Raw genomic sequence first — 72,089 nt, forward strand, 5'->3', positions numbered from 1 at the left:
TTGACACGGTCAGAAAACCGGGAGACTCCTAACTTCTCGTGCCATCCAAAGATCATATATGAGCTGTATTCAACACAGAGTGCAGGTCTGGTTCCATACCTTTGGAAGCGAGAGATTGCCGGTGTAGCATACAGTGCACAGACTTGACATTAGGGTTGACAGCCTTTATCCGAGCGATAACGCCACTCTTTTGGCCCGTCATCGCTGCCGCTCCATCTGTGCAAACGGCCACACACTTCCTCCAGCTCAGCCCAGCTTCATGAATGAACTCATCCAGGAGCCTGAAGATCTCCTCGCCCGTTGCTCTGCCAGAGACCTCTTTGCAGAACAAGAAGTCCTCCACAATTGCTCCTTCCCATGGGGAGCGGACAAGAGCGATCAGTTGAGCTGCACTAGCTATGTCTGTAGATTCGTCCAGCTGAATGGAAAAGTGATCACTGGATCGAAGTCTATCCAGAAGCTGTGACAGGATATCAGCCGAGAGGTCATCAATCCTTCGTCTCACCGTGTCGTTGGAGAGAGGTACACTTTTCAATTTATTAGCCGCCTCTGTTCCGAGCATAGCCTCACAAATATCCACTGCTGCTGGAAGGATCAGTTCTTCTGCAATGGTGTCAGGCTCGCTCGGGGATGGGACCCGAGTCGCTGCTGGTTTTGGGAACCAGCGCTTTAGCCAAGTGTGTCAGAGAGGACCCAATAGCAGGATGTTGTAGAAGACTTTGTTTCTTTTATTGTTACAAGCAGCGGTGATCCAAAAACACAGAAGATCAGGCAAAAGGCATGAACTAAATGCTATACAAAATTTAGCTTTCAGGCGGACCTGACCATAGCTACCCGAAGCGGCTTGAGAACCGCAGCGAGACACCAACCCAAAACTAGCTAAAGCTAGATGCACCCGAATGCATGCAAGGGGCTGCGTGTCTTTGTGCAAAGACTAAGTGCTTGAGAGCACTGCTAGCTAAGTGCGTGAGAGCACAACCACAACCACAACCACAACCACAACCACAACCAAAACCACAACCACAACCACAACCACAACCACAACCACAACCACAACCACAACCACAACCAAGGGACAAAAACTATCTAACGACCCGATGAGGTCCAAACGGATTAGCCAGGTATTTGTACCCTGGCTAATTAACTGAAGTGGCAATCACAAAATACGAGACAGGTAAACGGTAAATACGAGACCTGGAAAACAGGTGAGGGCACATAACGGGAAACAGATGAGGGGACATAACGGGAAACAGGTGAGGGCACACAAAGAAAACAAAGACACATGTGAACACAAATGAAAGACTGTAACAATGTCTTTGGCCACCAGAGGCCGCCAATGTTCCAAATCGTGGCAATGACTGCCACGATCATGACAAATGGTATGTGCCTTCTTGCACTTAGCTGATCCACGTTGGTTAGCCTTGTTCGCTGATGGAAATATTCTTCCCCTTTTCTGATGAAGAAATCCTTGGGTTTGTTGCTGTATTCTAAGTGCTTTGTTAGAAGATGCCGCTTTAGCTTGGCCAGTTTCATAGCCTCGTTTGCTAGCAGCTGGAGACAGATCACACACATTGGCTTTCCCCTGCTGCCTTCAATGAAACCTAATTCTATGTAGTTTGTGTCATATTTCCTAATTTTGCTTGGTTTGGGTGTCGCTACTTGACAGTTTCAAATATTTATCCATTTTCATCACTGATACTGATACTGTGATACACTGACACAAATTGCTTTTCATTCACGTAACCAAAAGTTAGCTTCTGAGTAGTGTTTTGACAGATTGACGAAATGTAATAACAATAATAAAATAATGTATTTTTTTAGGGCTGTCAGCGTTAACGCGTTAATCTATGCGATTAATGCGGCCGCGATTAACGCGATCAAATATTTTAACGCAATTAACGCAACTTTAAAAAAAGAAATAAAAAAAAATATATATATTTTTTTTAATGCCTTTATTTGGATAGGACATGGAGTTATGACAGGAAGCGAGGCGGAGAAAAGGTGGGGAGAGGATTGGGAAATTACATCAGGCCAGACTTGAACCTGTGTCCCCTCGGGCAATGTAGCCCGTAAGTAGGGGGCTTGGCCTACCATTTTATGGGAGCGATGAGGGACAGGTGGGGCTTGAATAACCCCCCTTGTTCAAAGTGGGGAATGACAGAAAAAGTTTGAGAACCACTGCGGTAGTTGAAGATGGAGAGAGCTGAGGGATTGTTGGGCGGAAAGTCTCTGTTTAAGAGCCAAAATTACGGAACAATCGACAAAACTAAAGCTGTATGTAGCATTTGCCAAGCTGAATTTAGCTATCACAGAAGCAGCTCGTCTTGAAGTTATCACCCTAATGCAAAGCACCCGACAGAAAGCAGTCCCAGGTTAGATGATCGCCAACCCACACTCCATGACTTCTCTAGGAAAATAACTAGACCAGTCCGTGAAAAGGTTACCATTTGGGTTGCCGGTGACTGTCGGCCCATCAACATCGGTTACTTGCCAAAACGATAGAGGACATTCCTGCCAAATACCTCTTTTTAATGATTTTGTTGCCGTTTTGTGATTTCCGCTAAGAAAAAATAGTTATTCACGCAAATAGTGTTGTGTAGCAACCCCTTACCTACTGACTTCAAGTAACACTGGACTCACACGTAAGCGTTGGAATGTGTTGATCCAACGGATGGCGGAGGAGGAGTCTGGCGCATGGGGTTGTGTTGATAACAGAGACGTTATAGTGTGATTGACAGGTCAACAAACCAATCACGCCACTAGCAAGCTGTTTATCTTGTGAGTAGTAGCATGCTAACATTAGATAGGTGGCTCAGACACCTGGCAAATCCTCTCAGACGTATTTTTCAATTACAATAAAGGGGTTTTTACATTGTACAGTGTCTATTTCTCGGTAACTTTTAAAAAAATCTAAGCAAAAAAAAAGTCAAACAAACAACCTTTAGCTACAAATACGACCATCTACGGAGTTTGGTTCCGCCATCTTTTTTTTTTTTAGCTTCCCGCTCTTTAGACGTGAGCATAAACGCGATCTGATTGGCTAGCGCCTCTGCTGTCAGTTATGCATGATTAATTTTTCGCATTAAACGCAACGCAACGGAACCCAACGGAGCCACAATTCAGTTTGGCAAAGGATGACATCACCCCATTCAAAGTGAAGCTTGACGGATCAACGCATTCCAACGCGTACGTGTGAGTCCAGTGTGACAATGACTTTCCGTTGCGTTAATGACTGACTACTTGCGGAATAATATGAAAGATGTGAATTAGAAGCACAAAACCCGTTGTCAATGACAGCCGTCATGTATTTTTCGCAGAGGTGAATATAAAGAAATTACAGACCTGTGAACGTTGGGGTGGCCCATTCAAATCAACTGAACTTTTTTAACATTCTGAAGAGCCGTATAATAATCATCTGTAACATTTTTCTCTACATTGGCTACCGGTACATACGTTTATATTTTGTAGCAGACTTTTTCACTGACCCCCAGGCAATGCATCACGGACCCCCAGGCAGGGGGGGCTCTAGCCCTTTGGTTGCCCTAGGCGAGATTGAGTTTTGCGCCCCCCCCCCCCCCTGTACTATTCTACATTGCAGTTCAACAATAAATGTTGCATGGACAACAAACACTAGAATAGTTTCAGAACATTTTCTTTTTTATTAGTTTAAATAATTTATTACACACTCAAAGTTAGGATTAAGTTAACTCCATAAACTGTGCAAAACACTCAAAAGCACCTGTAAGGACATTTAAGCAAATTATGACCCTCTATACCCTAACTATACCCTCTATAAACAAAAGTGCTTTTATGGATACTGTACGTACCTCTACAAAATATCTCAAATACCTTACTACAATTCTTCCAGTCATTTAGGCCACTCCTAATGAGGTGGTCATTTTTCTGTGAAAAGAGCTTGCAGCAGAAGCAATCAGCTTCTCTTGATTTTCTCCCCATTTACTAATTTCCGGTAGAAGTGGTTGTGGTGGCAGCTTCTCCCATCATCTCTTTTTGGAAATGTAAAGTCTGGACTGGTCTGGTATGGTCCTCTGCAAACTAACTCTGTCCTTACCGGATCACAGCTGGCCAGTCAGCAGGATCTATAGGTTCTCCCTATAGGTTCTCCCTGGATAGCAGGAATTGTGGAGGGTGAGGTGTCTGCAGGCGGCAGTGTAGTTTCACTGGTGCCCAGAGTGCTTGATGTGGTCCTGGATGTCCCTTCACCTTCACCTGTATTCAAGCATATTGTATAGCCAGACAAGCAGTGTTTAATATAATAAGTGAAATGATCATGAATGTGGTTGAACTTCTTTAAGAAAACAAGCTATTGTATTTAATACATGCTAACATGTTTCTATTGTACTTTAAAGTATGGATGTGGCTTGAATAAATACTATTAAATAGACTCACCTGAGGCAGGCTGTGTGTTCCTGGCCTGTGTGTTACTGGCCCCTTGAGTACTACTGGATGTCCCTTCTCCTGCAGCTGTATTTAAACACAGAGTTCATCCATGCTGTTCGTTACACAGTTGCATTTGGTCATTTCTATCATCCTACCACATAGTTGCATTGTACAAATACATTTTATCTGACCATGTAACTTGTAGTAGATGAAACGTCCAATATTAGGTGATGCACAATACTACATGTATTTCGTTTGACACCTTAATGGCTGAGATGAGAAGACTTACCTCTATACTTGGCTTTCTTTTCCTCTTCTTCCTTTCTTCGTTTTCGTCCCTGTGCTCCAGATGGTATTGACCGCTTCATTTTTGCGAATGTCACGTAGCTGACACGCTCACGGCTCACCCCACCCTGGCAATGTGCAGGAGCCCTCACATAACTAACGTAACGTAACTTAACGCAACCGCCCCCCCTATCGACAATAACCATCAGTTCAATCTAAAAATCAGGTTGAAGTAAACGTAGGGCTGAAGGGGCGCCCTCGGATGATCATGATTAATAAACATGTTTTTATTTGCTTGTTATTCTAACTATGATTAATGGGAAGTAGGTCCAAGGGCGACGCTAGAGGGCGCCCCCAACCCATTTGTCGCCCTAGGCAGTCGCCTAGTTCGCCTATAGCAATCGCCGGCCCTGCCCCCAGGACCCCACTTTGAGAACCACTGACGCTTTTATTCAAAGCGACATACAAGGAAATGTAAAACTACACTTGGTAAGGAGGTGAGGGGAATCAAACAAGCAACCTTGCGATTACCAAACAACTCCTCTACCCACCAAACCACTGTCACACTTGTCATAATATACAGAGGTGTCAAAAGTATTCACATTCATTACTCAAGTAGAAGTATAGATACTAGGGTTTAAAAAGACTTCTGTAGAAGTTGAAGTATCAACTCAAGCTTTTTACTTAAGTAAAAGTGTAAAAGTACTTGGTTTCAAAACTACTGTAAGTATAAAAGTAAAAGTAATGTAAGGGGGAAAAAAATTCCATTAAGGACAAACTCTTAAGCCGCGTCTCAGGGGCCTATAGTGCACTACCCCCCCCCCCCCCCAAAAAAAACATTTTCTAAAGGCCATAATGACTATAATGTTATATTAAAATGTTATGTTTAAAAATGTGGGATGCACTAGGCTACCCGTTTCAGCTGCATATATGCCCATTGAAAATGATCACATTTTATTAATGCAAATACATTAAAGTACCATATGTGTACTACTGAGCATTAACATGCATTTCATGGAGCAGAAGACATGATAACAAGTTGCCTATAAGTATTGTAATAGTGCAAAAAGTCAAATTTCAGTGGAATGTTATCAAAACCTTTATTGGAAGAGACCTTGAGACCTTTGGACTCAATCCTGTATGTACAACAACACTACCAATAGGCTTTGTTCAGCCGCAAAAGCAGCAGGTTCTATGCATGCTCTTCTTGGCCTGAAGATGAGCCCTGCAACACTAAACAGTCTTTCACAGGCTGCTGAGGCAGGGAGTGCCGTATTAAGGGGGTTGGTCCAAAGAACCTTCAGCGGATGACTTCCTTTTGACGGCTGATGAAGTAAGTTGCGTGTACCTCTCTAGACAAGTGTGTGGAGAAAATGAATGTACAGGTACAGATTGAGATTCATATTATTTCTCTCAAACCACAAGCTCAGATTATCTAGGACTTCCGCTGTACTAAATGTCATGCTTGAAGTTCAGACTACAAGTTAGGAAGCAGTTTCACTGGTCTATGCAATTATGTTGAGCAGACCGGAATATTTCCAGCTGTTTTAGGACCACAAGGAGCTGCTGGCATGACCAAAAAGTAGCATTATTGATGAGATTGACGGTTAACAAGTCACTTGTGTGTTTAGTTGTATGACTTCGTAAAAGTTCGGTTAACAAGTCAATTGAGTATTGAGCCGTATAACTTCACAAAAATAATAATAATAAAAAAAAACGATCGTTTAAAAGTCAGGTGAGCAACACAACTTCTCAACGAAAAAGTAAAGGTCCTAATCAAACGGAGTAAAGTGACGACTTCCGGTTTCAATACGGATCCTTTAGGAATACGTTATCCCCACCAACAAGGCTATTTTTTAAATGTAAGGAGTAGAAAGTACAGATATTTGCGTGAAAATGTAAGGAGTAGAAGTAAAAAGTCGTCTGAAAAAGTGCTGTCAAACGATTCAAATATTTAATCGCGATTAATCGCATTTATGTCATAGTTAACTCAAAATTTATCGCGATTAATCGCAAATTTGTATCTATTCTAAATGTCCCTTTGTTTATTTACATACATATATATCCCCCCATACACAGCTTCTTGTCTTGCTCTTGCAGCGGTGGCGGTGTTGGATTTTACCATAACTATGGTCTTGTATTCTTCATAAGCGTACGTGATCATCTCCTGCTCGCCAGCGGAGAAAAAAAGAGGCTCTTTCTTTGAGTTTAGTAGCCATTAGATAATCATGGTTTTGGTGATCGACCCTTCCCCCTTTTGAAGTAGGACGGGCACGCGCAATTGCCTTGATAAGTGAAGTCTGGTTCGAATTAACGACATTATTTGACCGTGGATCAGCCTTGGACGAACCGAGATAGCCTGTCCTCAATCATCGCGGTCATTTAAACTGGCTAATGGGACATTTGATCGACTTAACTGAACCACTTACGACGAACGAGGCCCTGATCTACTTACAGAAATCCTCTGCCTTCACCTACCCAACCCCACCACGCTATCATGCTCTTATTCTACCCATACTCTGTGCTAGCTTTACCTGCAATGCCAATAATTGCCACCCATTGACATAGTTTTCTGTTCCATTACTCTACCTACCCTTGTAATAGTCACCTACAAGCACACTGTATCCCCTAAGCTGTTTTACTATACTTGAATGCTCTCTCCCCACCTTATTCGCTATCAAATTTGTATCACAGGTAAAAATGAAGTGTATTTTAATGTACTAGAAATTGACTTTAATATCAGCAGGTACATTTCTAGCACAGTATTGTTTTTGCGCTAAATATAAGTGCAATAAATATATATTACAAATTAACTTATTACAAGTACATTTCTACCTCAGTAGTATTTTATTATGCATTACATAATGGTGTGCTTTGAATGCTTTAAATATGAGTTCAATTTGAGTTGATTTACCTCTACCTCAGTAGTACTTTTGTGTACTTCATGTAATTATATAACATATTCACTAATACTTAAATTGATGTTTAGTACACTAAGATAAAGTATACTAGCCCCAACTTTCTATGTTGGCCACATTGGTGGCCATTTTGTTCCATGTGCTCTGTGTTTGTTTTTACATGTGGCCGTGTTTTGGTTTCCATGTGTTTGTTGCTCCGCCCCTCACCTTGTTTGGTCAAGTTCCTGATATTGTAGACACTGTACAATGTAAAAACCCCTTTATCGTAACTGAAAAATATGTCTGATAGGATTTGCGAGGTGTCTGAGTCACCTATCTAATGTTAGCATGCTACTACTCACAAGGTACGGCATTTCAAACTTTTTTTAAATTTTGGTTTGTGTTTTCTCACCTTTACGTCCATTGTAGCTTCATTTGTCGTCCTTGTAAAATTTAAAACGAATAAATAAGTTTCGACTTTTATTTTGAACGGGAAAAAAAATCACAAGTGGCGGCCATATTGAAATTTTTGTTATTATCGCCGGCTACATGCTGCTGCAGCTAGTAAACTGCTATTCACATGTTACAAATACTGTTCATATAGCAAAGGGAGATGATTTAAAATTGTAAGTGAACGCATGCTTTAATACCTATATTATTACAACTTGCAATTGCTGTTTTTGCTGATGAGTTGACTTCACAAAGCGTCAACAATACAATAACATGGGAAAGGGGGAACTAGCTTACTGGAGAGTATGTCCATTGCAAGCTAATGCAGTTAGTTTTATACATGGACGATTTCTTAAACATCAACCAAAGGCATATTGTCAGTTGTATGAAGTCTTGGGCTTGTTCTGTTTCCATGCAAAAGAAATTCACGTTATATGGCGTAATGCTAGTAGAAACTGAGATGAATTATACTAGCTTATTTTGAAGTCAGCTATGTGGCTCCCTAACAATTACCAGACTGAAAACATGATTGACATATATAACAACCTGGTTAAGTAGCTACTTCTTTAAGACACTGTCGACAAACTTTCATACACTCTCTTTCTTTTCTTTAGCTAAATAACGTTACTCGGTTTGAAAGACTGTTGAGGATCACATCAACAAGAGTAACGTAAACAGTTAAGTAAACCTGTCTCTCAGATGGCTTCCTCTCAGCCTCTGTGTAGAAATGCCTCTTATTTTCTTACTTTCACGATTGACATTAATCTATCTACTTTCAATAGTTCAGTTGTACAGAAGCCAGATTTGTGGGTATTTGGAGAAATATTCTGACAGTGTCTTTTTTTATAGTGTCCTACAGGAGAGAACGTTCCATCCGAGAAGTTTATGAGGAGCGCCTCGCGGATAGAGTAAGTTAAGCCACCGTTGTTAAAGCACGACGTAAACCTTTTGAAAGCGTACAGTTTAACATTTGCAATCAAGCTCAAATCAAGATTGATTTGTCCTATGCGCCTTTACATTGTGCGTTTGCTCAACAGGCTCCTTATCAGAGGGTTGTGAGCATAGAGAGACGAGCACCTTTCCCTCGGCCCGAGGACGACTACGACAGAGGGGGTGACTATGAAGATCAACGTTATGGCGGTCCACGAGGTTACCCAGCTGATGACGAAAGAGGTTTCCATGGTGAAGACCAGAGAGGTTACCACAGTGAAAACATGCACTTTGGGAACGAGCGCAGAAATGCCCCTCCTCACTATAAAAGAGTAAGCATGAAGCACCATTCAGGTGATGGGACTATGGAAAAAAGATTGAATTTGTATGGGGACTTATACATAAAAGGCTCTTAAGGCTTTCGATTTGTGGCACTTTGTTCTTAATACTTCAATAAATATTCAATTACATGTAAATGAGTTGTACGTGCAATAAAAAATTGCACTAGGGGTTTGGGTCAACTTATTTTTAGTAGTAGTTAGTAGTGCGTCAAAGAAGTACACATATGGTTATAAGTGCATTGTATATTGTACACTTGGTATGAAGTTGGACTTAATATTTTAATGACAAATAAAATTGCAGCCCTCAATTAAAATATGAGAACTTTCTTTTGAAATATTCAGTCAGTGTATGTTTTAATAATTGTATTCATTTTATATTATATCTTTGTAATATCAAGTAAGTGCATGCCTTTGTGCCGTAATAGGATGATCCGTATCCTTACTACCGAGGGCCCAGAGAGGATCTGCCAGCTGGTCGCCAGGTGGAGTTCAGGTGAATACTCTGTTGCATGCTGTAACAACACACAATAGTTGTATATTCTAGTCATACATGTAAATTGCTTTTCTATTCATTGAGTCCAATTTCCTTCAACTAAAACTGTGATTTTAGCCATTAACACGTAGCCCACTTTCTCCTGTGACTTGAACCTCATGAGGAAGTGACTTTTAGCTAAGTGGAAGAGAGTTTAAAAATCTTTGCATGGCTCCACTGTGTGGCTGCCAGCCCTGAGAGTGAGCAAGTAGGCCGGCTAGACAACAGCTCTATTAACTGGTCTGCAGGGCCAGAGGCCAAGCATAGCACTGCGTGGGTGGTGCGCTGGCTACCTCGACAACCAGGCTTTGGAAATGAACTCTTGGTATGACTTAGCCGTTTGACTTGTATTTAAAGGGCTCAGAGGGAAGTCAGATGCCGCGTTTGAAACTACAGTGTACCTTGTGACCAATAAAGCAGGTGGAAATAAAGTTGCTTGTTGAAGATTTCAAACTTAAACGTACTGCCTAGAACATGAAGGGGATGTATAACAAGCCATTGATTCCTAAAGAATTCTACACGTGCCCCATATGATTCTAATGAAATCAACACAGCTGAGTAGCCATTTATGGTTTTTCACCAGTCTCCCCAAATGCATAGCGTTGCTCTGATGACAGCAGGCTATGGAGTGAGTTCTAATTGTAACCAGCAGATGGCGATAGACACCTATTTTGATAAAGCTTTGAAATTCAATGGATGTATTGAACTGCTTACAGTAGGCATTTTTCAAACTGTGTGTATCCTCTTGTGCACAGTGCTCCACAGAAACCATAAATCAAACATGGCAGGCTTCTCGCTGTCTTCGCATTTGACACTCCTTTGAATGTTATGCTTGTCAATGTTTCTCAGATTAATGTGCAGTGAACGCCTCCATGTGTTGGATGTGGACTCAAGCTGCTGTTGATTTTGAATGATACCTCACTGGGGGTGCAAACGCAGTGATCAATCAAGGATGCGTCGTTGAGTGTGCATTGCACATGTTTTTTGTACGGTGTAAATATAGACATCTGAGATCCATTGTATGAGAAATTGCCAGTTCTCTCGTCTGCGCAGTAGTGGCATCCAGTCAGCGATATCCCACTGGTGCAGCATCAAGAACGGCGCTCACTGCAAACCAGCATCACCTCCCCAAATACATGCGTACACAGACACACTGCACACTCATACACCCCCCCCCCCCCCCCCCCCCCCCCCACCTCCCCCTCCTTCCTTCCTGCCCCTCGTGGCTGCCAGCGGCGGCTTCTAGGCCAGCCTAAAGGACAAAGGGCACCACTGTGTGCCCCCTTGGCTAGAGCACACATTACATGCACAGCGCACACCTGAATGGGCACCCTTCACCATGGACCTCCTTAGAGCCAATTGGTTTGCAGACACGAGCGACTTGCGTACACCTGGTGCAAAGGTTTAGGGCTAGCCTACGTCTAGGGCCACTTTATGTGTCTGTCCATTATAAATGCTGCTTTTGAAAGGTTGGCTAAACAAATGGCCCCACTGGAATCTACAGTATTGGTGATTTGCCAGACTGGCGTATAAATACTGAGAGCTCGGAGTGAAAGCTTGGCACAAGTGGCTGTGATACAGATTATGTTACTCCAGTGTCTGAGTTATGAGCCAAGCTATCCTTTGTGTCAAAACTGTGATAGTATGGCTATTTACCAATCTTTGATCCTCATTCAGATTTGCTTCAATTTGGGGATTTCGAGTCATACACATACACAAGGGATAATCCACTGCGGTATTAAATGATTTTCATGCACTATGGGGAATCAAAGAATGATCCAGTGTGAAGAGTCATCGCCTAACTGCAGTGCAGTTCAAGTCTTTAGAGCATGCACAGTCATGGGTTATTCTTTTGACACCCGTGTTCATGAAATTACGACAGAATTCTTTACTTTTGAAGATTATCACTTTCACTTTACAATTTTTTTTGTAATTTTTGACCCTCTGTTCAGTCATTTAGCGTGCAAACCACAACGATTCAATTCAAGATTCCCGATTACACCACAACAAGTTGTGTAGTGTGAACAGTACAGCAATGTGACGTCTCTGACAGTCAGGTAGTGTGTACTTGGCATGAGTAACTTCCATGATGAGTGACTGCTTGGGTGATGGAGTGAGGTTTTGTGTGAATCTGTCCGTGCATGTCTGTCCTCCTGTGTCCAGTTGACAGAATCCCTCAGGAATGTAGCCTATTCTTTGCCTTCAAGAAGTACACTGACTGTTGAACAATGCTGAACATCCTACCCAGCAGCATAGTCACTGTGTAGTTTCATTTACACATTAATTTAAATCACCACATGTATGTGCACACTCACCTGCACACGTCCTCAGATTGAAATAGTGGCCATCTTGGCAGCCTCTTAAGTTAGCCTGCAGGTCATAAACACGTGTGCACTATAGGGGAATGGTGTAATGCGTCCTCCGATTTTAGCTGTAGGTTCTCCTGACAGCAGTTTCTCATGGCCTGTCTGAATCACACACACACACACACACACACACACACACACACACACACACACACAGGCGCTTGGAGAGAAAGGGCCCAATGTAATACCTCTGGCAGCAGGGGTTCGGGGTCCACAGAGCTAGGAAGCCACACGGCTTTGTGCTGCTCCCGCCAGACCAGACCAGACCAGATGATGAAGACCTGCTAATGAGCTCACCGGCCGCCCTGTGAAGTGCCAGAAGTGCAACTAGTTGGCAACTGATCCCCCCCCCCCTCCCCTCTCTCAACCATCAAAGTCACCTCACGAACCCTCACCCGGCTTTAATGGTTTGCTCTAAAGCATCCTGAAGCCATAATTACTTGTTTAATAAATGTGTGCGGGCTGTTAGCCGATGCATCTTGCTGAATTTTGAGTCGTTAGCATGATTAAAGAGAAAGACGTAATCAGCTGCAACTGTTGATCGGGTGAGGTTCCCAATTACCTGAATTGCTGTACAATGTATTTATTCATTTTTTCCCCTTTAAAAATAGCCTGTGTCTTTTTTGAATTAGTTTATCTTTTGTGGTGGTTGATGTTGGGTGTATACACATTATGGCTTCCATTAACTCTGACTAAGCTTTCCAAAAGGCTTTCAGGTGTAGCTCCATATTTAGGCTGAGCAGCCCAGGATCACTGTGGCATGTTTTTTTCTCCCAAAGTTCAGCAGTTGCTCTCTGTGCTGAGCATGAAAGAGCAGCCATGTTTGTTTTGCCCTGATGGTGCATGAGTGCTGTGTTTGTGTGGACCCTATGGAGCCACTGCTGCATCTCTTCTCTTCAGAAGCTTGCCGTTTCATCTTCACGAGAGGACCCACATACCTGTGTCACAAGCACCTGTCCAAGCTTGCTATAGGTTCTACAAATAACCCTGCAGATCACCCATCATCCCTCACGTGACACTAATGTCCCATCCCATCCCATGCCATGACGCTACCTAGATGGCCAGAGGAGATTCAATTGTGTAAGAATATAACCTGAGAAAGTTCAAATTAAATGTTGGCCTTAGTTACTCTTTCTGCTCCTCATAGGACCACGTATAGAGACTGACAAGATTCAAACAATATCTATAATCTCTGAATAATATCTAGCATTATGCTGTGAACTTAGTTGTTGACGTCTCTGCATAATCTCTTATGCTGTTTCATTGTGTGAAGTAAGTGAGGAGAAATGTGGAGGGTTTTCTCTCTATTCAGGACACAGAGCCTCCATTCTAATAAGCTTTTTAAAGCAAGCAGAAGCAGTGGCTGGGCTACTTCAAACGGGTCAGGCGTCATTAAAGAGTGAGGCCCACGTAAAGCCTGCTCTTTGTTTGGGCTACAGGCCCAGGTCAGGCCGAGGTCGTGGAAACCAGGTGCCATTGATTTGTTTATGCCGCCAATCAGCTCTACGGCACGTCGTATAGCGGCTGATGGTCGGTCGGCCAGATCGAAAGCATTGGCCGCCAGGACAAGGACAATGGAGTAACTGCCAATAAAGGCTCCAGTGATTTTACTGCTGTGTGGAGGGTAGATATAGCTAAACAAGACCAAGGAAAAGGCCAGAAAACCATTGTCTGGTTTGTATTAGCGCATTAGCATTTATTAGTTCACTTGTAAATTGGCAGCTCGCATTCCAACCAAATATTTGATGTGTGAAATTGGAGAAGGTAAGCATACTTTATGGAGGTGGTTAGCTATTACTGTGGCAAATTGCGAAGCTGGCCTGTCTGACACGGCTCAGAGCACCGCATACTGCGTCTGAGGGCTTATCCAGCCTATGTGGCAGGGGGGCACTGGGCTCGCTGACCCCCCCTGCCCCCTCCCCTCGAACAGCCAGGAGGTCAAAAGGGGCACTCTCCCGTGGCAGGGTGCTCCGAGCTGACAGGCTCCTGTGTTGACTTTAAAAGCAGGGGGAGCGCTATCAAAATAAACACCCTAATTAAAGTGTAAAGGAGAGTGCAAAGGCCACACTCAATTGCACCCCCTCTCTTAACCAGGGGCTCCGGATCAACAGTTATGAGATGGCGGTAATAGTTTTCTCTCTCATAATTCATCACAAACATATTAGACGTAATGTCTTAAAAAAAAAGCCTTGAGCCAGCAATGTCCCCAGCTTTGTTTAGGTCATTTTCAAGTAATGACCCACTTCGATCCTGGAACAGCTGACGCTTTGTTCTCTGGTGTTGGTGTCAACTTTGTCCAATATTTTCTGCCTGGATGTGCCTAGACTCAGTTTGTGGTAACTTAATAAAAGTTCTTCAAATGAAACTTTGGTTGTATAAAACAGACCAGAAACACTGGAACTGTGTGTGAAAGCGTGACCCAGTTATGTGCCACAGGCTTGCTGTTTATTATCTAAATTATCGGAACATCTGTATTTTTAGTACAGCAGTCATTTTCTGCATTGTGTGATTGATACCGCAAGTGACTTCAATTATCCATTTCCATGTCTGTCTATAGGTCTAGCAGCCGGGTAGCTGCCGCACCTAGTGTGAGGGGCCAGAGGCCGCCCCCTCCGCGGTCCATGCCCACAGCCATGCCCAGCAGTGGAGATGACACCCTGATGCAGGCCATCTTGAACCTCGACAGACCGTAAGCCACACACAACATGGGCCACTGAAGTGATGCTGAACAGCCGCCTTTGTACAGCCAATGTAGTCTGTTACTTTTCTTCCGTTGTCTTTTGTTCATATATAATTACCAATATGATAACCATCCTGCGGAAAGAGCTTTTCAGACATCAAATAAGAGTGAATAAGAGAGTAAGTGTCTTTGCCATATGACAGTGTTCTTGACAGGGAAATGGAACCTCCATATGGTCATATGCTTCCTGAAAAGACCTTCTCTAAAACCTGATGTTGTCCCATTTCCTCTCCGTAAGGGATGACCACGAGGGACCCAGACGTAAGGGCCCTGTTCCCCCTGTACGTGAACGCTCTCCTGTCAAAAGAGACGTCCCTCCCTCCCCCCACAGTCGGTCAGGCTCCAACATCAGCAGCAGAAGCTTCTCCCCTGATGCTGGCAAAAGCTACCCCTACCCTAACCAACATAAGAAGAGTACGTGTCCGCTATGGAATCTGTTTGACACTATTAGGAGACTATTACGTCTTTGAGAAATGTTTAGCGCTCTGGCCTATTAAAATATGTGCTGCACAGGATTTGTGCAGTCTGATTTTATGGGAACTGGCTTTATAAAATGTTGTATAAGAAAACATGAAGTTTTGAAACCAGCTGGTGTGTGTGTGTGTGTGTGTGTGTGTGTGTGTGTGTGTGTGTGTGTGTGTGTGTGTGTGTGTGTATGTGTGTATGTGTGTGTGTGTGTGTGTGTGAGTGTGTGAGAGTGTGTGAGAGTGTGTGTGTGTATGGGTGTGTATGTATGTTTGTGTGTGTGTGTGTGTGTGTGTGTGTGTGTGTATGTATGTGTGCAATCACTTACAACATGTAGCTCAAGGGTATAGAGCAGCAGGTGTCTAAATTATATGGGTGTGTGCATATTCTCTCTACTTGAATGCTGTGTGGATTTATTGGTCTAACTTTTCTTTTCCTGTCGTCTCTTCCAGGGTATGAAGAACCATATGGCCCAAGTCAAGAGTCTGGTAGGTCCATCAGAAAGGGAACATTTCTATTGAGGAATCCTAGAGATAATATCCTCTGCATATGAGCTTAGTCTGTTGCATCCGTTATCAAATATAGTGTTCAGGATCAGTCATTAGGTGCAGGTTTTCTCATCCAAATATCAGTGGTTAACTGGAGCATCACAGAAAACCAATATATATGCCACTTATCTCGTTTCTGAACTTTGAAATGTATCGTTGTATGTTGGCTCGCTGTTGTTAAATGTTCTAGAGTCGTAGTCAAAGTTCCTCACACTTTATTAGACCTACTGCCTCTTGGCTCAAGCCTGATCCATGGCCTCTCTTGCTCAAGGGGACGTGGGCAGGCAGGCCCAGGCTCTCTCCGGCTTCTTTCTCTTGGCTCAAGCCTGATCCATGGCCTCTCTTGCTCAAGGGGACGTGGGCAGGCAGGCCCAGGCTCTCTCATGCTCAAGGGGACGTGGGCAGGCAGGCCCAGGCTCTCTCTGGCTTCTTTCTCTTGGCTCTCAGCTCTGCATGTCGTGGGGTTCAGCCGCTCAGCGAAACCCAAGCGCCTGTGACTAATCGGAGTGCTGTGGCGCGAGCAGGGGCGTGATGAAGGCCCCGTCAGCCCTGTTGAGCGAGAACGAGGTCAGCCGGTTTCAGAGGCCTGAAACGAAAGGCTGGAAGTGCCTGTTACAGGGCTGAAATGAGCAAATGTTGGCTGGTTGGCCGGCCAACTGTAAGCTGTTCCCCCGACCATGTCACACGCGAATTGTCACACTTTCATGCATCACCAGGCCAGAGCTAACTTTCTCCTCTAACTATGCAGCTACACCCTCTTTCAGTGGTGGGTTCAGATTGGGTCTCTTTTTAAGTTAGGGGATTGGTGCTGATATTTTGCTCAGGGGAATTTTTTCGAAATATTTTTGGTACAGTCTCAGCATAGCTTATGGCCCTTATGATTGTAATATGACACGTGAAAAAATGCATCCCAAATGGGCTGCCTGTTATTTGCCATTATTGGAGCCGTCCGAATCTGGTTCCAATCCAGTTGTGACCTTAATCAGTCCAATTAAGAGGGACATACTCCACAGACATAAGCTCACGGAGGCCAACAATCACACATGGTCTGAGGTTGGAGAACGGGGTAGATCCTGTGCAGAATGTCTGAGGCAAACCAAAACTGCGGAGGACATTTTAGGCCTTAATGTTTGTGTGTATGTGTGCGTGTTTATATCCCAACTATCCAATGCATGAAGGTGAGAAAACCTTCAGTGTTGAAGGTGTGAATTTAGACAGAGACTGGGGTCTACATGTTAAGATGCTAATTACACACAGGGAGCCTTGGGTTTTATTGAGGAGGCAGAGCTCTTGATTCAAGGTTTGACCTTTCGCTGTTTGTGAGAAAGCAGCATGCTCTGACAGCTAGCAGATGTCCTCATGCTACAGTACACTCCAGCAACCTCCCTGCCCTTCACAGGACAGCCAGCTTCTCAAGTTTCCCCCCCCACACACACACTGCCTACTTGGATGGATGCATTAAGCAGTTTCGGGCCTGGAACGCCTGAGCTCTGGCAATGGTGGTTAACATTTCTAGGCAGATCTCTACTTTAAAAAAATATATATATGTTATTAAATGTTATGTGGTGTTTCTTACTCTGTTCATTTTCTATGAAATTTAAGATTTTCTGGTTGGGAAATGTGGAACCTGAGGAGAGAAAGTTTCTGCCCAAGTGGAGCGTAACTGGCCCGCAGCTAGTTTAATTTGATCCACTCCTTTACCAGTAGTCAAGAAGAGTGCCGTCTTTTTCTGACTTTGCAAATGGTTCCCTCCCGAAGCAGCTCTTTATGTGGTGCTAAGAGGGTTAATGCGACAGAGGCCTCCCTCTCATCTCCCCTCACCTCACATTTGGGTTGAGTGTTCCACCTTCGTTTGAAGGTGCAATAAAACCAGCAGCAAACAGACGACGGTCCCCCCTTCCCCTCGGCTGTCTTGCTAATTAAGCGACACATCAAAGAACACGCACAGAGAGAGGCCCAGGCAGGCAGGCAGGCAGGCAGGCAGTGAGTGGGGAATGCTGGGAAACGTGTACGCCTGTTCCCTGCGTAACGTCTGGCTCCCCTAATTCTTTTCCTATCACTCCTCTCCACGGGCAGAGCCCTGTCGCCCTGCATTTTTGCCCTGTTTTTTTTATGCTTATCAGAGCAATGCTTCGGATACTTATCAGAAAAAAGCCCTCTCTCCTCTGACCTTCCATTGCAAAGGCACAGAAAGGTAATGGAATCTGAGAGATGCGATCACATGAAACTAATGCGGAGACGCTTTTAAGAAAATGAACAAAAGATTCAGTTTGCTGTAGGTTATGGCGGGGGCATGGCGTCTCACAGATGGCTGTTGTTGTGTGTGTGATGAAGATGGTGCCGAAGAGGGTTCTGCCTTTGTCAATCTGTTGTTAGTGGAGTGCCCTTGTATGGCGCCAGATTGTCAGGGGATGCCCATCCATCATGCCACGGCGTGCTGAGATGCAGCTTGGCATGCCTGGCACTCTGGGTGTGAGAATGTAGACACACACACACACACACACACACACACACACACACACACACACACACACACGCTGTAAGCCAGATGCCTTTTGCATAAGAGGGGGTGGAATTTACCATCCTGTCAGCCCCCAAACTGACAGAGAAATCTAAAATCCCAGTTCTTTTGTTTGAAAGTGGGTCTGTTTTGTTCCTCCAAACACTCATCATCATCATCATCTTAGACTTAAATGTTGACAGGATAGTCTGACTCTTCACGAGCTGTATTTGCATTGCTTTGATATCTTGGTTTTATATATGAGTTTCTCATATTCTGGTAAATCAGGATTTATTAGCATGACATTAGTTTGATGTCTAATCTGCATACAAGCCCCTGATGAAGCAGATAATTCTGCCCACTTAGCTTCAATCAGCTTTTGATGATCATCGAGATTTACAATTCATGAGCATATGTTGGTATGTGGCTGACAGCATGACTTTCCCCCCAAAAAATATGAGCAGCTTTTTTCTATGGTCAGCCTTCATTTGGAGTTGCCTCGCCTCAGTGGTGATCACATGTTATTTTTCTTTTGTTAGTTTTTTTTTTTACTGTAGTTTTAAAAAGCTAACATAGGAACCATGAAGCTGCACCTTGGGAGTCTTTTGCACACTCGTGTTCTGTCTTAACATCCAGTTCCTGGGTGTCCGACCAGACTCTTCATCCTCGTCCTCTCGGCCACTGAGGCAGGGGAATGGGAGGCACCCGGACGTCACTGCGCTCGCTAGGGCCTCGCTGTCATCTGAGGACTGGAATCGGGAGCGACTCGTACATCACTCGGTGTACTCTGCCCCAGAACTGCAGTTGGCCTCACGGATAAGAATAGTCCAACTCCTGAAATACATTAGCTCCCCCTTACTCCCTGTTTAGTTAAGATCTGTGTCAGAGATACACGCCACCCAGCCACAATCTCTGTTCTGCACCACTGTGTCTGGACAATGTTCAGCACTGCAGACATTAGTTGCAGTTATCAGGGTGTATAGCTGACATGTTTAATTACTGGTTATGCATATGGATTCAAATACTGGGAAAGAATGTAATTCTCTTCAGCCCTTAAACTTAATAATGTAATAATGACCTCAGTTTTCTCAGTGGTATTAGTTTTAGGTCACAGTAAAAGTTTAATAGGACATTGACCAGCTATGGCCTTGGAACCGAAATGTGGGGCTGATGTGATTGCTATGATGTCAATGTGGAAACATGTATATCAATGTTGTGGTTGGTCTGTCATAACATAGTAAGGATAAGACCTCAGATGTCGTTTGGAGATTGGCAGTAGGAGACACATGAGCTCACATTTTCACCAGATATTTAAAGGAAATGATGTCATCACGGTCACCAAGGATGAGGTGAGATTTGTGGGAGAGTTTTCCCTTCTCACCTCAATTATGATTCAGAATTTTTTCAGTTAAGTCTGGATTATCTTTTTGATATCAAAATCTCATTGATGGCTTGAGGCATTTAGCTGTTGATGGCTTTGTGGTCTATAGTCTAAAGAGAACTTCCATTCTGAGCTGTTGTGTGGTGTTTCTCTCTACCCTGTCAAAGGCCTTATTTGTACCTGTTTTCATGCATGTGTAACCTGTATTGTGGAAAGCAAGTTCCTTTACTGCCACTGACTATGCAGCCTTGGGCATGGTGGATTTACTGGCACACGGTTTAAGACCCATGGGTTCTACAGTCACTTGTGTTGTGCAGCATTGGGGGGGTTCACATACCATATAGTTCTGTGCAGGCTGGCCTCCATCTCACTCAGACATGCTGCCTAAGTCTTTGGCGTATCCACTCCATGTATTCCCTGAAACTCGGCCAATGTCCTCTTTTCAGAGCTTCAGCTTGCTGTTGTGTTGATCTCTGGGGATTCTTAAGTCCCGCCGTATTTTCATTTTCCAGATTGTCTTGCAAAAAGACTCCCCCTGGCAATGTTCCCATGAAAGCTCAGCAGAGGCATGGTTTAAAGTGGGTGATCACATCGGAAGATTACATTTACATCTCTGGGCTTGTATGGATGCACTTAAAGTAACACAATTTTCCACACAAAACACCTTCCTATTGTGTGAACAATCACCTACTGCAGACACATATTTGATCTCCAGTATGAAAGTCCGGGTGTTTGGAACGTTTAACAGGGAAAACAACATTAAAGCATTTTGTTTTGAGCAACTGAGCGGCTGAATATCGTGGTGGGGTTAGCTGCTTGCAGGAGGGAATGGAATGACAGGCCAAACGTGTTTTTAATTTCACCTTGGCTGGGATCTATTGCCACAGGAGATTTCTTGAATAAAGGAAGAAAAAAAAAGCCAAACATTTTCCAGCTTGGCCTTTTTTTTATTTTTATTTTATAGACATATTGGAGCCTGTGGAGCACAATGCACAAACCAGCCCAATCCAAAGGGTTCAGCCTCCATTGTTGGCCTCCTCGGGGAGAGTGTTAAGTAAACAGTTATTTGTCACTGCTTTTCCACATTTGTGAACTCGCTGCGCATTGTCCCCACCACACTTCACAATGAGTTACTGCTTAGTGCTGCAAATTATAGAAAAAAAAGAGAGAAACGGGTCAACCCCAAAGCCAATGTGTTTCCAATCCCATTTCAAAAATTGAATTAGATTAAGAAGGGTCTAATATTTCTCTGGATTGTCTTTTTTGTTTAACTTTAAACTTTGCATCTCAAAATGTGGCTTTTGTCTTGTGGTTGAATTCATTCGGTTGCTCTCCCTCTTTCTCTCTCATCCTTTGCTCCCTTACTTTTTCTCTTTCTTTCTCTCTATTTTCCATTTGTCTTGCACTAGAAAGAGAGAGACCATCCGGCTACACGATTAGTACATCTCGAGATGGATCTCCACATAGCTCAGTGTTAGCCACCAAGGTAAGATATTCTCATTGGATTTGTTGAGAAGATTATCAAGAGAAAGCAAGCTATATTGTGTCTAATTTAAGAAACAGCAATATAATGTAAACATATTCATTTTACCACACCTATTCCCCAAATGACTGTTGAATATGATAAACCATAAGCAACAATATGATTGTATTATTTGGTGCTCTGCACCCAATGGAAACTTCAGTAGGCATCTCTGTACGTTCCATAGCGCTAGATCCAACATGTTCCCCTCCCGTGTCCACGGATCTCTTGAGTCTTTAAGTCTTTAGTTCAGCCTCGTGAGTCTTTCTCGTGACCTTAACTGTTGGCACAGGGGGGCCTCCCTCCCACAGACCCACATCACAGCGGCGTAATGATGAGCGCTGATGAGGAGGACTGTTTGTGACAGCGATATACGCCCAACATCGCCTCCTCATCGTCTCCGTTTGATCAGGTCACTCTGTTTAAGGCCAACGTTCACTTAGCATGACCCAAGCAGAAGATGAAAGCCCGGGGGCTGTTTGTAAACCTGACTGAAGTGGAGAGCTCTCCCTGGGCACTGCGGCTGGGCTTGATTTGAAGCCCTGTGCCTTTGGTGGTGGCTGGACTGAAGAGGAGCATGGGGCTGTTAATGGGGATGGTTTTTATTGCCCAAATGTTCGCACTGTTGTTGCAGCACTATGACCATGGAAACTCTGCATTTATCCATGGATGGTCATGCCAAGGCCAAATATCTGGGGGGGGTCGGGGGGGGGGCTTTCCAGTGCACATGGTGGAGGGAATTATCAAGTACAAACTGTGTGAATCCCATGTATAGTCAGTGTGAGTTGTGACTTTTCATCTCAAGAGTTACTGGGTTCTGAGACAGATCCAGTTCAGAGGTGTAATATCTTTTCATACAACCGACAGCTTTGTAGCTCTGTATAAATGACCGCCGCATTGCCTTTCGTGTCGTATGTAACTTTGCAGGAGGACATTCCAGGACTGAGTCTGGAACAGGACGACCTGCTGAAGGAGGAGCCCGTCAAAGACACCGATGACTTCCAGGAGCGACGCGCTCAAGCCATCGCCGCCAAAGCCCTGGAGATCGAGAAGGTTTGAAGAAGCCCCGCCACCACTCTGTCCTTATTCTCAGCACTTCATGTTGTTACTCAAAGACTGTGGTGCGGAAAGTGTTCCGGCCGCCGCCGTACCACTGCTGTATCCTGTTGCAGCGTGTAAGCACCGCTTAATAATTACCACTCCCGTGGTATAGCCAGATGGCTAAAGTCCTGTTGCTCTCCTAGATTATGAACTTGGATTTTGGATGTGTGCAGAGACATTTTTGTGCAGATCTTGCTGCTTTGCGTGCATATGAGTTCCAGTAAGCCTGTCTTTCGGCCTCCTGTTAAACCAGGGTAGAAATTACCTCGAGGGATTCTGCCAGCCCACCCATGAAGTGGTACCTCTTCTGGCATTCAAATTGTACTGAAACACACACACACACACACACACACACACACACACACGCACACGCACACGCAGCCACACACACACTCATGCGCTAGTTCACTGACTCCAACAGTTTTAGTGTTGGCTCTGGTCATACCCTTCGTGTGGGCCTATTTGACATGGATCATTTGATGATGAAAACAAGAACTGTACCACCCAAACACCTAATCCCGCTGGCCGTGTTCTCATGTGAAATATAGCTTGTCCCAATTAAGCCCCCCAAGCGCACACATCCCTGTAGGATCAGTGTTCTCACTGTTCTCAGCAGATTCAGGGAATTCCAAAGCCTTTTATCTCTGCGGGCCCATTAAGATCACACCAGAAACGCACCTCTAATTACTCTTCTTGAAGACATGGCATGTTTCACAATATCCACGTTATGTTGCTTTATCTTTTCACCCCCACCACGCACACACACACACACACACACACACACACACACACACACACACACACACACACACACACACACACACACACACACACACACACACCTTCTGGCGTATTCCTCCAGCAGTGAGCTCATTATGGAGTCTCCAGTGATGGAGCACACCGAGGGTGTGTGCCAGCGTCTGAAGTCAGCCCCCTCCGCGACGGTGACTGGAGGGACGGCCACGCCGGGCACCGATCACCACAGCTCATTTAGCGGTGGCCGTAAAAACTCTGCCAGGCTCCCCCGAGGCCCTATCAGTGGCAGCCGTGGCCAAGCGGCCAAAAACAAAAGGGAATTTTTTTTTTGGCTGCCTTCACTCTGGACCTCTGCAGAGCAGAGCAGAGCAGCACTTTCCAGAGAAGCTCACCCAGAAGTGAGAGGGGCCGACGCAAGGAGAAGGGAGGATCCTGAGCCTCCTCCTCACTGCCGCTTTCCCCGAAGTCGTGCTTCTTGCTCACCGGCTTCTTTCTCAGGCCAAGCCTTTGTACAGCTGCTGCTCCTCCACAGGGCTGTGTGTTGTGGGTTGGCCTCTCTGTCTGGACGTATGGGAGCAGACAGCTGAATTACCGTTATTGTATGCCGTAATGCCATGTGGAACATCATCGCCGACCGCAGTGTCCGGTCTGATTCTCATATAAAGGCGAGTTGCTAGGCTTGGTCTTCAGAGCGTGATTCAGAGGGGTTATTTTAGACACATCCCCCTGCTTCATTTACCTTCAAAAGTAGTGGGTACAGTGAGTCAAAATGGCAAAGGGCACCTTTTTATGCAAAGCATTCCTCCCAAATCTGAGCACATTTAATATGAACGCTGTCCAGGCTCGGGCCCTCTCAAGGTGCTAACTGTGCAACGAAACGAGCTTTACTGTGTGACGTAAACGGCAGTGTACTCAATAATCTCTCATGTCATTTGTTGGCAGGAGAAGCACATTAGTGTGCAGCACTTCTGACATTTGAAGTGAGCAGCATTTTCTCACTCTGTGAATGGTGAACTGGGCTCATTAAATGCTTACTTATTACAGTTAAATGATTCAGCCGAACAGGCCTTTTGCCATTACTAAGCTGTTGCACATGCTGATGTAAGACATGTCCTTTCTAAGTTTTGTTTACTGGGGTCACTCACTCACTCACTTCAGCCTGATGATTGCATGGTCTACTTTTAGAGTAGCCTACATTGAGCTGTGAGTCAACGTGTTTTGACTGGAGTCAGCTCTGTGGTAATGAGCAGTGTTAGGCATATGTTGTTTCTGGGAATTATATTGTGTGCAAGTTTCATGAATTATGGTATATGTATTGTTTGTTGATTTATAGAAAACATTTATCTAAGGCAGTGATTTCTACCGCCATGATTGCAGGTTTTGCAATGAAGTGCAGTAAATGGACTCCATGATTGAACCAACGAGTAGATGGACTCGTGCCATGATCTTAAAAAGACAGAGTGGATTTTTCTTTACTTTGGTAATTCTGTAACGTTTCTGAGTGTGATGTGGTTAAGTGATCCTTCACATCTGATGAGTTTTTGAATCAGAATTTAAGAGACAATGTAAAATAAACCTCAAAAGCTTGTCATTTAATTTCACGGATAAGCCGTGGGACAAGTTACATTTGAGTGTATACTTGTTATGAAGTATACTTGAAGAGGCAGCAGTTGATCTGCAATTCAACTGAAAAGGTTCATAGCCCAAGTAGGGAGGAACCAAATGAATCAAGGACCCACAGTAACCCAAAGCACTCGGTAAGCACATTTAGCTATGTGTCACTTAATTGGTGTCCACACTAATAGTTTTTTGCGAAAACAGAGAAGGTGAGTTGCGTTTTGGCCTTTTGTCCACATGACAACAGCGTTTTTTAAGGGCCTGAAAAAACATGTAAATAGGTTTCAATGTGAAGACTTTTGAAAACGCAACCCTTCCATTACCATGTGGACAGGTGAAAACTGAGCTTCTTGAAAATGTTGACGACACAGGCCAACGGATCCAGTCACCTTTCATTCTCCGTGAAGGCTGAGCTGGCTGAGGATTTACCTCGTATGGTAGCGTCAATGCTTTTAGAATAATCTTGTTTAGTTGTAGGCAATAGCTTGGAGCATTTTGTTTTTGTGTTTCCATGTTGACGTGGGTGAATTCTCATCCGTTGACGTTGTCATGTGGACACAAATCGTTGTCATGTGGACACAAATCTTTTTGGAAATGAGGAGGAAAAAATGTTGGTGTCACATTGACAGAAAGCTATGTAATGCATGTTTAAACTTACTATGCTCTTAAACATAGTCAACCAAAAGTTTGTTTGGTTGTTTGCCTCAACATAAACAGTGTTCTGTATCGAAGGATATGAGATACTGGCAGATGTAGCCGTCACCCTTTTGCATGTAATTGCGTTATGATTATATTTCCACACTAAGAACTCCGGACATTCAGGCATTAACTCCACATCCATTCTAGCTTTAGGTTCTTACTGTGAGGAACTGCCTGATTGGCACATATCTTACTCATTTCCTCTTTTCATGGTTGAGATGAATTACTGAGGGTTCATGTGAATGAACACACACACACACACACACACACACACACACAGACACACACACACAGACACACACACACACGCACACGCACACGCACACGCACACGCACACGCACACACACACACACACACACACACACACACACACACACACACACACACACACACACACACACACACACACACACACACACACACACACACACACACACACACACACGCCTTTATTAGAAGGCACTTCCCTTTTAATCATGTATCATCATCATGTCCCTCTTGTGCTTTTATGAGATATCAGTTCTGGGAGGCCTTCTGGGAGGGTTACTGAATGCTCCGGCAAATGTAGAGCAGCTCCCAGTTGATATTTAGGGACTACATGATCATGTTATTTTGGAGTTTGAGAGACTGCTGGATGTTTATGACCAGCCAAGAGCCAGAAGTGGCTGGGAGTGATTACTGAAGACCACCATTCATCATTTCAATCAGTCCAAACGAAACGCATCCAGTCCAGCTATTAGCCCCTCCGCTGAACGGGCTCGCTTTGCAGCTCAAGTGATTAAATGCCTCTTTTAATATTCCCTAATGTGTACCAGCCCCAGACTAATCATCCCCACTGCCCTATTATCGCAGACCCCCCGCCTGCCCCAGTATTCGTTTGTGCACCCCTGAATGTCTGTTAGCCTTATTTATAATGTTTTACAGACCATTGCTTCTCCATATACACATACACAACATCCTCACCACCCACCCGACCCCCCATACCCCCCGCTCCTCGCTGTGTAGGCCGGTGTGCTGTCGGGCCCCTTGTGTCTGGCCCTGCTTGTGTGGCCCTCTGCTATCGGCCCCAGAAATCAGTCCCCAGTTCCCTTAGCAGGGGAGCCGAGCCGTCGCAGGACCCCGCCTCACCAAACAAAGAGTGCATAAGGGTCAAACACGGCCTTCCTGTGTTGTTGAATAACGGCCAGATGAAGTTGAAAAGCTCCTACGCTCACTCGAGGAAAAAAGGCCTTCCCAGAATTACTTTTTTTTTTTGAATGCCGTATCTATAAATAAACTCATGTTGGGTGAGGCATTTTCCTCTCTCTTGAAACAAAGTGTCTCTCTAGGTCTTTTTATATATCTGTGAAATGGCTTAGAGTTTTTGATGTTTGTGAAGCAGTGGGGAGTGTCAGGGGAAATCAGTTAATTAAGAGTTTATTGTTCATTGTGGGCAGTGTTCTCCATTCCGTGCTGCTACTTTGAAGCAGACAGGCCCGAGTGTGTGTATGATGCGTAATGAAGTGAGACTGTAATCAGCCTCAGCAGATGCTAACACACAAAAGGCCCGAGCAGAATTTTGTTTTGAAGGATGACAAACACAATCAGTTCAAAGTAATGAAGGATGTCTAGGATATTTGCAGGCCTGAGGCTTTCTGATTGTTTTTTTATTTTGTTGCCCCAATCTGCTCCATATCCTCTTTTCTAAAGCAAATGAGGCCAGGATATGTTGAAGTTACTGAAGAGAAGCAAACGATTGGAGTGGGTGCTTTCAGTGTGTAGATATTGTTCTTTCAATAGAGTTTTGACCTTTTGCATCCCAGCATGTTTTTTTTGCCTTAGAGACTGGTCCTTTCCCAGTCTGTTGTAGAGCAAGGCCACACGTGCTGAATGTCTGCTAGATGTAGTTGTAGTGAGAAAGCTGTTATTATGTGGGTGGCTTGGTTGGGTTAACATCGGCAGCATTCTTATTGTTGAGTCTCCTCACTGTTTTTTGAAAGACTATTCTGTCCTGACAGTCACCCCTTGCATTTTAAGGGTAGGAGCATTCGGATTCTCATGATTGGCCTTGGATGTCTTGCGAATTATTTTAAATCGGAAGGAAGTAAGGACTAGAAAAAGCACCTTTTGTTACAACCATCAAAACATTTGACTCTTAATTGTTTCCTTGTGTGGTCTCACATGTAACAGCAAACAAACTCCTCTTCAAACTGATACACATTTCTATGCAGTGAGTCAGTTGACTATAAAAAGGTTCCATATCAAAACCAGTAAAAACCTAAACAATACTGAAGGTGTGAACTAAAGTTTATTCATCCATCCGTGTCTTTGGACCTAGCCCTTGGTTACCAAAAAACAGATATGAGAATGGGAAACAGTTTGTGGGCCATGTTTATGTACTATGCAGGGAGTTGGTCTAGTACCAAGTGGCCGTGAGAGAAAGCCCTTGCAGGCCACGGTTTGCCAGGGGCAGTGTGCTTTTTTTAGTTTGTCTGGAAGGAGCAGCCTTGCTAGAAAAAAAAGTCTTGTTTCATTGAGGGTCTGTGCAGTTTCACTTACCTTTTTTCCACTGTTGTTTTCCTGAAGCCAGTTTGTTTTGGATGGTTGACAGTTGAGATACAGTTGAGAAAGATAAGGACTCTGGGCTTGCATGAGTCTTCGAAAAACATCCATGTCGTTATCCACCATTTTGTCAAGCCAAAAACACAGCATTATATTTCAGTGACGATATTGGCTGTTCTTTTTCAGAGTTAATTGGTGAAATCAAGTCATTTCCCCCTAATTGAATGAGAATAGCCCAGTTCTGTTGGCTCGCTCATATGATTTTTAATTAAATTTGATTTCAACCTGCTGTGAACTTTTGGTCTGACTTTTCATCAGCGAACTTGACTTTCTTCCATTGTTTTAGCAAAACTTTGACTTTTCCTCCTTCCTCTTCCTCTGACCTCTCTCGGGGAGTTTTGTGTTTCTTGGCCTAGTCTTTGACAGTTCCCAGAGATGTCTCATACTCTACCCCCCCCCCCCCCCCCACACACACACACACACACACACATGTCCACAGTGCATGCTATCACACACACACACACACACACACAAACACACACACACACACACACACACACACACACACACACACACACACACACACACATCTCCACAGTGCATGCTATCAGAGAGACTAGGCAGGCCCCTGTCCCCTGCTGAACTTAACAGCCAGAACAGAGTAAGACAGTCTAAACCTCTTGTAGGTTCCCCACACTGTAACCTTGTCCCAGAACAAATGTAACTCACTATAGTTACGGCAACCCCCATGTTTTGAACTGTGCTGAATGGGAAACCACATTGTTTTCTTTCACTCCCTTTGTGTGGCTAATCATTCCTTTGATTAGGGGCTTGTTCGAGATTTGTGGAGTCTCAACAAGTATACGCCAAGAAAGCTTCACGTAAGCAGAAGTGTGTTTTTTACGCTAATAGTCACCTATTCACTCCCATCTCTCACCAGGACATTATGGATGAAGCCTGAAATTAGCAGACTTGCTTTTCCAGCATTAAATGTGATGAGCTCGGTGCTGGGGAGCTACTGGCACAGGCAGCCCAGATTCCCAAAATGGCTGCAGGGTCTTAACATGACACAGTTCTACCTCTCAGGAAGCCAGGAGCATTTGATTAAATTGCTACTTCTGAGAAGTGGGTCATATCTCAAGTTGCTTTTTGTAGTTGTTGAGAGAAAAATTGCAGCTTTTTTGAGATCCAGCTTGACGAGCTCTATAATTTTGTTTTGTTCCAATGATGTCTTGCAGAAGCTAATTACAGTCCTTTAAACTATGATGGTTTTGCACCCATCAACAGAACAATTTTGACTTTGTGACACCTCAAACCGACAATGTTTTAGTGGTCCTTTGCTGAACGGTTCTCCACATTGCATTGAGAATCCCACAGCGGCAGCAGTAGGGGTCTGTGGCAGCACTGACCTTAGATGCCAGCACCAGAGACGTGTCAGTCTTCATTAACCTCGCTAAGAGCTGCTAACTGAAAGGGTCTCTCAAGGTGATCGTCTGGTCAGTCAGATCCCTGTCCGTGTGCCTGTGAGAACGCCAGGCCAGACCTGCCCTACAGCAGGGATCAATCGGAGGCCCCCCTTCAGGACTTTCTGGGCCCTCAGGTGATGGAGAGGCCCCTGGTTTTTACACCTGGGTCACTTGGAGACCTTCATAAAACTCTTAATGGTCTTTTTTTTTGTGGTGCCTAGCAGTATAACAAGCCATATCTGCCAGGCTTTAATGACACGGCATGAAAGAATTTCAATGTTCCCCAACTGGCCCCAGCACCTCTCATGCCCTTTGTTGCTCCCTTCACAGCACACCTACAACTATTATTTACCGTGGTCACATGCTGCTTTGCCATAGTTAAACCTTTGTTCAATTTACAGGGAGTCATAGATTTCAGTAAAGTCCACTGAGGACAGTGTCCCTCCATATAGCTAACAGCATTAGATAGTATATTCAGTCCTTCCAGGATTCTGTGATCTTCCGTTTTTACAAATTCACGCAAATTCAAGGATTTTCCGAAGTAGACATTTTATTTAACTCCAAATCACTGCAATTTCAACCACAATTTCTGAGAATTCCCACAGCAAATTCCGTTACTTTTGGCTGCAATAATCACAACAAACCTGATGTGTCTGTATCACCATTTGCCCCAGTTTATATCCCTGAATTACATTATTTGCCCAAAGAGTTACGTTTTATTCCCATATTGTTAAGTTTTCATCTGTCAGAATGTGACCTTAACTTACAAGTTACAACCTTTTATTCAATGTTATTTCATTTCATTGTATTATTGTTTGTACCTTTTTGACGGTTGAATTGGCTAAATAGCTGTGTCTTTGTGTAGTTGTACAGGCAGGACTGTGAGACCTTTGGAACGGTGGTGAAGATGCTGGTGTCCAAGGAGCCAGGGCTGGAGAAGCAGCTGCAGGGCCCACTGAAGGACAGTCTGGTGGAGATCCGCGAGAGATGCCTGGAGGGCCTGCGCCTCTACATCAACGAGCTGGACGAGGTGATGCTGAAGCACGAGGCCTCCGCCTGACTCCGTGGTTCATACCAATCCACCTCACCACCCATGCCAATCTCAGTCCAGCATCCAGCAAGCACTTTCAGTATCTCATAGTGAAACGAACACAGCCACCTCAAATTCCTGAACTACACATTGGTTTTCAGGGCCTACCGTTCTTACTGTGTATTTGAAGTTTTGTTTACGGCTCGTATTTTTTTATCTTCCCCTACCCTTTTCTGCTCTAACAATGTCCGAGGCCAGTCGATAATGTATGGAGCTATAGAAACAGTCGAGGGCCACATACATTGCATTTTTGTACTGAGGTTATGTATAGGAAGTACTTTTTTAACCATTTAGACACTACGGAATCATTGGTTGGGGTCAAATCTTTTATGTCTTTTCTGGATGCAAATATCAGTGTTCTGGTGTAGAGTGTGTTTACTGGTGTAGGGAAACCTGTGAAAAAAATGATGTATTAATGCAAACCCTCTGGATTTTAACCCAGTATGTTCCTCAATTTCGTAGTTTTTTAATTGAACTCTAGGTCAGATTAAGTGCTGTTTTTACAGTTTTTTTTTTTTATATGGTTCTCAATTTTTGTGACTACTCCTCATTTTCTCACTGACAATTAAAACTGTTTGTACCTTTTGTTAACACTTGTACAGTGTTGAGTTATTCGCTCATACTCATGCTGCCAATGAAACCAGAGAAACTCTCCTATATACCATCATAATGTCTGAGGCTCCATGTCTAATTAAAAGCCAGGTCAAAAAATCATTCAGTTTCACCATCATGGGTAACCTATATTTACCCCTGGAATTGCTAACCTGGATGAAGCAAAAAAAAAAAAAAAAAAAGACATGAAAGAGTGAAGCCAAATTCCAGAGTTTGTTAGGGCAAACAGCTTACATGAACACGTCTGGGACACTAGGTTAGGTTCTCTGTCAAAACATGTAAGTCAGCTAATATATAATGTTTAAAATCTAGCTACAATGTTCTCCAGGGGAAACAAAGATGAATTAATAGCTGGTTTTCTCAGTATCACTGGGTCTTCAAGAGGCACTGGGTATGTTAAGGTGTTAAAGCAAACAAATACTGTACATGGGCCACTATTGGAATGTTTACAACATGGTCTGTTTAGAAACGAATCCAGCCGAGATACATGGTAGTACAGTTTTCCTGGAACAATGGATTTTAAGTTTTACTTTGCGGTGAGAGATGTAAGCAAAATCACAAATTGTTTACTCTCAAACTTGGTTATGAAACCTTCATACAAATACACATTTGTCTGCCATGATACATTTTTTATTATCAATTTATTTTATTAGCCTTATTTACCTTTTTTTTCCTTTTTTTTTTTTTTTACATTTATACAGATTATACGGATTTATTTGCAATATACTATTTACCCATAAATATAATTCAACCTAACTAGGCCAGAGATAATACAAAGGGAGTTTTTTACCCCCACCATTGGCCTTGGTACAAAAGAAACTCATCCATGAAGATAGCATGGGTCAGAAGTAATGAACATATGTTACTTTATTATTTTTAAAACCCTGATTAACAAAAGCAGAACTCAAAACCATAACTGCAGGTCCAAAACTAGTACTTGTAGCCAGAACATATAAAAACATCTTTTGAAACTCAGGGATATAAAAATATCAGTTTTACATCTTAACTTTACATTATATACATTAATATTTGCACTGTTAAATAAGATTTTCAGTTTGTAAATGCTGTTTCATAAATATCTTTTAACCTGCACAGGGTGCTTATGACTTATTAGTACATGTCAACTGTTTCATTCTCCAATGTGTAAGTTCTGTTTTCATAGATGGTGACATTGATACTCATACAAAGAAACATTTGGAACATGACCATTTTTCAGGTTTCCTACTATGTTTTGTCAAATAAGGAGTTTAGTGTAAACACTGTTATAGAACTAATCCAGGCCATCTCACAAAATCCCCATCAACAATAACACGAGGAAATCAATGCAGGTCTTTGAGAAGCGACAGTATTATACAGAGGCAAGTAAAAGAAAGCTGAAATAAAAATCTAATAGAAGTTATAGTTGATTTATGAAATGATACAGTTTTTGCCCTTGTGTCCTCTCTTCTTTTTGGATTTTGTTCTTGGGCCAAAAGTGGGAGGCACTTGGCTGGGTAGATCATCAGCGTAGTAATGGTACCTGGGTTGCCTAGGCTTAGGAATGGGCTGGCCGAGGAAGAAGCCCTCTTCCTCAGACTCCGATGAGGAAGAGGAGCAGGTGGAGCACCAGTCATCATCCTCAGCCCCATAGAGCCCCAGGAACCTCTCCACAGCTGGGTTCTGCAGACCATAGTCAGAGACAGCGTGGGCTTGCGAGGGCTGTCCGTACTGCTGTGGGTTCGAGCGCTTGTGGTGGTCCTCTCTGAAGTAGACGCGGGCCCTGTCCTTAGGGGGCAGATTCAGGGCGTTGTCGGAACGGGTCTTGCGGCTCCTGCGCCGCCGGTGGCGGTGGTGGTGCTGGTGCTGGTGCTGCTGTTGGTCCGGCTCGTCAAAGTGATACACCCGTCGGCGAGTCCGTTCGCTCATGGGAGGCTGGCGCACCTCCAGGTCATTATAGCGTCCGTTGTCCACCACGTCATCTGAGAACTTGACCTGCTGGGGCCTGGACTGTGATCTGGTCCTACGCAGCACAGGTAAGTGAGGCAGCTTAGGCCTCTCCTCCGGCAGGGGCACCACCTCCTCTTCCTGCTCCTCCTCCACCACCTCCTGTTGCTCCAGCTCGGAGGTTAGGCTCTTGAGGGAGTTGGCGCTCCTGTGCAGCATGGAGGAATTGAGTGTTCCCATGTTGCTGGTGTTCTCGCAGTCCTCTACCTCAAGTTCAGGAAAGTCTTGTAATGAGTAAAGCAGTGGTCGATCTCTGCTGTCACCGTCAACCGATGCACCTGCAATTATCAAAAGATTAGTCTGAGAGGCTGAAATTAAAGAAATCATAACAGAAAAATAATGTAAAAATATTAGAACAGGAAATGTGCAGAGCACTGGTCTTAGATCTTACCTGTGATATTAGACAATGCCAGGGAGTCCATTGAGTCTCTGACACTCTGCTCGTTCAGCTTCAGTTCATCAGTAATGCACTCTAGAGAGTCGTCATACCATTGCTTGTCATTACGCTTGAAGCCACTGGCACCATGCTCCTCCAGGTCCAGCTCCTGGATCTTCCTGCTGCTTGCAGGACCAGGGTGGCTGCCGTAAGCCGAGTCACCCAGTCCATCCTGGGACTGAGCCCAGTACATGTCCACCTGGTACTTCTTACTAGCCAGACTCTGGCTGCTGCTGCTGCCGCCTGACTTGGGCTCGGCCTTTGTTTTGACCTCCGACTCGTTCATCCAAAGTTCCGTTGGCCTGGCGTCCTCCTGCTGCTGGAACACTCCGTGCTCTCCAAACTTCAGCAGGAGCTGGGTCATGTAGTCTTCGTGCTCGGCCCACTCCTCGTGGTCCTCAGGGGCCTCCTGCTCCTCCCTGTTCCTCCAGAAGTGGCCATCGGGGAAGCTGAGCTGCGAGAGCTTGTTGGACAACGTGTCCTCCGCGTTTCCAGAGAAGCCGGGAAACTTGTAGTTGTCGGCGGGGGAGAAGAGCAGTGACTGTCTGCACTGGTCCGCCGAGCGGCTGCTCTTTCCCATACGCACGCTGCGGCGGGACTCACGGGAGCGGGCTGACTGGAAGGCCGAGTCCGAGGAGTCTGACGCGTGGACGTCCTCTCCCAGGCTGCAGGACTTGGAGCAGTAAATCCGTCCCTGTCTTGGGAGGAAAGGGCAGCCCAACAGGGAAGCCTTACACTGGACACAACTGAAACACGTCTCAGTCGCATGCCAGTGGAGGCCATCGTATGTCATCTGAGCATGGTCCACACCTGTAGGAGAGGGAGTAGGGGTACTGATTTGTTGGGATCCTGTGCGGAATGAATACGCAATAGGTAAAAGTCGACAAAGTATATGCTTAAGAGTTTTGGGCTTACCGATGTGCTCTCCACACGCTTCGCAGTACTCTGCATAGAGAGACTCAAAGCAGCCACAACAGAACGGCCGGCCATCCTTCATGATGTACCTCTGCCCACCCAGAATGGTCTCGCACTCGAAACAGGCAAAGTGGTTCATGTGCCAGTGGCGGCCCTCTGCCTCTGTGCACTCGTCAGCAAAGATGATCTGGGAGGGCGCAGAGTCAGTTTAGATCGGGGAAGATGGCAAAGCTTGTATTTCACGAATGTTGGAAAAAAAACTGTCAGCTCTCTGCAAAGTCTCACTCCAGTTGCTCTAGTCTGTTATTAACTTCTCCGAAAGACACAACAAATATACTGAAGAAAAGGCTGGGCTGAAACTAAGGCCCTTAAGTAGGCTTCACTATGTCCCTGACGTTGGTACAGAACCGTGTTGAAGTAAGCTCACCTCATCACAGGCTGAGCATCGAGGCTTTAGCAATTCTGCGTGATGACGGCCACAATGGATCTTGCCCTCGTGGTAGAAGTAGATCAGGTCCACCAGGAGCTCGTTGCAGGTTGAGCATGCAAAACACGCCGGATGCCAGCAGAGTCCAGACCCAGCTCTGGAGGCAAAAACTGCCATCTCACCACCATTGATACTTTCCCCGCACTGTGAAGAACACCAAATCAATCCATGAGAACAAAGGATACATAGGAATCACTTAAATACTCGAATTTGAATATATACAGTATATATGGTGCTGTGATTGTTGAACAGTTCCTGGATCTCAGTATATATGGCCATTTTTTTCCCCTCTTAACTTCCCTGGCTGGTTCTATCCCTCAAGATTAAATGATAGCAGGTCTACATGTGGCCTGAGAGAACGGCATGCTCCATGCCTTTATGCAACCACGGCTGGTACGAGATGACATCCACAGTCGTTTCCTGTCATTAAATATGGAGGCATCACTGGAAACTGGGGTGTCATATGGCCACAACATTTCAGTGGCCTACTGGTGAATAACGGCGGTGTTGTATCCCCTTCCATCTGTCTGGAGCCAAGGCACTATGTGGCATCCCCTGTCAGAAGGAATTATGGCTGCGAGCTCTGTGGTCTGTGTTCCCCTGTGTCTGTGTGCCATGTGGGGACACAAGCTTGCCTTGGAGCTCGGCTCCAACTGGAGGACTACAGAGGGTCAGAAATGAAAGGGGAGGCAGGGGCCTTCTACCCCATCAGTGAACTTTGGTCGTTTTAAGGGGATATGCTTTCATAGGGTTTAATGGTTTACCCCGAGGCTGCTCTCTAGCCATTGTACAAACGAACTGGTATGTTACATTAAACATGGAGTCACCACAGACTCTAGCTGATACTTTTGTTTGAATGGGAGAAAACAGGCTGTGTTGTTCACAGACATAGTTAGGAAACAAATGGAGAGGGTACTTGAACGCACCAGTCAAAGAGAGGGGCTGTGCAGCAACAGAATGGTCTTGACAAGAAACATTGATTGACTTCTTATTTGAACATTGAAGAACAGGTTTATGCATCACTGCTTCCATGTCTTTTTCGAGGACAACATACAGTACATAGGACACTTACATTTTCACAAATTGCATGCGCCATCATCCTTGGCACCATCTTGAGCGTTCCCCTTCCGAGCGCCTCCTTCTTGCGCTGCACGCTGAACATGTGCAGCTCCTTCCGCTCCTCCTCGCTGAGGGACTGGCAGTACCGCACCTGGGAGAGATAAATGGCGGAAGGGTGTTGTCTTTGTCAAACACATGAGAAAGTAGTATTTTGGCACACAGGCCGACAATGGCCTCTCACCACAAATCTGGGGTGAGGTCCATAATGACACCGCCTGACCTCAGCTTACACCACCTCCTGTTTGGTTAACTTTTGTTTCTACTGCTGTTTAACAAACACCCCCCTCCACCCCCCAACACTTAACATCAGCCAAGCCCTGAACGAGAGTGAAGGGGGATGTTTACATAAACTGGCCCATGTTTAGAATGAAATCAAGAGACAGATGACAGAAAAGGGGGGGAAAAAACAGAGGAGACATGAAAGCAGGGCTGTCCTGCCACTCGGCCCTAGTAAACAGCGATGGCACACATAACCCACCAACCCCCCACCCCTCAGTGCAACATCCACAGCCACATCAGCCTTGGCTTGTAAACTGATGTTATGCCAGGAATCTTCACACCACATGGTGAGCACAGTCCTCCCCAGCAAACATCATAAAGGCAAGTCAAAAGAGTTTCATTCTTATGGTGCCGGCACCCATTGAGACGGCTGATGAAGACAAAGATCCCCTCTGTGATGGCACTGCGGGGAATGCTGTGACCGTTAAGCAGGTCTGAAAATCACAGGGTTTTAACCAGTCGTAACAGAAGCGTCCCATAACTAGCACAGGTTCAAGTGTGTCTTTGAGGTCTTTGAGGGTGGGAAAAATGTCAGTGAGCCTGCAAATCTTTGCTCGTTACACTTTTACTAATGTGTGAGCCTGTTGTGGCATAGGTTTATGGTGCACCTTCTTTGGATTTTACTCATACCTCATTGTCGTGGGGAGGCAGTTGGTACAGGAGCTGCTTGATGCGGTATTTCTCTCCAGGACTGTTCACATAGGGAACCTTGTCCTCAGGCAGGCAGGAGAAATACAGCTGGACCTGTGGGAAGAGGTCAAAAACCCCTCAGCATGGTGGAGGACAACACAACATGATGGAGTGTGTATGAAAAACACCATGACTACTGGCTACAACAAAATGAAAGAGAAAATTGAAAAGTGTCTATAATTTCCCACGCTTCTAACTTCAGACGAAACTCAGCTCATGTCATGCAAACTCTGTTCATACAAAGACCTCGAATTAATGTCTGAAAATAGTTACACAATTACCCCTGTCATAACAAACATTGCGCCTGGTCAGTTCAGCAGTTACCGGTGGGGTTTAGTAGCTAGCAGCCTTTAGCTGTCACTTTGACCAGAACAGAACTGCTTGCCTACACCGCCCTGTTGGCTCTTTGACCCGAGTGCAGTGACGGCAGAGTGCTTTACGAGCTCGGGTCATTACAGGCTTCAGATAAAGAGGCAGAATGTGCTTGACTCCTCCTGTGAGTGGAGCATCCATCCTTGCTGCAGCTAAGACAAGCTGCTGGAATGCCATTTAGTCTCTTGACAATCGGGCATCCTCGTAAATTATGCACATTTTCATGCTGTTATTACCCCGGCTCCCCCCAGGGCTGTGCTCCACCAGTCCCGTGTCTGTGTCTCACCCTGCAATGATCGCCCATAATGTGCGGGGGGCAATCCAGGGAATGGCTGCTATAAAGACATAACACTTTATTCCCTGCATTTTTTTTAACACAAAGCCCTAGCGTGTTTGGATTTTAGGGGTCTCCTGGTGATCTGGCTCTTTTCTCGCCCATCACCCTCATTCACTGCCCCCTCAGAGCGCTGCTCAGGAGGGTGGGCAGGGAGAGAGCGAGGGCCTCCCCCATTGTCTTGGGAGAGTGCCACATCATAGCGCCTGCAGACACAAGCAGACTGTGTTTGTGGACTGGCCTGTAAAAGGGGGTTTGGGGGTGGGGGGGGGGGGGGGGGGAGACATGGCTTCCAGTGCTTTAGTGCTCCGTTAGCCAGCGGTTGGTACTGGGCCTACGAGGCTCGGAGTCTGCCAGCTCGTGATAATCACTCACAGACTTTTCCATGAAGGGATTTGTAAATAGGAAAAAGAAAAAACACATCCTGTGTGTGAGTGACTGGAGGAGGGGTGCCTCTGAGCTCCACTTTAAGAAAAAGAAACGGATGAACACAGATTCCTATAAATTAGAACATGCCTTTCCAATAGAGTCATTCTCGCTCTGGCTGTGTAAATTGATAGCTGTTGGAACCATGCGCTGATGACTGATGGATCTCATGTGCCAACTGTAAGGATTAAATGTAATGTTCCAAATATTTGGCAAAATATTTCATTTCCAACACCCCCCATAGAACAAGACGTACTCTGTTCTCAAACTCTTGACACTGAAGCTGTATTTTTAGACGCGGCTTTTATCATCTGTTTTGGGAGTTGTCCAAGGTTTTGATGGAAATCAACACTTTGATCATTTAAAGTCCACTTGCATCTATGAAATGTTTTATATATTTCCAAGTCCTTTCCTGTTGGACAATGGACCGTTAAGAATACTGATTAATGTTTTTGGCCTGGGCTGGGCTGGGCTGCCTATTACCATTCTCCCTCTGGTACATCTGGGGCTAAAAAAGTCACCATTCACCATCTCTTGAGGCTTTTAACAATATTCTTATTGCAACCAATGAAAGTTCCCATGGTGGCAGTGTAAACGGGTAAGCGAGTGGGGCATTTTTCTTCGCATTTTCTCTTTCTTTCTCCTTTCTCACAACCTATAACCGAGGTTAAAAATAGAGTGTAGGCTTAAAAGAATCTATACAACAGATATTAAAATTGTATTACAGTGCTAAATTCACAGTGAGAAAATGCATTTGAGATAATTTACTGAAGTCATTCTCAAAGGAAAGTAATGCCCTATAAGAGTGGTCTTCATACAGTGGTCATACAAGTGTGTTGCTATATTCTCACAACAGTATTGACACATAGGAAATGTAGGCAAGGACAAGACGGGTTGTGACCTGACCTGTTCAGGACGCAGGCCGGGTGGCACCCAGGCATACTCCTCCAGGGCACAGCCTGAGTCATCGTCCGATGTGGAGCTCCGCTGGAAGCCAAAGGTGAGCTTGCTGACTTTCTGCTCCATATCCAGTGGCCTCACGGCACCGTGGTAACCGGCTGCGTTCTCCAAGTTCATCAGAGCGACCTAGGGTGGCACAGCAAATAAGAAAAACACATTAATCAAATGAACAGAACCCACATACGAGGCACCATCACACACACACACACACACACACACACACACACACACACACGCAAACACACACACACACACACACACACACACGCAAACACAAAGACACACACACACACACTCTGATGTATGCCACATAAGGGTTGTGATGGTCACCAGCACTGGAGGCACAATTATCCACGCAAACCTGGCCCCTCCGCAGAGAGCCCTATAAAAAGACTCTGCCTATAAAAAGATGGCCGTTTTACTGTCATAACCAGTGTGGCGATGCATCACCCAGAGGTCGTGCCTGATGTGGTTTTGGTGTCACTCCCACGTTCCAGCACATTTACGCAGGGACATTTTGTCTAGTTTAAAGGCCTTTTTTTTGTCATGATGGGATTTGTCAGGAATTTTCATTGGTCTCTCCCACTAAAATGGTGTCTATTTTACAATACCTCATACATATACTTTGCCTTTTCGATATCCTATACCTCCCTTCATGATGCATAATTAGCATCATCCACAATATGGATTTAAAAGAAAAGAAAAATGAAGAAAAATGCTTTTGGTTTTCTCTTCAGAAGAAAAGCACCCCCACTACAACATAGCCTGCCAGTGGAAGTGCAGTCCATGCACAAATGCAGTTCCATATGGAAAGTCTCTAAGAGTGGATTTCCCCTGAGTCTCTCAGACGTTGTTTTCTAACCTGCCAGAAAGACTCATGGCCGGGGCGAGGACAGAGGCCCATTCCTCTGCCTTTAATCTCTGGGGGCTGCTTCACAGGAGGGAGCAGGCAAACAGGTGAGACTGGACAGGGGAGTGCACAGACATGCTCATCAGACCTTGACGTAATTCAGTGCTGGACACGGACCACAGGGAGATCAAAGAGCGACACCCCCTCAGAAAACACAAACAGGACAGGGCCACACTTGAGATCAATGCTGCAGATTGGACTGGAATGAGGAGATGCTGCTGTTCTTTCAGCCGCCACTCAAAGTCCCCCCCCCCCCACACACACACACACCCCACTCCGAAAGCATGACTCAATCAGCAAGGAGATATATTTCATGCCCACCTCCTCATGACCGCAATAAAGTTTTTTTGACATCCATGTCCTTGCAGCCTTACAAAATTGATAGACCTATAGAAAGTTGGCGTCAAAACCACGTTATGAGTTACCACTCATTTTCTGTATATAATATAAGAGCCCCATGATGCCTATTGGGGAAATAGATGGCTGTCCAGTTGTGCTTGTTGCTCAAGGGTGTAGGCTGTAACCGTGAGGTTTCAATGGAGAATGGGCTCTGCCCCCCCCCCCCCCCCTCCCCTCCAGCCTTGGAAACAGCTGAAAAAACCAGCCACACTTGACTGCTGGCTTTGAAGAACACAGACGTGATGGTCGTGGCTTGAAAAATCTCTCCTTTGGAATGTTGTCTATGCATGGCTGCCTGACAGTATGGGTCATACGCACACAACCCCGTACACACACACAGATGCACCAACAAAAAAAGAAAACACGGCGAGACCAAACTGTTAACGGTGTCAGCTGCATTCAGTGACGAGTCTTTCTCAGATAGCCCTGAATGCCATTCCCTTCTTGAATGATTAGCTGCCTCCCGCGCCGCAGCTACTGGCTGTTCATCAACCAGCCACTCAAGGACAGGCCACAGATTCATATCTCACACCACCACACCAACAACACCAACAACAGCCGTGTCCTCCACGGAGCCATCAGCTTTCAACACCCGGCAGAAAAATATGATAAATGGCAAACCATTTCATTTCTGTCAAGCCTTTATGTGAGAATTTAGGATTTGTGTGGCTGGACTGGAAAATTTAGGATTTGTGTGGCTGGACTGGAAAACAGGGAGGCCTGCTTTATCAGGCAGCTGTTTACCTTTTCTGTCGGTTTAATCTTGGAGATGAGGCCTGTTATCTCTGTCACTGGTATTTAAAGTCCCCCACAAGCTGCCTTTAGACTGGGTCTTGAAGAAGGTTCTTTTATAGTCATGGGGTAAGATTTTAGAGTAAGATTTCAGCACCAACCAGTGTCTTTTTTTCCAGACAAATTGCAACATACTTTCAAATAACAGGAACCAAAACTAAGTTTATCCTAAATGAATGTTGTATTGCGCGAAAAAGACTTTGTCTAGGTGAATACACAAAGTGCACCAATGCCTTTCAGTCTTTCATTCTTGATATGCAGGCAGACCCTCCAAGTTGAATGGAAGAATAAAGAGCAACGGGCCAACGCCCTCCCCTTGAACCACATCCTTAAGTATGCTAATTCTATCCAAAGAAGTTGTCCACAGTGTTTCCTCCATTTCCACATTCAATCAACATTACTAGAGATGAGAGACAGATTAGAAGTTCTGCTACAGTGTGGGGATACACTAGCAGCTGGGCTGATTGAAAAACAAACATATATGTAATGATCTGTTGGCAATGATGAACGTGCAGGCCCTGCAGGAAGGGAGGTGAAGGCTGGGGTTCAGTTCCTGTGTGTGTGTGTGTGTGTGTGTGTGTGTGTGTGTGTGTGTGTGTGTGTGTGTGTGTGTGTGTGTGTGTGTGTGTGTGTGTGTGTGTGTGTGTGTGTGTGTGTCTGTGTGTGTGTGTGTGTCCTCCCATACTGCTGTGAACCCCTGCTGTACTAAGTGTTTAACAGGCCCTCTCTTTTGTAGAGGAACTTGTTAACATGGCTTTTGGGAGCCCGAGATGCATATCTGTCAGGTCCACCCACAGTGGGCTTATAGCCCCAGCCAGGGGCCGAAGTGGGTGGGTGGTGGTGAGTGGGCCCTAGGGGGGGGTAATCGGGTGATCAAGCTTGAGGAATAGCCCTAAATCATATGGTAATAGAGCAGCTCAATGGAGATGCACTTACACAAAGGCATGGGAAAACAATGTTTTGTAACCTTGTTGTAGTGAGCATAGAGTGCATGCTGGCCAGGCTCCTTTCTTTTAACACAGAGTTCCTGCATCATTTTCCTACACTTTCATCTGATTTGATTTTCACCAGTAATACCTTCAGGGCAAGTCCATCAACTTTCCTTCCAGTTCAACTAATTTGTTTAAGCAATTCCTTTGGGGGGAAATCCGCCATCAGTTGCGATGGACGAGCCTGTGTTCACCTTCACTAGAGAGAACTGAACCCCTGGAGCAGATACTAAATCAAAAGTGCCTTCATGCACTGCTATCTGAATGACATGATCAGATAGATATGCTATTTCCCACTGCATTATCATCTAGTGTGGTGATGTAGCAAACACAGTGACTCAGAGTCCATGGATTGTTAGATACAGTCATCAGAATTCAGAAACCAGTGTGAATTCTCTATACTTGTTGTTGAACATTTTCACAGCATCGGCATAATCCATTTAAGCGCTCAAAATTCTTGACGTGAGATTCTCAGAGTGAGTTTGTTCGAATGATAAGGCTAAATGCAGTGCATATGATTATTTATTTATTTTCAAATGTGTTTCATGTCATGTCTGAGCTACAGATGTCAAAAGATTTCCTGTGATCTCATTCTGTGACCAATCTGTTATTTCTGTTGGGTGGAACCATTTTCACACTAGATCTGCAGTCAGACTTGTTGGGCTTGTTTCACTTGGATCCATTTAAAAGATATTTGAGTAAACCAAAAGTGTGTCACCAGTTGGTGCTTCAAGAACACAGCATGCTATAGAAACATTAACGGCCAAATAGCAAGAGCTGGAAACTTAAACACAAGATCATCAGCACAATTCATAATGGAGTCCATATGCCATTTTTCCCTTGCAGTACATTCAAACAAATGTTGAAGAACCAGATTGCCCAGCAGCTTACAAGGTTAGACACAAAGGAAATGGAAAGTAAGCTACATCACGACATATTACAGTATCATCAAAGCAAGTCTATTATGTGACATGTATGTCTTATGTTTCTGCCATGTGTGGCCAAAGCTAAATATTTAATATCAGATCGTTCAAAGAGGTTGAACTCAAATATTGAATACAAATACACAAAAACAGAGAAAGCACATGTGACTACTCATTTGAGATAGATGAGCCTGTCCCAATGTGGAAAGGCAGGAGGCTGCGTTTCGGCTGACCCTATCAGAGCCTCATCCATCATGGAGAGTATTATTCCAAGGCCAAATGGTCGCGAGGCTTTCTCCTGTGGAGCGAGCCGGTTTGAGTGGGACCACCTGCATGCACGTCCTGACACACATGTGCTGTCGGCAGACAGCTGACAAGCACCCTCTGGTTGCATTCATCAGAGCCATCCAGCTGAACCACACTGCCAACGCGGTCATACACACACCTTCCTCAACACTCCCGACACCTCTTAGACTCTTCCCAGCCATGCTTAAACCACAGCTAATGACTTTGCACCCCTCAGTGATGTCAATAGTTCCGGCATAGTTTACATTCATAGTCCAAAGGCTATGTCAAGGAAAATCTTAGTAATCACAGAAATCTTGCTTGGAAATAATTGCTAATAATGTTGCGTAGCGCAAAACCTCTCCATTGTTCAAACCAACAAATGTCCTGCCCTAGACACATTTCTTGCCTTACCTTAGTAAGCAGCAGACACCTGGCTGGCAAAGGTTTTCTTGTCTCCCCTGTGTGTTTCCAAGAGTCTCTGGGCTACATGTCTTTGGTAGCCACACGTACAATTGTCTAAATCCAAGACAGGCGATCTCCAGTCCTCAGTCCAGAACCTTTTGCGTCCGAAGCTGTCAGCTTGACTACATCCCGTATCAAAGGGAGAGAGTGTCACATGCACTGGCGCCTGTGTCTGTGTGAGTGTGTGTGTTTGTGTGGAGGGGAGGGGAGCAGGTCAACCAGATGGCCGTTTCCTTACTCTACTAGTCCCACAGAGCCAGCGCCAGCTCCGAGCCACACCCCCTCAACCAAGACTCAGCCAGTCAGGATGGGGCATTCACCCTTTGCGACCCAACCTATCGCACTTCAAACACACTTCAAATGAGCTCCATCAGGGAGTCCCCCCTCCTCAAGAGCTCCAGTTACTCTGCCATACTAAGCTTTCCCCAGAAACTCCCTTCTTCCTAAAACTTTTGGATTCCCTCTCTTGATGATTGCTGCTAGTTACTTAAGAGCTCACAAATGTCATTCCACGTGTTATCATATACATGTAAACTTGGCATCTCACAGAAATGCTTACGTTTTGCAGCTGAAAAACGATTTAGTTGCGAACAATACAAAATGAAGTGGGTTTCTTCTCACAGCAGTATTGTCGTCTTTAAGTTTAATCCTTCTGTTTTACACGGGTGAACCAGTGTAAAGAGGAGTGAATGCCAAAGGGCAGAATTAGTCTGCTCTCTCTTACAAGAGCCTGAATAGGTCTCATCTAAAGTCCATCCCTTACTTCCCAAGTCAACAATGATGTCAGCAGGTCCACACCACTGTGATGGAAGAATTGCTCTCCATGGAATCCTGAGCCCTGTTTAACATATGAATGAGAGACGTCCCTATCCAAATCAACCATTTCCATGAGGAAGTTTCACTACCAACATCGTGATGGTAGGAGGAAATGTATGTTGTTGGATAGCCTTCAGGGAAACATTTTATATGCTTTCCTGTGATTTATGCTCCCAGACACCCAATTTCATTAGTCATTTTGAAGGCTTGAATCGCCACCCTGGGATTCAATGACAAATGTTGTTGGACTCATTGTGAGTCTGACAAAAGCTTCAGGCATGACTTGGAACAAAACCAGCCTTTCTGTCCGGTGCCAAATCTGGTACCTAAGAAAAATTACCACAGGTCATCCATTGATGCTGCAAAATAGACTGGAGGAGCCTTGGAAATGCTTCTTGTGTTGCATGCAGGCATCTGACTTGGCCTTGAGTTAAATTCTGCTCAAACGGAGCCAGCCATGCCTCCCACTTACAGAGCTGAGGAAGCAAAGCCCCAGAATTGGAAAGCAGAAGGACAGTTGACCTCATCCTCTCTTCCTCATTTCCTGTGGAATGTGGAAAAGGTGAAGGCCTTCCTGTTGTTTCAATAAACAAAGCTCAGAGTTAGGGCTCAGATAGTGACCACCGGAGCCCATGTCCCCTAAATGGGGGAGGAAGTTATGAAATCCAATCCCCCTTTCCTCAGGGTGGTCTGTGTTGGTGACCCCAAACAATTCACCTTTCACTGCAAAACCACAAGAGTACTATCATACTGTGGACACTTAGCAAGGGTGCTTGTATGCTAGCATGAGGAAATACAGGTTGCCTTCAACATTACAGGTTTTTGAACATTACCCATGACCAGTTTTTTCACAGTACCCTCTCATGTTTAATGTCGCCTATATTTTTAAATAAGATGATTTATGTAATTACATACAATCCAAAGCTCCTCTGTGGAAGAAAGACTTAAGAAGTGAAGTTTTCTCAGGTTTGTGAGGAGGTATGGGACAAAGCCATTGTTGCAGTCAAGGCCACAGAGGTCTATTCACAGCAGGCTCCAGGCTGAACTGCAGTCCTTTGTGCTGAGGCAGAGTTTGCACCCTGTTACATTAGCAAGTCTTTGAGGGAGAAACAATTCCACATCCTGCAAGGGAGGGGGGCTTTCACGTGTTTTAGCATTAGGTAGGCATTAGGGGCAAACACTAAGTGATTTAGTGCAACTCAAGATGGATGCAAAACCTGAAATGGCAGCGATACCTTCTGACAGTTTTTGTTACAGGTTGAGAGACAATCTTTAAAAGCCCTATTAGTTAGGACATACTTGGAATGTGAGGGGCTGGCACTTCAAACGCAGATGTAAACCATATTATTAACTTAACAAACCTATTGTCTGTTGGTATTGGCACATTATTGTTAAAAAAAGAGGAACATGAATGACAATACACGAAAGAGATCTGTGAAATGCATCACAGTGATCTAACAGGTTTTAATGGAGGGACAAAGACTCTTAAATTCACCATTGACACCAAACACCTACACCACCCTAACAAAACACTTAGAATAATCACATTTGAGATCACGCTACAACATTTTAAGCCATCATTTAACTCTTTTAATAAAAAAGAGAGAGCAGTCATTAAGAAGAAGTGAGTACACTCAAGTCTATCCAAATACACATCCAATATATGGGATGGGGAGGGGATTTAGTTTGCTGGTAGCACACTAAAAGTGGAGAACTATTGTTAGAGAGAGGTCTTGTTTCACAGTTCAGGGTTCACTTGAGATACTTGTGAAATATAAAACAAGACAAGCCACATATCCCTGACCCCTGACCTTTGTGAGCACCCAGCGAATCGTAAATCTCCCCCCTGCTTTATGACCCTCCACCGTCACGACTGCAATGACCCCAACAGCACCTCACACCTGGCCCTCACCTCAACTGTAAAAAGTAGAATGAGAGAGAGAAAAACCAAGGTTCTGACCCAACATGTCCCAACGCCTGTGAAAGCTTGCTGGCCAACATGCTCCAACAGTTAGGGAACCAACCACCAAGGATAAAACTGGATTCTTTGGCAATATAATCCCCCAGGCTCTTGAAGATCAGTAAAAAGCAGACATTTTGAGGGCTCATCTTGAAAGCCTCCCAAAAATAACTTTTAATCAGAGCCTGGCAGCCTAGTGATAAGAGTCACTTATCACATGGTTAGATGAAATCAATCCTCCTGCAACCTCAGTCCGTAAATACACTGACCTAATATAATCACTTCAGGAACAAAACATTGCTAATGGCTAATGTGGCTAATTGTCTTTCTGGCATGACTGGTGATTCCTGCTCGAGCATGGAGAATTGGGTAATCTACTTTAGTCTAATAACCTAATGAATTAAATTTACTTGGAGAAGTAATTTGCTTATGTGGGGAGTGAGCCCTGGAAACAAGATGCGCTGTAACACTGGGGACACCTCGGGGACACCTCGCTGGAAGGTCAGAGTGGGGTATGCCCTCACATTGTATTGCTATTTACTACTGTCCTCAGCCTTTGTTGAGTATAGCACCCAGTGATGGGAGAGCCATCTTATCATAAAAGTAGGACTGTCTCAAGGCTTAAATGACTTGCCAATGGCCATTATCAGGGGGCAGCCACAACAAAAGGTCCAGTCATAAAGGGCAATAAAACCCTATCACTACTGTAACAACAGCCCTTTACGCCTGAGAGAGGAAAAGGTCAACTGGTGGAGCTGTCTCTGCATTGATATTGACTTAGGTAGATTGGCACGGACAAACTTAGGTCAGACAGTGTGGTTGTTACCAGTATAACCCTCAGATAACCCCTTCAACAATATCTCTCAATGAAGAACAGGCTCAGCAGAACTCCAGACACATATAGCTCTCCCCCGACAAACTTCTGTCTAAACACAGCCAAATAATGAATAAGCAGGAAAACCACACTTGACCTTGCTTGAGGTCGTTTCATCCTGCGTTGGATCTTACAAATCAGTTAAGGAGATGAAATATCACACTATGACCATTGCTAAACCTTTGCGTAAAATAAAATAAATATCTTCTTACATTTGCAATTGCATAACTATAATACATTTTTATTGGATACGAACATCAAACCAAATCACATGTTTTATTTGAATAAATCCAGACATAATGGGATAACTACATGTGGCCTTTATTTTTTTTGTGGTCAGAGAGATAGTAAGCAAAAACGTAGGGTGCATTCCACACTAAGACAGTGAGCTATTAGCTTGCTATGCTGTTTTCAAGGAAGAGGTGGTGTATCTGTAGATTGTACCAAAAGCACTGAACAGTGATTTAGTAAATTGTGCTTAACTTAGCTGTCAATGGGTGTTTTCTGTGTGCGTTGCTTTAGGCTGAAAAAAAGAAACATCTATTTAACAGTATGCTGAGCTGTCCAGTGTGTCTTAACAAGTGAAAGACACACTGTATTGGTAGGGATGTCTTGGTTAAATCATGGGATTTGGACATCGTATTTTAGCCCTTATTTGACACCCGCTCATACAGTTGTAAACTCCAGACCTCATTGGGGACAATGGGAAGTGAAGCGTCAGAGCTCCCTGAGCAATTAAAAGGAGGAAGCTCTTTTACTGGCTGACACTATAACCCCACAAAGACTGTGTGGCAGGCTGCACACATAGACTTGGCGAATGACCTCTTCAACTGTACACACACACACACACAAACACACACACACACACACACACACACACACACACACACACACACACACGCACACACACACACACACACATATATATATATATATATATATATATATACATATATATATATATAAAGAGTCTTAAAAAGAGACATGCATGATTTGAGAAACTGTTCTCTTCGATTTCAAATCACGTTATACAAACTCTATGCACTACAATACTGTATCTCACAATAGTTATTCAGGAGGTTACGTTTATACATAAATTGAACTATAACAATGGCAATTATGACATTTGACATTCAATTTCATTCTAACACTGATCTGCTGTTTCCGCAAACTGATGTAAACCTTTTTGTAAGTATTACAGGGAACATACACTACCCAAACGGGATACTGATTGTAGTTAATGGATTCTCATAAAGCAAAAATATTCAAGCACAGGGAAAGTTGATCCTCATAAAAAGACAGCACTTGACTCTGTGACACTTAATAGAGGATATGTTTCTTTTAAATGCTTCAAGACAGAACTAAATGACTCAACAACTACATAACATCTGGTACTGTGTCTTTCCCTCCCTTGATCCTTGTTCGACGTTAAGTGCTATATCCAAGCATGTCAGGGAGACCATTTCCTGTTCGTGTTTCGCCCAGAGCTAAACTGGCACAAAACAGTGTGGTTGAAGGTGGGTGTTAGTGCCTGGGAATCCAGTCTGTGGTGGGGCCAATAAAAATCAAGATGGCTGCTCCTGGTTCCCACACATGGGAGCATTACCTCCAGCCACAGGGCTTGAAAAAAAAAGCAAGCCAATGCTTTTAGCCAATAGTACGAAACAGTTAAATGCCTCTCAGTTGGAATCCCACTAATCATTAACATTCCTGGTGAGGCACTGCACTCCAGTGCTTTATAACTGGCTAATTAAACACATGCTCCAGTGGCATTTCACAGAGGGAACAGTCACTGGGGTAAGTGGGGATGCTTCATTTTGGCCTGACTTAATTGGGCACAATTTAAGTCATTAGGGGGTGGTGGTAAAGTCAAAAGAAAAAGAGGGAGAGAAAGAATAAAGTGCCTGAATTATACCCCGGCCCCTAAGAGGAACATCCCTGACTCTGATGTTGGCCCCTCTGCCTTTTAATGTGGAAATGGATCGCAGGTATGCCCACTTTAAGCTGAGGGGAAAGGACCCTCTCATGTGAGTCCAACAGGTCCATGATTAGGACCATTTATCTTGACACAGACACAGGGGAGCAGACAGTCGCGTTGACCATGGCAATGGTCTGTGATGACCTTGCTTGCCAAGTAACCAGCTGTGGTAGCCATTGTTGTCAAACAAAAGGGCGTCTTTTATTAGGCCTGTGGCCGATGGGACCTATATTCCTGACTCAGGAACTTTACTTCAGTGCAACAGACCATGCTTCATAAACACACTATATTCTATCAAGCTTTGCCTTTGCAGTAAAAACAACATTTGTCCCTTCTATTAGATCAAGGGGCCCTGTTTACAACAACAATCACCTTAGATTTAAGTCACATAGGCTTTCTTGTTGAAAACTCAAAGCCCCCCAAAACAAAAGGCAGACAGCTCAAAACATATGATACGACAGTACGTGTCACCAATGCCATAAGACATGCTTTGACTGGAGAACCACAGCACGCTTCATGTTGACAAAATGCAAACCAGAGCTATTACTGACCAAACATCTTGGAAGAGCTTTTGAGGTGACTGGAAAACAGGCCAGGCATTTGTTATTACAGAGCAGATTACATATATCATGCTCTCAGCATCAGGCATATTTTCTAACATCAGAACCATGCCAAAACATCCTACTGTGGTCTGTCTTTTAGTGTGTGTGGTATGTACCTGAATCAGTGTGTGTGTGTGTGTGTCTGTGTGTGTGTGTGTGTGTGTGTGTGTGTGTGTGTTTGTGTGTGTGTGTGTGTGTGTGTGTGTGTGTGTGTGTGTCTGTGTGTGTGTGTGTGTGTGTGTGTGTGTGTTTGTGTGTGTGTGTGTGCGTGTAATGATATGATGATGCCTGTAAGTGTACATCTGGTTGCCTGTCCTCACCACTGTTTTCACTCATCCCCTGGCCTCCAACAGGAAGACGGCGCAAAAGCATTCCAAACACAAACAGCTCCCTTTGAACCTCACGCTCTCCCCCCTCTCTCTGGGGGCTGGCATGTGGGCCGTGGCCAAACAGACTGGTCTTTGTCATCCCTCCGCGCGCCATTGTGGGCCGCGGGGTTTGCTCTGTGAGCTCTGTGTCCTCCGCTCGGCTTAGCTCAGCTCGCCTCGGTCAATATTGACCCACCTGTCCACCCAGCCTCTGGCCCACCTTTGCTTCGACCGTAAAAACCACATGCATCCACAGCATCGCGGAAGCCGGCACTCCAAAAAAACTGGACAAAGAATAGCGCTGAGATAATACGCGCAAAGCTTTGAAGTGGCCTTCAGTAAAGATACATTTTGTTTGAGCTGACCGGGGCCTGTGGAACTGGTGAGCACAATCCAGATGTTGAGAGAGGCTGAGGAACAGGCAATGCGTAGAATCCTCCAGAGCAGGCCTTTACTTGTTTGGCTTCCTTCTCAGTAGAAGGCGGACCACGCACCCAGGTGCATGTCAGGAAATAAACCTATGCTCCTCTTCAAGAAGCATCTGTATTCTTTTTTTCATATCCACCAAATTCAGTGGATATAATGAATTCTGAAACTTAATTGTACACATTGCTCTTTTTTCTGTGTAAATGAGTGACATCACATTTCCACTTAACTGCTGAGAGAATATCACCAGAGATATACTTGAATATACCAAATATACTTTGAAGAGTAGCTTTGACCCCAACACATTGACTTGGGCTGGTGGACTGGACAGTCAGTACTTGAGGAAGCACAACAGTGAGCTCTATTGGTGAGACCTGACATTTGTGCTGTGTTATGGCCAGGCTCGTGTGAGCGCCACATACAAAGGGGGAGGCAGAGAATAAATAATTGCATTAAACACACACATAACAAAAGCAAGAAAAGGGTCTCTATGGATGTATGGATGCATATGTTGGCAGGGGATGTGTGGATGTCAGATGTGCAGTCGTATGCAAGTCTTAGATAGGCCCCACCCAATCCAAGGTGTGGACAATTAACTAATCGTCTCCCCAGTGCCTACAGACCACACACAGCCACTGCATGGACTAAAGAGGGTGCAGTGGATCATAACCACTGTTACAGTAAAAGACATCTTTAACCATTGAGCAAGCAAATGTGCTTAACTTCCATCTAACAAACTATCCACTGGGCTACTCTTCATGAACCTGCTTGGTGAATACCCAGCAAGTATAAGAGTGGACAGCTATTGGCTGACTTTCAAATGGAAATATACATTAGACAATGTGATATAGGTGGCCACTTTCCAGAAAAGTTATGTAATCTTTTTTTTGTCTCGGCTGGACTTGATTGAGAAGTTGGGTCCAAAAGTTAAAGAAACAGAAACAGTTGGGTTTTGAAATAATACTTGTACATGTACATGGCATGTACATTAGTCTTTATAGAACATCAAACTGCATATACAAATGTGTACAATTCTAAAAAACACAACTTCTTGAAATAACTTTTAGTTTTAATCTGTGTGTGAAGAATTCAAGGAAATGGCTTGCATAGTCCTGTTCAATGGAGTCCTTAGGTGGTTGTATTTTGATTAGGTTTGACCTTTCCCATATCATCAGTCTGGCCTGACAGACCCCCTCTGACAATGACAACATGCAGGCTGGAATGAGAAGCACAGGAAAGGGAGGGGCAGACAAGTTGTGAGTACTTTGAGCCAGGGGTCCGGAAAGTGCTGGGTGATTCTTTTTCGTCGAATAGCTCGGGTGTTTTATGGCTCACTAGAGGCCAGATGTTTACTTTTTTTGGTCTCTCCCTGATACTGTGTAATTACAACTTTCACAGTAGTTGGTGTGAACTTTTTGCTGCTGTTCGTCAGATCCAGTTTCCAAATCCAAGGAAAGCCAAACAAGACCAGCAAAGACTCTCCCCCAAATGTTCCTTTAACCTGTACAGCAAACCCACATCATCTTGTCAACAACTTAAGAACAACTTGAGATTTAAATTCATTTTCAAGCATGATGATGAATCATCATCAAATGTAGAGGGGTATTTTACATACAGGTGTATGTTAACTAGGGCTGATACAACGAACACAGAAACAAAAACACAATTTGTTCAAAAAATGGACCCTGCTTGGTTATGAATGGACTCTAGAATATGCGTGAGTCTTAATCGTCTGCATATGATATGTCAGCTCTCTGTTGGGGGATTGACTTCAGCTCTTCTCAGCTGCTGCCTTCAAGGGTCTGCACATGTGTGGAGCATTCATCACCATGGTGGTCTGATGTTAGCCACATTTATGCTGCACAGCATTGGATTACCGCAGACCTGGTACGACATTAAACTGGCTGCCAAGGCTGTGTTCCAGCAGCATTAACTTTCAAGTGCTCATAAACAGGCAAGCCTGGAAGCGCTAAATCACTGGCCACCTCTAATCAGCTGCAAATAATAGGCCTCTTCCCATGTGCTTTCAACATGGAGGTTCTCCCTGTCTCTCCTCCGAGTTCAGACATCCAGTTTGAAGTTGTTGGTATGCTGTACTGTGTGAAATGAGTCAGGCCTGCTCATAGCCTGACCACTGGTGATTACGCCACCAGCATCTGATGTTTGGTTTATTTTGTTCCCGGTTCAATGACCACAGTGGAAGACTACGCCTGACGTTAAAGGGGCCAAGCGTGGCAGCTGACGTGTGCGGGGCGACCACGTGCGCACACATCGGACCACCGTCGCTTTTCGACAAGCCACATATTATGGGGTCCTGCTGCAGCCCCACCGCAGAGGCATTTATGGGCAATGAGCTCGGGCCTGCGCTGGCCGTCAGGCGGAAGCTTGCTGCCTGTCACAGGCTCAACTCATCTCTGGGCCATGAAAGAGCGTTATTCCCGAAAGGTCTGAGGGAGTCTGTCTGGCTCCACAACCCCCCCAACAGCCTCATCCACACACACACACACACACACACACACACACTTCTACTCTGGGTTGGCTCGGGCCCAGTCTCGGGATAAAAGCCTGCCAGAGTGTTTGGGTTCAGGGCGATTTACACGGCTGCTAGGTAATTAATTCTGTCTCTGCACAAACATGCCTCTGTGTGCGTCTTGTGGGTGCAAGGCCCTAAATCAACAGCATATACATGCTGGTACTGAGCTTACACTTTCAACACTCACAAATGCACACACACATGCATGCGCACACACACATACGCACACAGCCTGCTTGGTTGAATGGCCCACAAGGACATGGGTCCCTCTGTTTATGTTTCCTGTCCAACTTACTTTTTGTAATCTCAGTGAAGCCATACATCTCACTGTAACATACACATAGGAACTCACACACAGCAATGGTGTGTCTGTGTGCATCCATTCCACAACTTGGCATATATATGAAACAAAACACATCTGCAAAATCAAGGGCTTATGAAAGAATTATCACTGTTCTGACGGCTGTTAAACAGCTGATAAACATTTCAAGAGAATGTTCTGTGGTCATGGCTATTCACCATCTGTTTATTCACGGCTTCAGTCTTAATCACTGTCCATAATGTGCAATATCACAAGGTTATCAATTTTAAATCTTACTTTCAAGTGATATGTTTAAGAATAAATGTGTCTGTGCAAGACTTGCTGCGTTTAAGTTGCATAAACGGCAACATACCCAAAGACCAGTAAATGTACGTAGATTTATTTTGTTCCCTTCTACAAAGCGGTAATTTCTGAGCAACACACCAGATTATCAAATCATTTAAGGATCTTAGTTTGCACAGTATGAAGACAATTCGCCGTCTTTTTCTGCTCCAAGCGAATAAGCGAATCACAAATGAGACTTTCGCTGTGACTCGTATGTCCACTAGAGGGCATTACTATCTTGGCTTCTTGTCTACACCATCAACTCAAACCCACTCAGGCACCTTTTCCCTGAACAATTGCTTGTCATGAAGTGGTGCGCAGTTTGTCAAAGCCTTGAAAAGTTAACCCACTAACTAGTGTGGAAACATACGAGTCTGTAAATAAAGGACCCCTTTTGTTCATACTCGTTTATGAAAAAAAAGATTCAACCGTAGATCAAATCCCCAAACTCCTCCAAATGGAGATGTTCATATAAGCTCAAACATGTAATGTTGTAGTGACCAGCCAGTAAAGAGCACTCAGGAGATTGGGGACTGGTTTGTGGTTTCTCACTTCCCTAGGCTTACAGCTCCTGCGTTGCTGCACTGGGACCTGCTAAGCACCAATTTTCATTCTCCTGGCTCTTCAGCTGTGACTGTAGTGACAGACTTTAAACCGGTGGTATGGCCATCCAACGTTTAAACATGCAGTAGCGCATACATAGGTTAAGCCACGTTCGTGTTTTCAGTAGCCTATGCAGTGAGACTTTTCATAAGTCACACAGGTTCACTAATGCGTTTTCCTTTACAACATTGAATATAGATTAAAATATAATACACGCAAAACAATAGTTTACAGCTGACGATTCTTTTTTTGAGGGGCTTTCGTGAGGGGCGCCTCACGCAGACAGTAATTACAAAGTTGAAGTTGAAATAGTCAAATGATAGCCTACGCTTTATTAAGGTGCTTTCGACTATTGTAATGTGCCTATATTCGCCTGTAGATCTAAAGAATGTGAAGTTTGCTTTAAAGAGGATAAACCCTTCTCAAGGGACCCATACACGTATGTGGAGACTTGAGGTTGGTACGCGGCAGACAGACAGCAGCCTCGCTGCACCGACCAGTTGTCACCAAAGTGACAGGCAACAGCTGAGTCCATACATCTGGAACCCCGGGCAGCGGCACTGCATAGCCTACACCCGATATGCTCCAACACCCAGTTTGAGGTTACCCACTAAAGAAATTCTCTTTAAATGTATTCACCCCAAATTAGTCCTGGGACTTGACAGTTCAAACGCTAATTGGAGAAAAACGGCATCTTTACGGATTAAAATAATATCAACGCATTAAGTTGTGGGGAAAGTTGGTAGGCTAATGCTACTTTCGTTGACACTAAAAAACGATACAGCACACAAGTTCGTTAAACTGTAACTGTAAATGTCTGTGGTAGTCTACTGATAGAAAACGTAAGTCATAACTAACCAGTATCAAGAGATAAAGAGTAAACTCACCTATATGTTTTGTTTCTCGGCGGCAGTCAAAGTATCCTGAGCCAGATAGTCCTTTAATTGAAGATGCAGTTTACTTTATGTCTCATTTGAGTTATACGTGTCCACAAAATGAAGAAATACGTGTCTGCCTCCTCGGAGCAATATGAGCAATATCAAAATCGGCTAAATGTAGGACATGGCATGCTTGATTGACGAATGTACACCAAAATACAGACAACTTCAGATGTCACTGAATTCATGAGTACACAACTCGCCAGTGGTCCCGGGGCTTTACGCACACTGAAATGACATTAACATTGCTCCCAGCCTATTGGTTTAAACATGCAACCCCCACCACTCTTTGAGAGAGAGAGAGAGAGAGAGAGAGAGGGAGAGAGAGAAAGACAGCGAGAGAGAAAGAGAGAGAAGCACATTCTTGGTAGTATGGAATAGACAGATATTTTGTGTTTTCGTAACGCTGCTGTGTTGGCAAAACGGGTAGATAGAAGTGGGCTTCTTACCCATTCATATGAATAAGTGTGGTCACTTTATAACGTCCTTATAGGAGGACGATGCACATTAAAGTGAGAAACATACCCTCAACTTATTTTCGCCGAGGAGTTAAATAAGGATGTTCGTGTTCTATGCACAATATTGTAACAGCTAGATACATGGTCCTAATTTAAAAGACCAGTTTGGGTACGTGGATAGATGTGGAATATCCGTCTGTATACCATATTTATTCTGCAGGGGATATTTATTCATCGGTAGTAAACTAGGCGTCTCTATGTATAACAGTTAGCCTACAGTGTGCCGTTTTAATTGATATATCATAATCCAGATTCTCTGTTTAATCTTGAAGTCTGATTCAAATTTGATTTGTTTCCAATTACTGAAACGATTAATCGAACTACATCAAATTGTACATCAAAAACCTAAAACCTATTTTCATATCCTCTCAGAATTTTGACATCATTATTGTAGGTCTAGAAGCATATTTACCTTTGTGAAAAAAATAGTGTTTGACCACAATTTTCACAACACTGTTGCCAAGATATCTGTACCCCCCCCCAGGTCTTTCTCTCTCCTCTCACCTCCCTTGATTGTTGTGGCTTATCTCTGAAGTGGCTGCCCTGCTGTGACACACACACACACACACACACACACACACACACACACACACAAACACACACACACACACAGTGTGATGCTCAGTTGCAGTCGGGGTGAAACCCGATCTCCTTCAGAAGCCATGTCAACCTTTTTTCAACCGTTCAGAGTGGCTCCTTACCACCAAAATGAGCTGGCCACAATGCTCTTTATTCTCTCCACCTCTCACTGTAACACAACTCCTACTTACAGTGCAACATGAAAGGTAAACCTATATGCACACTTTCAAAGCAGACCTGGTCACTGCAGGTCAGATAGATGATGCTGGATGATTTAAGTGCTACAATTGCCACTGTCACTGCTCATAAATCAGTCTCAATATCAACACTGTAACAGAAACAAATGCGGCAGACATGAAAAGAACACACAAAGCATTGACAAAATGACTCAAGTACAACCAAAAATGAGACTGGTGGTTCTGGCTATCTGATTAGGTTGCTGTGTGGTTTGAAATTCACACAGGAACTCAACCATTAGGTATCTGTCCTGTGGCACAGAACAATACAACTCTCTACCTTTTCCCGGAATGAGATAATCCTGTACGTGAGAACTGACTTATTGCATTCCTGTGGCCTTTAACCCAAAAAACCCTCTTCCCAAGCCAGCACAAGTCCCAGCGTTGGGGGTTAACCGGGACTATGACCCATTGACCACCTTTCTCCCGTCTGTGTCAGAGCCCCATAAGTGGGACCAGGTTTGGCCAGCCAAAACCTGTCAATCAAGCTCCAGATTGTTCTGTGCTTGCAGAGTTAAGCACTAGAGAAGCCTATAGACTTTGATGGGCTTCATGCAGGATGGGAGCTTTAGCTGGCATCTATTTGTCCTTGTCTCTTTCCTGTACTCTGGGGGAAAATGCAGCTAAAGAGTTGTATGCTCTTCCCAATGTCCACACACCATCTCTGCTCCCACAGCGCTTTCAGTCAAGAACGAGAGCCATTCTCACAGTATTTTTCCTCGTATGAAGCGGTGTCAACCTGCAGGTGGCCGGCAGCGGCAAATAAGTCACAAATCCACCAACTAGCTTGAATGAGTCAGCCATTCCAGTCAGAAATGACACTGGCGCAGATATCATATCTGTCAGCCTCGAGTTTTAGACCGGCCCATCTGCCCTGAGACATATTAAACCATTAGTCTTGAACACACTCTCATTCACAGGCTCTTATCTACTCCCTTACTCTCTTCTATGGCTTATCTTGACCTTATCTCACTTAATATTTATGGCGGCGTGCTGTAAAAATGCTTTCAACAGCATAGTTGAGCTGTAAACCTCAAACAACCCTGTCTGCTTTACTTTTCAATTTACTTCCCTTGTAATGGTTAAGATAACCACACTTTAATGAGTGTCACAGAAATTACAAGGCCCCTACAAATTTGCCACATAATTCATTTCAAATGAGTATGTGGGCTGTAGTAAGCTTTTCGCTAGAGCACCACTTATTCAAGTAACCTTATAAATCTAATTAATGAAGTGACCAGTAAACCCTGAGAGCATTTTGCATGTGGTCTGTAACTTATTTCTACAGTCTGTGGATGTTGATGGACTGTGTTTATTCCCAAAACATCCCCAGCTGTGCTCACGAGGCTCTCCTACAACGTTCTGAATCACTTCTATGAAGTCCTTAATCCTTGTAATCGTACATTGGGCTCGATCCTGATTGTGTGGTCGTACCAAATTGATCTACATAAATGAGAGAATTGTTATTAAGAAGTATTAAATTAAACTTGTTGGGGAGAAATGCATGTTGCATACCTCTGTTTCGGTGTCGTCAAGTGTGCATCTTGCTTTGCCCAGGTTCCCTGATGTGTTGGCTAAATCTTTAATTCCTTTAACAAGATTAGGAGCTCATGGCAGTCCTTGTAGTCATAGCGCTGCTGCTAACCTGTTCTAATTAGGAATGGGATGCCATTACTGTGGAGTGCTCCCAAACTTCAGATTGGAGGCCTGATGCAAGCCCTCTATAGAGTCTTTGGTAGCTCTGCACCCCTCTTGTCCCCCTGCTTGTCTCTGGGCAGGCTGTTCTCTTCCAGGGGAGCTCTTCAGATTCATATCCTGTCTTTACATTTATTTAATTGAGCAAAGGTTTCCGGCGTGAATCTGGTTTGCTACCATGAAGACAATAGCAGCACAGCATGCCCTAAGCCAAGCCTCTAACAATAAATCTCTGCCCCAGTTCTAGGCCTGAGGGAGAAGAGCAGTCCGCCACACAGGAAGCTGAAGAGCATGTATATTTTAAAGGGAACATGCTTAGCAGGAGTATAAATTGTGTTGAAAAGTTAAGAGCCAGGGAAAACAATGGTGAGCCCATAAAAATATCACAGGTCTACTTGGAAATGCACAAGCACTGACCTGGAAACGAGTCATGTGATATCAGTGAAAGTTTATTTGTATTGTTGTGTAACAGCACTTAAATATATGAGAGGGCCCCACATTCTGTCAGAAGTCATTGAGCCCTTAAATTGTGTTGTCAGGTGTTGAGAAGAGGGTTTCTGTTGTTTGCTCACTAACGCATTCATACCCACCATCCTGAATTAACTAATGTAATATAACTAATCATTTTTCAGAGTTGAATACATAGCTTTTTCATTTTGAAAATTGGAATAGCTCTCTGGCAACAAATCTTTTTCAGTAGTGGGTTCTCATTTATGGTAGTGTATTGGGCATTGGCTAGTGTATTGAATGTTACTTGCATGGAAGAGCTTGTAGAAGCAGTAGCATGCAGAGAAACTTACAGAACCATTGCCATAAGGTTGGGTAACCTAGCTAGTCACATTTGAGATTTTCTTGGAGCTGCCTTGATTCGGGCACATCTCTATGGGGCGACAGTGGTACAGTGGTAGAGAAGTCGTTTAGTAATCAGAAGGTTGCTAGTTCGATTCCCTGTCGAAGTGTCCTTGAGCAAGACACTGAATCCCTAATTGCTCCTGATGTGCAGTGTGCCATCAGTTAAAATGTAAAATGTGTATACATTGTAAATCGCACTTATGTAAGTCGCTTTGGATAAAAGCGTCTGCTAAATGACTAAATGTAAATGTAAATGTCTCTATCCAGAAGTCCAAACGTTCACCCTAGAGCCGAATTCCAAATAAACCCCTCTGGTGTTTTTAGTGTGATGGACGGAATCCTATGCCACAGAAAGAGGGATCTCATGGCTCTGAGTTTACACAGGAAATCTCCAGAACAAACAAAAGCCGGAAGACAAACAAATAGAGGCTGGAGCAAAGCAGTGACTGAAGCTGGCCTTGGCAACTGGCCTCCCCACACAAGTCACCTGGCTGAGCTCCATGCTCAAACACTGGCCAATTAAGAGCAACCACGCTGAGCAGAGCTCTGTCCATTTACCAGATTTGTTGGCTCAGCGCTTGTCACTAAATGACAAATGGCTTTGTTTTACTAAAACAAACCAACTAATGCAGTTGTTTAACAACAAATGGTCTCATGCCCCTTGGAGAAGCATTTCAATTTGCACTGGTCACCTAGCTAAAATGTAGACATAATGGTACATTTTGTGACATTATGGTACAAATTACCTATACACAAATGTGTGTGTGAGTGGGGTCCAATGAACAACACAAGTCTTTTTTTTCTTTTCTTTCTGTGCACCTGTGTTTATAAGGACATTTTAATTTAATAATTGATCAAATGCGTACATACTTACAGTGCATTGCATATCATAGCCTAGTGAGGGTTCAAAAAGAAATGCTCATTCTTAGCTCTGAGGACCCTCTGATCTAACGTTAACTACCCCTATGCAGTGTGTCTCCTCAGCAGAAAGATCTGGCATCTGTTGAACCACAGCATGATTCCCAGAGGCTGAGGGATGCTGTGGGGAAAACAGCACCTCACCCATAAACTCCCTTTTGGCAAAGTCTGGAGGGCTTAAGGGTAAATCGTTTTGATAGCCACCCAAAATAAATCACCTTTCTCAACTCTTTGATCCTTTTTGCCGGCGAGGTGTATTCATTCTCCTCTTACAACCAGTGGAATCACCCATGATTTGATATGTGTTGCTTCCATTCAAATCCTGTCACATAACTGAAGGTAGTTTTATTCACTCAATTAGCTTCATGTAGTTTTATTCACTCAATTAGTAATTAGTAGACAGATGGGGGCGTTCTTTATTGGTCTCGGCTATTGAAAAGATAATGAAAATATATTACTGCTGTCATTTGTGAATGGAGACTAAATCTTTGCGCAAAGTTGCAAAGTCAAGCACAGAGCAATGGACATGCACCAGTAGATATTAATGGACACATCATACAGAAAACACTCATGGATCATGGATATGCATTCAAGCACTTATGCAAACTTCATTTCTGTATGAGGATCTTTGTGGCCCCTAAATCGACCTACTCTGATTATATACATCAGCAAATCTCCACCTTGGGCAACTTACACAGAAAGCACACAGAGATGAGGGGTCACTGTGTATTTTTCGAGCACTTAAACAAATTTCACTTATTACCGTTTGCCCTGACTGCTGTCGGGGCATTTGCATATTCTGCCTTTGATCCTTCGCTCTTCTGGAGCTTGCCCCTCTGCGCCAAATGTTCTGCCGCTGATGTCTAACTTTCCATGCTGTGATTATGAGAGTGGAATAGATGGAGGGAGGAGGTGGGGTTGCATTTTTCAGGTCTGGACCTGATGGTACACAATGCTCCCCCTATGCCAGGGCAGCCCACATCGCACAGCCTTCAGTCAGGGCACCAGGGAGATGGAGAGGGGACTGAGGATGTGTGTGTGTGTGTGGGGGGGGGGGAGAAAAATATGCTATGTACTCAATGCAGCTTGCTCTGCCCAAACTGACATATTTTTTTATAATGGAATATTAATGCTATACCAACTAAACTGTTTGTGTGATGATAAGAGTAGTAGTTATATGGTTGGTGTATTTTAAAACAGTTTTTTTATTTATCTTTTTGCTGATAAAATGTTCTTTGCTCTGCATGATGTCGACACAGACCGCAGGAGCGTATCAGACTGATAGAAAGAAGAAATTCCACAGCAGCCCTGTGAAGGTTCTTCAGTTTTAGTCCCACACAGCGCAACATTTCTGCTATTAACCCAGACCAGAGGGCCCAGGGTCTCTTTGTGTGTGCTCTGCATACGCCAATCCGGCCCACTGCCACCTGAGAGATAGGCCAGCACAGAACCTGCCAGACAATTAAGATTCCTAATGTTACCACGATAAATGCATTCAAAAAGTCTCTGCTTCCCCCCCTCTCTCTCCACTTTCTCTTCGTCTCTCTCTCTCACTTTGTCTCTCCGCCTATCTTTTCCCCTCCGCCCAGGGGAAGAGCAGGGGCAGGGGAGGTTTGAGTAAATAAATCTCTCCTCTTGGGTTTGTGCTCGGGTTCACTGTAGCTTGTTCTTCATGACTCCCCAAACCGTGGCAAATCACTCTCCTACCTCTGGGCCAGCCATCTGTTTTTCCTTCTCTCTCATTCTGTCTCCTAGAGATCTGCCATATCTGGAACACTCCGCCGCTAATATAACATCATTTAGAAAAGAATGTTAAAGAAACATCTCTTAAAAGAAATAAGTCCTTAGAGGAAGTCTTGTGTTATTGACTATGATCACACTAAGTGGTAGCGTAGGCAACATTTAAATAAACAGCAGAGGGCGAGGTCCAGTTCAAGAAGGCCAAGAGATGGAAGAATTGATTATTTTTGGATTGGATTGTGCGTTGAAACCAAGTTCTTTGAAGTTTTGTGTCATTTTCAATTCCAGTATTTTGTGAAAGAAAAAATCTCACCGTAGAGGCGCCACGTTAATTGGGAGGGTACCACATTACTTCTCCAACTTTTTCAGTTCCAAGTGAGCAAAGTAATCGCTTGCAACATAAATTAGACAGATAAAATGATAGTTGACTCGTAAATATTAATTTTTAAAACCACACTGGTTATTGTTAGGTGTATTATTTAAGATTTAGGTCAAGCACTTACGCAACAGTAGTAAATCAGCTTAATAGAATGCACTGTACAAAACACAAAATATACAGTATGTGAAATATATTCCCAGCCTAAAAGCTGTGGTGGTGGAAATAGCTCGTTCAAACAATTTTTCTTGTCTCGACTTAAAAAATAAACAGCCTCTCGTTTCACATGGATTGCCAGCCCATTTTCTACTTCCCCCATAAAATTGTCTGTATATCTTTGGCTGCAATCGTGTACAGCTTTCAGCAGTGGCAGGCTGTAATTTAAAGTGTGCCTCCGGAATTCACTGCCGGGTCTCACTGCTGCTGTGAAAAAAAAAAAAATACCATCAACAGCTTTGTTCCGGCACAAAAATACTCAAGGCATGAGACGAGGACAGTGGCACTGCTGGGCTGCTGGGCTGCAGCCTCTGGACCGTGCCCATTACATTTGACTGACTTGCAATGGTGGCAAAGCCTAATAACTGGATTTGGAGCTCTTTGTTAACCTCACAGTATCAGACCTTGCAGGGGGATATGTAATCTCCATTTTTTTTCCCTTTTAAACAGCATTGTGCTGCTTGTGGAATGAAGCAGTGCAATGTGTCTTTCCACACCATACATTCTGCTGTTCCTGTTCATGGCTATCCTGGGGTCCATCAGCTTGGCTCCGGGCCAGGGAGGCTCTGTCTGCGCCTCAAATATTGGGGAGAGGCCACAGTGTGTGGAGGAGGAGAAGGAGGAGGTGGTGGAGGAGGTAAAAAGGGAGGGAGAGGGAGAGATTGGGGCCTGGCGGAAAGGTAACGACCCTCCAGAGAAGCTGGCCCATTCCCGACGTTCCTGGCTTGGTTCCCGCTCAGAACATGTGTTCCTTCTTCCTTCTCATCTTTGATGGGGCTCCGGCCCTGAGTGGGCTCTCAGGAGAGAGAGAGAGTGTGTGTGTGTGTGTGTGTGTGTGTGTGTGTGTGTGTGTGTGTGTGTGTGTGTGTGTGTGTGTGTGTGTGTGTGTGTGTGTGTTGGGTATTCTATGTTTTAACTGAAAGTTTGAGGCACTGATGTCTTATGCACAAACCACAATGTTAACGTATCTTTATCACTATTTACATAGGCTTCCCCTTTCCCCTTTGTTTCATATTCTAGGCACAGATTGAGGTGAAGAAGGCAAAGCATGGACTGCACATCCCATTATGGAGGCCTGTGAGCCGCTCTTGAAAACCTCCACTTGTTTCCCTCTCTCTCATTTCTCGTGCACCCAATTCCTACAACCTCTCCGAAAACAGCATGACCAAATGTGGCATTAGTCACCCGCAAAACATAAACAGATTGTCATAACAGCTCCTTGAGAGGGGAGGGCAAATCCCTCTCGTGGTCTGGCTTGCCCTGACCTGTTGTGTGTGACTTTCCCCCACAGTGGTGGGATAGAAAGTATGTCAGTGAAATATAAAACACAGAGCTCTGAGCCTGCGACTGTGGCTGGTGTCGAGTTACACTATGCATTCGGGGGCTTGGGGACATTGCTTGAGATTGAGTGGCCCTTGGGGGGAGAAGACCCGCTGTCACTCACAAGACTGATTAGTGTGTGGCACGGCATTACCGAACAAGGCCCACCAATGGTGACTAGGCCAGAGGGAGATGTCTGCTAATTCGGCCCTGTCTAACGGAGCTGTCTCACCCAGGGTCTTTGGGTCTGCGGAGCTGGGAGTGTCAGTCATCGGATGATGCAGAGGCTGTGTGAACCACTGAGCGTGGGAGAGTTTCTCCTTCCTACCGTTGTGGTCTTATGTGTTCTCTCTCACTTGTCCTCATGTCAGTGTCAGCGGTTCAGCTGGAATCTCATGGCTGTGAAGAGGGAATCTGAAAATGGTTCCCAGTTTGTTCAGCGTTCTTCATGGTTTACACATTAACCGAGGAAGGTTTGATTCACCTTTCTGTCTAAATCCTTCTATGGCCTGTATCATTTAGGGCTAAATGAACTCAAATAGCCCTCATAAATTATGGCTGGCTCCTGCTTAGAAAAAATGCTTAATTGCATATAAACAGTGTGAAAGAGGCCATTTGTACAAAGAGGTTTTGTGTACCGAGGCTTGGATGAGTGATGGTGAAAGTACAGATGAGCATCTATTTGTTTGCTTAAGCGCTGATGGGTCCTGTGCTCCACATGGCTGAGAGGGAATGACACCACGGACTCTAGCACGCTATCAGTGCTAACAGGCAGATGTGTCCCGGCGAATGTGGCGTCACCGGCAGAGGCAGGTGCCTCTCACTGCGGCTCCCGTCCCCAAGGTGCTGCGTTGCTACTCACAGCAGCTGCACCGAAGGCTGAGAGGCAGGGATGGAAGGATAATCCCTCTATGAGCAGAGGTGTCCTCCTAATCTCCCGCTAACATAATCAGGCTTCATTACAGGAACCTGACAACACCTCTGTCTGTAGAATAATCACAGACACTCATGAAATACTTCATGTTACGGGACTTATGTCTAGGGATCATCTTGTATTATGTAGAGCTGTATTTCAAAGGTTGCGGTCTCTGACATAGAGGCTCCCATATACAACAGAGCAGAAACTGGAGCTGCATGAGAATTGGACTGGAAAGTAAAACCTCTGAAGAGCCTAGTTTTGATATCAGTCCTAAAATAATTATCCTTTAATTAGCTGGAAATGACTTTAACTCCCTACAGGGAGTATTGTATTGTAAAATGTATTAAAAGTCACAATACACAAACACACAAATTCACAAACAGGAGTGCACATATAATGGTCACTTCTCTTGTTAACCCTCTGTACCCAATGGCGGCTGCTGTTCTACGTGGCCCCATTGCAGCCATCGACAGCCACCATATTTCTATCACTGTCTGTGTATTAAAACACTGTTTTTACATCCATGAATAATATTGACACTCAACAGTGAAGTAGGAGTAGAATTGGGATATGAGTCAATGAAAATATTTAGCATCTAATGCGTCTAACCTTATACTCCCTGTGAAAGGAATTATTTTTATAGTGTCTACTGACAGGCTGGGGTTCATGCAGGACAGTCTTGTATCAATCAAAAGACAATGGTGAAGTAGGATGATACAGACAGTATTTTAAGGTTAGTTACCAACATTCTACAGTAGCCCAAAAAAGAAAATTATAGATTGAAGCGGCTGTTTTTTTGTAAATTCGGTGAAACCTGGATATCATTTGTAAGCCCAACCGATAAAACCAAAAATTGAATTAGTCATATTTGCTTGTATCTGTTTTTAACAACATTCACTTCTTTAGACATGTTCGTGTTGTAGCCTAGTCTATAATAGTCTATTTGAGCCATACTTGAGAAATCCACAACTCACAATTACTGCACGTTTATTTTATCACAACGACCAAAGAACTTCCAAACTATTTATTTCTGCTTGTTTACTGGGGACTCTGACTGAGAATTGAGTGTGCACAAGAGCTATTGTAAAACTTGAGGTCCTTGGGAGGGGGTTTAATGTGGTGTAGACAGACAAGTTCGGAACTGAAACACTTTAATGTTTCCAGTTCCATCCAAAACACTCTTACACTCATCAACTCTTCTTCTCTGCCCTCCAAAACCTGCTTCACCCCCAACTTCAAACAAAGCAGTATGGGAAATATTAAGTAACTGACCAGTTTTCAGTTCTTACACTATTTAACAAGTACATGATGTTCATGTAGAAACTCCAGATTTGATGTACGTAGCTACTCGAGTACTCGAATATTCTGTGCAACCCCTAGAATGTACGGTTCTTAATGGGTCACACATCATTTGGATTGTTACATTGAAATAACTTATACGTCACACTTTTCAATAGCTTTTAGCTATTCTTAGGTATTTCAAATCTTTATCAGATTGTCTTTTTTGTCGGAATTCTCAGGAATCTGGAGCATTGTTGTAGAATTCTATTGGGGTATAGAGTTTTAAGCAAAGGGAGTGTTTAGGATTGCCTTCTTTTTGAGGACAAAGATGTGAGATGGCACCCATCTGATCTCGTGTGACACTGACTCCTCCTTCGATAAAATGAAATGGATGTGTACAAAAATAGAACCTCTTCCCTTAAGTGTGCCATTATAGATACCCAGTAAATCATCTGCTTGTGACACTCAAGACCATTAGTCTTTCCTTAGGGCCAAGTTCACTCACTATTTACCAGGTACCACCCACAGTAATTACCAGAGCACCTCGCCATCACTCATTTTAATACACCATGTCAGGATGACATAGCTTCTCTTTTTTTTACCCCTTGTAAGTTTGCCTGGTCTCCAGGTTTCTCACCAACAAATACTGACGGATGCCCTCAATGACAGCCTTGTGCTGAATTAAGATGCTAACGTGTGGGTGTGTGCTGCTGGCCCAGCTGACTTCCCTCATTGTCCCGAGTGTGTTTGTGTGCGTGTGTGTGTGTGTGTGTGTGTGTGTGTGTGTGCGTGTGTGTGTGTGTGTGCTTGCTGGAGGGTGGAGGTGGCCCTCATCCAGGCTCAGCCATCCTTCTGTGACGTCTGGAGCCTCCAATCATTATCATATTTCTCCATCGCTCAAAGACGCTGACACAACGTGGCATGACTCTCGCCCGTTCTGTTTTCCCTGGGAAAACAGACGGTGTGACTCAGGGAAATTACTGGGAGATGGATCATTTTGTTTTGGCACCCGGTTGCTGGTCTGCAGTGGCAGTATCATAACAAAGCAACAGTGACAGGACACCATATTGTCCAAACTTTAACTGTCTAACTGATGTCACAGTCTTCTGACATAAAATGAACCAGGGCACGCTCTGTGTAGAAAGAAGTTTCATGACTTGTCCTTATTGAAACACATACTTGGTCAAAAATACCTGTAAATATTCCATTTAGAACCCTTGAATATTATGTAACCCTGTTCTGTATTCTATAAATAGTCCTTCACATAACCTTAATGTGTGGTCCTAAGAGGGTAAGTTAGTTAACCCTGAAGGTATTGAATAGCACCTCCTTTTGTGTGAGTGTGTATGAGGAAGCATTAGGAGGAATATCGTTCATTACACATGGAGACAGCACACCTGCACCCTGATATATGTTGAGTATTAATGTGCCGCTTCCAGCCTTTGTATAGATGGGGGTTCTTCCATCAGAAATCTGACACAGACCCAGTAAATGAACCTGATAGACATGATGAGTTTCAAGAAGAGAGCAATTTAAAATCAGTTATGGCGAGCACAAAAGGTGTTGTCACCCAGGTGGTATAGCATGACGCTTGTGTATACATCTCCCGTCAATGGCCGTCTCTCTGCTCTAAAGACATGCATTCATCATGGCAGAGCAGCCCGCCCCTCTCATCTTATCCCCCCATCCATCCTCATGTGGACTGAACCTGAAACTGCAATGATAGATGGAAGTGCATTTGGAAACCAAAAGCGGTGGTATAGTGGTAAGGAGGCGCCCCCAACAACCGCCCCCCCCCCCCCCCCCCGCCCGCCTTTTTTCTTTTTTCCTGCCCCATTGGGTGACGAGTACTTGAGACACCCGGCAGTGCATGACTGCCCTCCCCCCCCCCCCCCCCCCCCCCCCCCCGCCTTCCATCAGCCATCAAAGTCCTTTTCAGGAGGGTGTCCATCATTGGGGATACAGCCTGTCAACGACATAATGGCCATTGCATTTTAAAGTTGCGTCTGTAAGGAGAATAATGCATGGAGAAAGAGGGGTTCTGTAACAGAATCCTGCACACATTCACAATAGAGTTTTTTTTCGAAGGATGCGAGTGTTCTACTGTGGCACGATGAAAGGTCACAAAATAGCTAATTAGACTAGCCTGAAGATGTATGTATACATTTTCCATGAGAATTTTGGGAAATATATTTTGAAGTCAGGCTGTGCCCATTGTTCTGGTCTATATTTGGAGGCAATTTACTCAGCATGGGATCCCACAACAGCCAAAGTCACATTGAAAATGGCAGGACTGGTCTGCATATACTTGCACTATAATCAGCCAGGACTGCAGTGGTCAGTATTGACACAAACAAGTAATGTGTACTTTTACTGCCTTTGAGAAAGATGGCTGTGATTAAATTCTCAAGCTAAGCCAATACATGCAAAAACAATTAATACTACTCATATTAATCTTTTCTCAATGCCGGTCATATTGCAACACACAGTAACAAAGCAGCATCTCAGAAGTAATTTGTCAATGTGCAGTGGTAGGTCTGGCCTGAAAAACAAGGCAGCTCCATTTTCACTGTCTAGAGTCTCTCAGAGTCAGGATCTATCTATCATCTGATTCGTGGTGATGACTAGAGTTGCTTTTGCGCTGCTCCACATGTCAGCAACAGCCAAGGTGTCTGGCCAGCTCAGCACCTGGGGCGAGCGATGTGTTTTTGACGCGGTGTGAATCCGATACGCGCTGGAGAGGTGAGTCACTCTCTCTGCGTCCGCACATCCAACTGCCTCGTGTCCATCTGCTCCGACTGAAGGTCACAGGGGTGCCAGGAACCCGGGAGGGAGGGAGGGGCAGCGGGAGAGGAGCATGTCTTTGGCGCTGAAAGAAAGGGCCATGAGAAGGTCTTCTTGCTGGGAATAGATGGGTGAAATATGTCTGTGTGTCTGTAAGTCTTTCTGTGGTGAGGGACAGAAAGTGATGATTTACTCTTTTGTTTACTGACTGTGACACTGTGCATGTGCAGTAAGGACACCAAACTAGACACCAGTGGAAAAGGTTCTCACTCGTCTTCTAGTTGGTCTGTGACCATTGAACTGTCTCTCTTTAGAATTCTGATTTATAGTTGTAATATCCCCTCAGCGATACACAGCAATATTGCTCAGCAGCCAAAGCGGTTTCTGTGGAGAATTCAAGTATGCTTGCTCTATGGTACATTTCCCCTAAAATATTATCTTGACTTTTGTAGCCATTAAAGCATAGAAACAACTTTTAAAAGAAAAAAGGCCTGTTATTTTCATATTTTCATGGTGAGCTTGTGAAAGTTAGTAAGCTGGAAAACAGGAAGCACAGAAACACAAGCGAGATCTAAGTCTAATGTTCAACCTTCTGCCCCCCATAAAGCTGTGTGTTCGCACAGTTCAGCATTGTTAGCATCCCCCTCACTTTCTCAAGTCCTTCTTCTACACAGATGAGGTTTAGTCATTCTGCAGAGAACTGAACAGTATTGTTGCTCCATCATACGAGTGCACATGTTCTCATGACATCTTGCTCTCCCTCGACCTAAGCCCACCGCCAGGTGTGGTTCTGGGTCTCTTCATGCCTCCTCTGCCCTCCATGCACAGGTCTTCATGGAGCCCATACATGGCCTGTCATGCTACAGTAAAGTCTGCCGTGGACATCTGCAGGCCCCCCATCTCCTCCATGCTCTGCTTACACTGAGACGCTCAGTTACTGGGTCACAGTCACAGCAGTGGGAGATCCCTTCCAACCTTGCCAGGCCTCACAGGACGTCATGAAGATTAGCTCAATTAAATCAGGAGTCTCATTTGGCGAAAGAAGCTGGGGGAAAAAAACTAAGACCAGAGCAGGGCTCCTCAGATAACATGAGCCTCACATTTCTCGTGATGCAGGATGGAAAACAAACATGGTGGATGGTAAACGTAAACAAGGGAACACTAATTCAAAACACTGATGAGCAAATGGCTTATCTAGGTTCCGGGTAAGTGGCTAAGGGGGGAAGGGCAACCCCCTTTCCCCTACACCCCCACCGTGCTTTCAAAACAACAGTCCCCCTGACGGGGTATCAGCATCTGGATGGAGGTGGATCTGGATATTACAACATGACTGGGAGGATGACTTTGACAAATTGAATGTCACCGATGAATAATGATGGGGAGTCCTCTGCTCACAGTGTCCTGTCACAGCAACCTGCGGTGGAAATAGTTTCCAAGGCGCTGATGCATGAGCCCTGAATTCAAAAGAAATGTCCTAAAAATACTTTAAATGCAAAACAGTGAAGACACCGGATTGCTCAAGCCCACCAGAGCATTTCGGTCTCAGGATTGAGTATCATTCACAGAGTTTTAGCTGTAGCACGAGAGCACATGAAACTCTCAATTCACTGTTTTATTTTAGGGGGGGGGGGAATCATTCAGATCCATAGTATGCATGTATTTATCCTGAATAGTGGACAGTTCATTAAAGCATATATCGTCACATTCCTAAAATAATTGCCTAACTCATTTTTTGACAAAAATTACTTTTTTGCCTAAATCATCTCCTCATGATGCTGGCCACCTCTGGTAAAATCGCCTACATCCTCAGTTGAACCGATCATGTAATTCTACCCCTGTAGTATAATGGCCTATGTCAAGAGTGTGACTTAGGCAGTTTTATTTTGCCTGAGTCAAAAGACAAGATGACTTAGGCAATTTCACAAGGTTTATTGTTGACAGAATTGAAGGTTTAAAATTGGCATGTAAAAAAATGTGCCTACGTCATTTATTCCTCTTGTGTTACATAATTGACATGCATTGTTATTAGTATGTCAAAAGTAATCTTTTGTCATAACCTTTTTTAGTGAAATTACCAATACATTTCATATATTCAATTTTTGGTTAAGTTTTTTGTGTTTTCAGAAAAACCTGAAAAAAATATTTTAGGAAGGTGACGAAATGTAAAAGAAATTGCTGAATGATACCTTTACCTTTCTGACTGGTGCCCTGTTCTCTAAGGTCTGTAGATATAACAGATTAGAATGAGATATCGTTATATAGTTGATATGCATACACACTTAGGGCATTTGATTTATTGACATGAAGTTTCATGAAGTACTGTACGTGTTCTGGGAATACATCTCCTTGTATGAGCTCCATGGAACAATGCTGAAATACCTCTGACATGGCGTCAAGCATTTTGGCTTTGCATGGAAGCATGTAGAACCAATGCCCTCAGGGCATGCAATAGTGAAATGTACATGGTGGAATCAGATTTCCATATCTTTTGACAGCAATCTGTCAGCATCCCCCACAAGTATGTAAACAGCGCAACTGCCGACCGAACGCGGAGAATCTAATCTCTCCACACATTGTGGTCTAAGAATATCCCTTTAAACGACCACAACAGAAGGCGTCGTGCACCTTCTTTCAAATGTGTGAACCTCATAACATAAACTTGCCGTTGGAGTTTGTCAAACAGTAGACTTTGGGTTGAGTATACTCTGGTGTCCTTCACACACACACACACACACACACACACACACACACACACACACACACACACACACACACACACACACACACACACACACACACACACACACACACAAACACACACAAACACACACACACAAACACACACACACATATATTGTTGTGGAGAACATCTCATATGGTTCCACTTAGCCGGTGCACTTTCTACA

At 44.3% G+C, this 72,089-nt stretch overlaps 2 protein-coding genes across 4 annotated transcripts; one reads left to right on the forward strand and one right to left on the reverse strand.

Annotated features, from left to right (window-relative positions):
- The first annotated feature begins 8,078 nt into the window (after positions 1-8,078).
- Positions 8,079-31,220, forward strand: LOC105908800 (periphilin-1-like). 2 transcript variants are annotated; one of them, XM_031565207.2, is made up of 12 exons: positions 8,079-8,209; positions 8,648-8,710; positions 8,883-8,941; positions 9,071-9,295; positions 9,730-9,797; positions 14,760-14,891; positions 15,181-15,356; positions 15,860-15,895; positions 20,801-20,890; positions 21,246-21,322; positions 22,286-22,411; positions 30,405-31,220. In XM_031565207.2, coding segments are annotated over exons 2-12 (1,185 nt in total). In that variant the 5' UTR covers positions 8,079-8,209; positions 8,648-8,709; the 3' UTR covers positions 30,600-31,220. The 2 variants fall into 2 exon arrangements, with proteins under 2 accessions (XP_031421067.1, XP_012692817.2); XM_012837363.3 differs by lacking the exon at positions 20,801-20,890.
- An 869-nt stretch (positions 31,221-32,089) lies between these two features.
- On the reverse strand, positions 32,090-55,964 carry prickle1a (prickle homolog 1a). 2 transcript variants are annotated; one of them, XM_012837354.3, is made up of 8 exons: positions 55,699-55,964; positions 39,189-39,368; positions 37,091-37,204; positions 36,135-36,272; positions 35,003-35,206; positions 34,576-34,762; positions 33,616-34,470; positions 32,090-33,502 (listed from the first exon to the last, which is right to left on the reverse strand). In XM_012837354.3, exons 2-8 carry the CDS (start codon positions 39,357-39,359, stop codon positions 32,649-32,651), a joined length of 2,523 nt encoding a protein of 840 aa, XP_012692808.1. In that variant the 5' UTR covers positions 39,360-39,368; positions 55,699-55,964; the 3' UTR covers positions 32,090-32,648. The 2 variants fall into 2 exon arrangements, with proteins under 2 accessions (XP_012692808.1, XP_031421066.1); XM_031565206.2 differs by lacking the exon at positions 55,699-55,964 and adding an exon at positions 43,955-44,782.
- Positions 55,965-72,089: the final 16,125 nt, after the last annotated feature.

Source organism: Clupea harengus, chromosome 3 (assembly GCF_900700415.2).
Source record: "Clupea harengus chromosome 3, Ch_v2.0.2, whole genome shotgun sequence".
Lineage (NCBI taxonomy): Eukaryota > Metazoa > Chordata > Actinopteri > Clupeiformes > Clupeidae > Clupea > Clupea harengus.

Excerpts from the sequence above, each read along its gene's own strand:
- LOC105908800 (XM_031565207.2), top strand. Across the intron at positions 9,296-9,729 it reads CCCCTCCTCACTATAAAAGA|GATGATCCGTATCCTTACTA; the intron begins GTAAGCATGAAG and ends GTGCCGTAATAG. Across the intron at positions 21,323-22,285 it reads GCTCAGTGTTAGCCACCAAG|GAGGACATTCCAGGACTGAG; the intron begins GTAAGATATTCT and ends GTAACTTTGCAG.
- prickle1a (XM_012837354.3), bottom strand. The coding sequence starts at position 39,359 with ATGAACTTGGAGAACGCAGCCGGTTACCACGGTGCCGTGAGGCCACTG. Across the intron at positions 36,273-37,090 it reads TGCCTCCCCACGACAATGAG|GTGCGGTACTGCCAGTCCCT; the intron begins GTATGAGTAAAA and ends TATCTCTCCCAG. Across the intron at positions 34,763-35,002 it reads GATGCTCAGCCTGTGATGAG|ATCATCTTTGCTGACGAGTG; the intron begins GTGAGCTTACTT and ends GCGCCCTCCCAG.